Genomic DNA, 72,089 nt, shown 5'->3' on the forward strand with positions numbered 1-72,089 from the left:
TGGGTTCTAATTATGGCTCCCTCAATTGCTAGCTATGAGTAAGTCAATTTTCTGGTTTCTGTGTCATTGTGCATTAAGTGGAATAATAATTATCTTGCTGTGAGCATTTATAGAGATACTAAGAGCCTAAGTTCTGGGACAAGACTGCTAACGGATAGCGGTGAGGGAGTGGGCACACAATCTAATGATGACCCTCTTGACTCAGATCTCTCTGACCCTCTCTGTTTCTCTCTCTTTCTTTCCTTCTCTCTGTCTCTCTTACAATTTAAAAACTTAACAGACAGACCTTCTTTGGACCTGTATTCCCTGACTACATTCCTCTGACATCATTCCTAAAGGCAACCTCCCCTCTAAGATGGTATGTATCATTCCCATGCATGTTTTATAGTTTCTTTATCCATATTTAAATTATATCAATAATGGTGTGTGCTCAGTAGAGTTTCTGGCATATGGTAAGTCCCAACAACGTTAGTGTAAGAGTCTCTCTTTTTCTGCTTTCTGGTCAAATATTGATATTGTCAATATGATGGTTTTAAAATGGTATTTATTATTTTAATTTGCATTTTCCTCATTACTAATGAGGTATTACATTTCATAGGTTCATCCAGTCAATTTTCTTATTCTCTTCCTTGGTCATTTTCTCCAGTTGGGTGCTTGGGTTTTTTCTTAATAATTTTTGAGATTCTTTGCTTATTTTGAACACAAATCTGTCAGTTATATAAGTTACAATTACCTTCTTTAAATCTGCGGTTTGTTTTTAAATTTTTTAATACTGCTTTTACCGTTACAAATGGTAATACCATACCAGTACACACCAAAACAATTAGTTATTATCGTAATTAAATATATCAAGTTTTCTTTGGGGTATGGTGGTTTTTCTGTCTCATTTAGGAAATTCTTCCCTCAACTGGTATTAAAAAGCTATTTCACCTATATTTATTCAACAGTTTTCAAGCTCCCCTACACCTTTAATAAAACTGATGTTGTTTGTGTTTGTGATATGAATAACTTTAGGATTCCATTTTTTCACAATGAAAACAATTTTTTCACAGCACAATTTAATGAATGATCCAGTCTCACTCCTTTATATATAATGCCACACCTGTTATATGCCAAGTTTCCAATTACATCTGGGTTTATTGTGTTCTGACCCATTGCTCAAACAGTCAACCCCTGAACCAGAAAGCATATTTAATGACAGGTAGCGAGGGTTTTGTTAAGAGAATGTAACTGACAAGAGGCTCCATAGCCAACTGCATGGACAGCACTGGCCACTTTCCTTCAGGCCATACTTAGAGATCTTTAGCTACCTCACTTCCATCGTGCAGATACCTTTGCTATATAGAAGGAGTTGAAATCCTCATACATTCATGAAATTTTCACCCCCCCCCATAAGCTAGGCTCAGTAAAAAAACAATTGGAATATATCTGAAAACCTTCCGTCTAAAGTAACATACTAGAACTCACTGTTTTATAATCACTTGGTTCACCCATCAATCTCATTAAAAACTACTTCCTCAGTGATGGTTCCCTGCCTTACCTTTATACCATGATCGTCTGTGGCAGGTGACATGTCTGGTCTTGATAACGGTCAAAAGGCTGTCACTACCCAGGCGTGCCTGAGAGCCTCATCTGATGCAGGGTCAAGGACTAACACTCAGATTGCATCCGATTAGTGTAAGAATTCAATTAGATGCTCAATCAAATGGAGTCCTCCATTCTTTTGAATTCAGTTTTGCTGCATCTGTTAAACTATGATTCTTGAGTCTAAAAGCAAAGATTATTTTCTTGCACCAGAAATCTAGACATAGCTCTGAACTAAAAAGAAAACAGTCTTAGTAAATTTGACAAAACAGGTAGAAATATCAGCTGAGAATATGGAACCAATGTTGTTAGTTGTCTTTAGCAGGCATGATGGCCTTTGAGTTTGACTTACTTAATTAAATGCCTATAATAATGAAATGATATCTTGCCTGCTTCTGTCTGTTGAGATGTCACCTCCAATGGTTAAGCCTCAAGCCTAGACAAACCTTTGGTTGCCACTATTTTCTTATAGTCATGAAAGACATGGTTCTTACATCTGAGAACAGATCGAGTCAAACCAAATTATGGCATTTCCCTGGCAGAAAACTATTTTAAGTTGGTGACTTCTAACTTTTAAAAATTGACAATGTTTTGCCTATAATTTGGGTTAGTAAATGTATACCCATAAACAATAGCAAATGGTTATTTTTCTTTTCAATAAACATGAATCAAGAAAATTCTTTTTAATAGGCTTTTTTAGATACCATTACTGCAATAGTAATTTGAATTTACCCATTTTATAATCACCCAAAGGTATTCACCATGTTATTATAAAACGGATGAGTAAGTGAAAACTAAACTAATGAATAAAATACATTTCCAGAGGTTTGTTGAAGCTCTCTGTAGGTATTTTCATGGTGTTGATTACCAATGGAAAGCAACCAAAGTCATGTAGACTTATGAATCAGTAAGTCATAATTACTGAGTGTTCATGAAATGCCAAGACAGAGCTACTCCTGTGTAGGGATATTATATTCTCCCTTAGCTGGCCGCAGTAGTACAGTGACGCCAGGGTTATGCCACAAGCTGAAGATCAATAGCAAGGTATATTTTACCCAATTAAATAGCTAAAAAAAAAAGATTCTTAATTAAATGCAGGTTTAAGGTATTAATATTAAAAGTAAAATGGAACTTCATGAAAAGTTGTCTTTTAAAAGAGGTAGTGAAAAAAAAAGGAATAGTGGATAGAATCTTAAAAAGGAAAACAGTGAAAGAAAGGGTACATTGTATAACTTTGAATTATTTTTCTTCGTGTTTGCATTCCTTTAATTCTATTCCTCTCCCTTGGTTTAACAAAGCAAGCCAAGGGCAGACTTAAAACAAATTTTAAGAAGCCAAAAGTGGAACAGGAAACTTGGTTTGATAAAGCAAAGGCAATTTGCTCAACATGTGGGAGCAGGGTCTTCATCTTGTTAATGGATGGTCTGTAAGCTGAATTGTTACTAACAGATCAGCTATTAATTTAAAATAGAAATTGAATCCATCTTATGGGATTTGCAGAAGTAATGGTTTTTCTTACATATTCCTTTCCAGATGTTCTTTTTATAACTACAGGCAATCTTAATTTTGAAATATACCGAATGTATAATTAAAGTTATAGTTTCACCTCACGTTTAAAGTATTAAATCTTGAATAAACTTGGCGAGACCGCTGCTTTGGCAAAATGAGAAACGTGTCTTGAATTCTTCTGATTCCTTCTTCAGCCGTCCTGCCTGCCATCTGGATCACAGCCATTCTTCACATCTCAAAACATGCACACCTACTTCTTCCTTCCTGGCACAAGCTTGACCCTACTTTCTAGAACATAACTTCCTTTATATAACATCGGTGAAGGCAGAAAGCCTTTGTACTTCATTTTCCCTTTTCTGGTATCAAGACGTACACCTTACCTTGGATTTGAGCTTATACACTTCTTAGAAGTGTATTTCTGTTGTTCATTTCTTCATTTAGGTGATTATACATTTTTGCACCATCAGATCCTTCCAAACTCAAGAATCCTGCTCAGCACTGAACCAGTCTTTCAAAGCTGTTCTGCTATCCTGTAGAAAACCATGATATTAAATATACACACACACACACACACACACACACACACATATAAAACATAATTATTTCTTAAAATATAACATTATCCTGGAACTAACTAAAACAGAAATTTACAGGCCAAGAAATTATTTAGAGAAGTGATACAATTCTTCCAAAGAGGAGCAATCTCTACCCCTAGATAATCGTGGAATCTCATGATACCTTTCATTCTTATACTCTCACTGGTTAGGTCACACAGACACCACTACTTATTTGTCTTTGTTATTTTGTTATGATACATCAGTCAGCATTTTGCTAAGGCTCACAAAAATGTTCCCAAATGTTAAAAGTCACAAATGAGGGTATTTAGTCATGAGGAAGATTTAGAAACTTCAAAACAAAATACTTGGCATACATGTTGTCTATTAGTTTGCTACTTCTTAACTCCTGTTCCCTACTTTCAAGTTTTGCATTTTCTAAATATTCTTTACTGGCACCTGGAAGAGAAAGGAGCAGTGGGGTCAGGGAAGGAGTGGTGGCAGGGAGAGGGGTGTCATGGTGAGCACATTGGCTTTGAGGGAAAGATTTATCATCAAATGCTGTGCAGGTCACTTTATCTTTCTGAGCATCAGTAATGTATATTTCACAGGATTGTTATAATGTTGATGTGTTAAATATAAAAGTATTTATCAGTCAGTTTTGGCTGTGATACTTTTGTGAAGCACTCAACATTAAATCTTGGAGGCATTATAGAAATATTTATTGGGTGTTCAGGGATCTGACAAATTGGCTCTGGTCTTGGCTGACCTCCCATGGACGAGGCTGGACCCCAGGGTTTAGACTGGTTCAGTTCTACCCAAACTAAAGGAGCAACAGCCACCTGGACATGCTCTTCTCATGACAAAAAGCAGAAACTCCAAAAGGGTGGGTGGAAATTGCCAAGCCTCCAAAATTCTTGGTTTTTATTCATATTATGTTGAGCAAAGCATGTCAAATGGCCAACGTCAAGGCCAATGGCAAGAGAAAGATTTGTAGGCAAATACAGTCGACCCTTGAATAACATGGGGTTTAAGGCACCAGAACCCCCCCTGCAGTCAAAAATCCTTGTCTAACTTACCCCGATTGTGTAGTACTGTAATACCTATTTATTGGAAAAAAGCTGTAGGTAAGCGGACCTGCTCAGCTCAAACCCTTGTTGCTTAGGGTCAACTGCAATTCAGTCTCACACTAGCTGGTACATGTGTGGCTTTCAATGAATGCTTTAAAAAAATCATGAAAAGCCACTTCCTTTGAAATGTCACATTTTTTACACCTAAACTCTAGAAAAGTATATGTTAAATTTAATCTTGCTCATTATGAGTTCATTATGAATATATTTTGCTAAGGATTTCTTCTATATAAAAGAGTTTATATTTTAAAGATCGAAATGTCTGGATCACCAGTGTATTTAACCCTTCCACTTTAATAATAGCATCTTCCCAAGTCTAAAAAAAGCATTCTTACCATCAACTTTGGCTTTTCTTCCAAGTTTTAGTGACTATGGAAATTTAAGAGTGTAGGTAGAACACTTCTACATAAGGACGATTAGGACAATTTTTTGATTTAGAATCTGAGATGAAACTTTGAAAGGAAGGGGCAGAGAAACACATGCAACAACTGAGAACAATGTTATAATCTGGGGAAAAATTTGGGCAGAGGGCCCAGACAGGAATATTTAGGAGGCAGAGATGCCAAGAGTGGGGACCTGAGTTAAGGGAACAGCATAAAGCAAGACAGGAACAGAAGCAAAAGGCACCTTCCGTGAATAATGCAGTTACACAGTGTTGAGGCTGTGAAAGCTTCAGATTTGTTTGTGGAGCTGCTTATTTAAGCATATTTCCAATTTGTCCACGTGCTCTGTTTATTATTTATCAAATCATTATCTCTGAAAACTGTTATTTCGTAGTTGCATCATGTTCTTTTCTTTTTAATTCCAAAGCACTTAGAAAAAAAATCTCTGCTAATTCTGGAGCTAATTCTAGGAGAATACCTAGAGATAAATTATAGTAAACAAAAAGTAGCACATTTTCTTCCATATTTGTGGTGTGTTCCTCTATAACTGATTTAATTAAAATTAAATGTTTTTAATCTCTCATATTCTAGTGAAATAATGTTTAACATTCAAATACTACCTACACTTATACATATATATAATTTTTATATTTTATAATTATGGAGAAAATTATTTAATTGTGGATGGTATGTATTTGCAGAAAAACATCAGAGAGTTTAATTTTTTCACTCTTGTTAAATATGAGTCTTTAAAATTTCCATTAAAAGTAGACTGCAGGGTTTTGCCAACTGTTCCTTTATGGGTTAGCTAATGTTAGTTGAGAACTTTTTCATCCTCCTTTTATTAGGATAAAAAGCCTGTCTCTGACATTAATGCTGTAGACGAAAGAGTAGATAACTTTTCCTTTTATAATGCTTGCCTTTCAACAGCCCTTCCCGGTAAACCTGAAAGGCAACCCCTAACACAGCCACACTGTGAAGCACTTCTGCAGATCTAGAAAGAAAAGTGATCATCAAAAGAGGAAGCTGCAGAGCTCTCATGCCACCCTGGAGTACTTCAGAGAGACTTCTTTAACTTAAAAAGTTTTGAGCATCACCTACTGTTGTGGATATTCTGATTTAAAGAAATTAAAATACAGGGTTTTAACCAGGATGGACAGTTTTCTATTAATGAATAGCTCTTTTCAGTTTTGCATCGTCAGCTCCTGCTGTGATCTGCAATGCAGCAGATGCTGACAATACACACGTGCCAGATCTTCATTAAGAGACTTAGGGAAATAGAAGCCATCAATAGATAAAACAGACATAGTAGAACATCCATCAGGTAGAGCAATGTTCTGAAATATACTTTTATATAAATATTTGACTCCTCTCTCTTTACTTTAGGAAACATTTCCCTATGAATTTAGAAATGATATAGTGAAAAGAATAAATGGTTTAGAAGTGGATTGTATTTTTTTTTTTTAAAGAAAAGTTTACACACATGAACTTTGCCAATGAATGGCGTAGGGCAGTACTCCTCAAACTTTTGCCCTGAAGAACCACTAATGGTAATGGGTCTGGAGATACTGTGAAGACCAGTTATGCCATGGCACATTAATCTTCAGTGCCTTTCTGCTTTATAGATCATTTATGACATAAACGTCAAGTGTCTGTTTCAATATAAGATACTTCCTTCAAAAGAAAAATCTCTAGGTAACAGTCATCTCTAGCATGATGTGGAACTTTCTTATTTTTATAGATTCCAGTGCTCCCACCCAAAGGCTTGTACATCCAGGGACATGTGTGTACTTTCCTGGGCAATACAAAATATTCCAAAAATCCAAATTTAATTAATTTAATTGTTCATTTAACATATGTTGTAACTAATAACAGGTCACATAAACATGATTGTTTCTTTAAGGAGTTTGTAGCACTGTTGGAGAGATAAGACAGATACAAGAATAGCCATAATTTATACAACAGAAATTGATAAGCTTTAGAGGCAAACCATTACAGAAAATGGTGGATTGGATCAGTGAACATCTTTGTGGAAAAGAGCGGTTAGAGTGTGAATATTCAAAGCAAAATAAGTGGAAGAGACTTCAACCAGTGGAAACAGTGCCAAGAAAGTCACAGAAGCAGGTACAGAAATTACTGAAATATTTTTTCAATGCATATGGGTGGTAGTTGCACTTAGTGTACTTAGTGATTGCAGATCAGGCTTCAAATGGATGAAAAAATAGGTCATCTGCAAATCTAAAAAGAAGCTTAAAATAATTACTTTCCTGTACATCAGGAGACAGATTAAGGAGTTTTCAAGTTATGTCATCAACGTGGATCTCAGCATTTGTATTTTCAAATAATCTGATGAAAGCATCATAACTCTAGATTAAAGAACAAAGACATTTTTCTACCTCTTAACTCTAAAATTTACATTTTTTTCCAGAACAAATTCACAAAGAGTTTTATATTGATGGCTATAAGAAATACAGGCTTTTAATATAATCATTGCTATCTTTCTTTAAAAATTCAATTACTCCCTTGTCATAACATAACATAAAAATCCATTCCAAATGGATCAAAGACCTGATTGTAAAATGTAAAATAATAAAGCTAGAGGATAACATAGGAGATTTTTCTTCATGATTTGGGGATAGGCAAATATTTATCCAACAGGTCACACACATCACTAACCATTAAGGAAAAGACTGAGATATTGGAAATCATTAAAATTAGAACACTCTGTTCATCAAGAGACATGATTAAGAGAGTGAAAAGGCAAAGAGGGAAAAGGAATAAAAAGTTTATAATATCCTTTATATCTAAAAAGGACATGTTCACAATGCTTACAGAATATTCCTACAAATCAGTAAAAAAAAAAAAAGGTATACAACCCAATTTAGCTACTCAAATTGTACATAAGTATATATTAGGACCCAGCAGTTCTACTCCCAGCAATATCGCTTAAAAAATAAAGTGTGACTTTGCATACAAAAAGATATGTACAGAAATGCCCTTAGTAGCATTATTTTTAATAACTCTAAACTGGACTATTAATATTCAACAACAGAATGGGTAAAAAAAATTGTGGAACGCTCATCAAAAAAAAAAAAGAACAAACTACTGCTTTACACAACAACATGGATGAATCTTGCAGACATACTGTATGAAAGAAACAAAAAACAAAGGAAGTCAGACAATGAAATCGTCGTCTACTGTATGATTCCATTCATGTAAAGATTAAAAACAGGCACAACTAACTTTGGATAAGAAGTTAGAATATTACCTACCTTTGGGGAGGAAGCACCAGGAAAGAGGCACAAAGGAAGCTTCTAAAAAATGTTTACGTTCTCATCTGGATCTGAGTGGTTTTTACACAAATGAGTTAACTTTGTAAAATTTTATTGAGCTGTACACTTAAGATTTTTGCACTTCAACATATGTATGTGACATTTCAAAAATCAGGTTTTAATAATTGATTACACACTTGTAGTTAGAATAGAAAGACTTAGGTGTGACCATCTTGAGGCAGAGACAAACGGCTGCTTTGGATAAAAACGGAAACTGTCCTACATAAACAGAATTGAATACTTTATCAGATGTGAGAGGACAATTCACTACGCACTGCCAGAAACATTATAGATTGTTTTTCACATGTATGGCCAGTTATTTCTACCTTCTATTTAAAAATTAAACTCCTAAACTGCACAATGCTTTGATTAAAGCCCACTGAGTTTATAAAATAGTGACTAAAAATCCTCTACTTTAGTTCTTACAATAATAATATTTAACTCTTACTGGGTACTTTCTATTTATCTGTCTTAAGTGCTTGCTTGTATTAACCCATTTGAATGCACAAAGTGACAAAGTGAAATGGCTACTGTTATTTCTTCCCTTACAGAGAAGAGGATCCAGGGTTCATAGAGGCCAAGCAGGATAATCAAGACCCCAGGACTAGTGACACATCATGAAACTAACTCAGGCATCTTAATTTAAAATTGCATGCTATAAAACACTGTGCTACACTAATTCCACCTCCCAAAACAGGACATGAATTCTATCCTTAATCCCGAATAGAGGATGGATTTACCAGCAATGTGGTGATAGAACAGCCAGTGTGCCTCAGCTTGAGATTAAGGTTTGGGGTCATGAAACTACACAGTGGATGAAATACCTAGAGATGAATATGTACCCGATTTTGCAAGTAAGGGATAGAAAGAGCACATATGAATATATTTAAAGACAGCTCCTAAATGTGCACATGAGCAGAACGTAATAGCAGCAGCAGCATGGAGTGAATACAACAGTGTCTGCGGAAGGTATCTTCTTTGCAGAAATGCATCAGTTAGACTGTTTTGCACTGCAAGTAACTGAACTGACAAATCAATGTGACTTAAATAATATATTTACTATCTCTTATGGCTAGAAAAACGGAGGCTAGGTGCTCAATGATTGCTCAGAGGCAAGGAGACTCAGGCACTATCTGTCTTTCTGTTCAGGCAAGATGATAAATCCGTCCTCAGGCTTGTTCTTCTTCACACAGTAACAGGTGCATCTTTCAATTTCACAAATGTACACATCAGCGCCTAAAGGGATATTTTCTTGCTTTGCATCTGTCTCCTTTTGTTTTAATCAGAAAAGACAATCCTTGCCAGCCCTTCTCTTCACCCCTGAGCACATTTCTTCTTTTCTTTCTGTAGCCAGGGTTGCAAGGCATGTCCATGCTAAGTCAGTCACTGGTAGGAGGAATGGAGTATGATGACTGCCTTTAACTACTCAACATTCACCTCTTAAGGATCCCAGTTGAGAGGGTGAACACCCCCTGATAAATTGGAGGCTATGGGCTTAGAAGAAAGTGGGTGGAAGGCTGGTTTGGGGTTAGGCAACCAACAGTCTCTCCCACAAGAAAGTAGTAATGCTAAAAACAACCATGGCTTTACAAGTAACAGCCTTAGCCACAAACCAAAGTGCCCCATTTACATGAATTTGGTGACATTTTCTTCTGTCTACACACAGATTTCTCAACAACAAATAAAATAGTGAGCAGTATCATCTTAGATTATTCCAGAATATTGTGTTTGACTACACTTCAAAATGGCATTTCCAGCATCATATTAAATCAGATATATTATTGAAGTGTTAATGCTTAATATGGTGAATGTATAAATCATTGTTTTTTGTACAAATATGACCTGCAGTACCAAATTGGAAGCCAACAGAAACACTGAGACAAAGATTGTAAACTTTTATTCTTGCCTGGAGAATGTTTTGGAATTAAAACCTTAAAACCAAATCTAATTTTCTCTAATGCAATTCTTTAGGTGTCTGCCTTGCATATTGTGTGAAAAAGTTGATAATGGAAACATTCAAGAGTCAATGAACTTAACTTCATTTTCTTACCATCTTAATCCCCTTCTTCCCAACTTAAAGTCTCTTTTAAAATGTTTCAAGTAATGCTATTACTTTTAATTATTCTTTATTTGACACTCAGTATACTTTCAATATCACATTAAAATTGCAGTATATAAATTTGTTCTTCTGTTGTGACAAATGATCATTCTTTTATAACAAACTTTGGGGTCTTCCATCAATTTCCAGGAGAGAAAGCCAATGCATGAGAGTAATAAATATTTGAAAAGTACAAATGTAACAGTCTCTTTGGTGCTTAAGCTGCTATAAAATTGCAAAACTACACTTTCCAAGAAAGTTGTATGTGCGCCAAAACCTTTCAACTTCTCTGCCCTTCTGATAGGTCATGTTTGTGAGAGGAAGCAAGGAAGTTTCATGTTCACCAGAGGCTTAGATTGGAATTTTTAGGTTTGATAAAGTGTAAATGGCTGGTGGAAAGAGACAGCTAGCGACTTGGAATGGTTTGGGAATTACTTTCAGAAGTTTTTATTCTTTTTGATCCTGTGCTATGTACTTCAGCATGTAGAGACTAAGAAAATGAGTTCATGGCTCACTGCAGAGGGGAAGCAAAGATAAATGAATTAAAGAAAGGCTGCTTAATAAAAAACAAACCCGTAGAAGCAGCACCACGTTAGCTAGGGTGAGACTATGAATTTAAAATTAGTACTTTTCTTATCATTTCCCTATCAATTCTATCAGGTTTACGTTTTGAATTCCTGTCCAGGTAGCTCTGATAAATTAATTGAGGCTACCCTTTATATCAACTTCATAAATGTTTATATCTTTAGGGGGAAAAAAGTGCGTGGGCACGTTAGGACGCGAGTGCCACTTATTTTATGGACGAAGTGGCGTTCTCAATTGTCAGACAATCCCGAGTTACAGATCATCCACCATTCTGTGAAATCCCTTCCCCAATTTGGTCACCATCATTAAGGTTTTAAGGGAGCCAAAAAGAACAACTTCCCAATTCTAGACGCTAATGGTCTAAACGATAGACCCTCTAACGGGTCCTGGAAATGGAAGTGGCCCCTTGGAGAAAATAAAGGAAAAGCCTTCCGCTGCCCGGCCTGCCCTACCCCCAACCCCCAGTTTCTCTTCTGATTCTCCAAAATCCCACCCCCACCCCTCCGCACACTCTAGGGCAGCTGGCTTTCCATGTAAGGGCTGTTAAAGTCATTTCAGTATCTCTTCTGGAAGGACCTGGTAGAAGGATCTCAGAAAGCTGGGTAGATGTGGGGGCGAGAGGAGTTGGGGCCCTCCTGGCAGACGCCTCCCACAGGGTCCGGACCTCCCACGCCCGGGTCCCTAAAGCGCAGAGCACACCCACAAAGGGCCAGCGTCCAGGCCTCGCTGGGCGCGCGGGTGAGGAGGGGGCGGGGAGAAGCAGGGCGGCCGCTCCTCGCTCCCGCCGCGGGCCGGCGTCCAGGGCTGGGGAGCGGCGGGGGTGGGCGAGGAGGGGCGCCCACGTCACGTGCGCGCGCGCCGGGGCCGCAATAAATGCCCGGGAGCTCGAGGCGGCGGCGGAAGCGCTCGGCGCCCGGCTCTGCGCGCGGCGGCGGCTCTGCACCGAGCGGGAGCGCGGCGTCGCCTCCAGCCTTCGCCGCCACCCCAGCCTGTGTCCCCGCCCCTCGCTCCTGCAGATAACGCCCCGAGACGCTCGGGCGCCCACCCTGGCCGGCCAACTAGGCAGCTGCCTTTCCGCCCCAAAACTCAGGCTCTAAGTTTGGAGCGTTGTGACTGCTCCTTCTTCCAGGGCCCAGGGGACCCGCGGAGGCCGAGGCTCGCGTCCCCCTGCAGCCAGCGCGCTGGTCGCCCGAGGACGCGCCCCGCCCCGGCGCTGCCCCAGCCGGGCCGTGTGTGTGCAGTCGCGTGTGCGGGCTGCGGGCGGCTGCGGGAGGCCGGCCGTCTCGTTTGGCTCAGCTCTCGTAGGGAACTTCACACTGGAGAGGTAAGGGCGTTTGTAAAGCCGCATCGCTGGGTCTGCAGGCTGCCACCTTGTCCTTTCTACTTTTTTTCCTGCTTAAACTTCTGTATTGAAACAACAACAACAACTTGCAGAGTGTGGTCAGACACAGAGGGTGGGTGGGCTACTCAGAAAGCAGCCGCGATGGGGGTTTGTGGGAGCTCGTTTTTGGAAGTGACTTTGTGAGTTTCACCTTCTGTCGCGCGCTTTCCGTTTGGGCTCAGGGAACAGTGTTCCTGAGGCGCAGGAGAGGAAAAGCTCTGAAGCTGCCCGGGAACTGTTGGCTTTATCGGGAGCGGGTCACAATTTAGCGCACACTTTCTAGGAAACAGTGATTGAGTTCTTCTTGACCTGTGCCTGGATCAGAGGAGGCTTACCCCAGTGACCTTGACCATTCACTCGCATTAATTCACTGGTCCCTCTAGAAGTACCCACCGATATATATATGAGTAACATTTTGTACTGCTTTAAAACATTCATAATATTGTGGACATTCTGAATGTATGTGAACCAGAGATGGGACACTAAGATAAAATAGTACCTTAAAACAGATAGAGAAACATGGGCCTGTGGTTTGATTGATAAAACATTCCAGGTACGTAATACCCTCTGCAGGCTGTTTGTAATATATAGCCATTTAAAGCTTCGTAATTCAGAAAGTATTTAAAAGCTTTGGCTCTTCTGGGTTACTTTTGCCTTTTATTTTTGGCCTCGTGTACATTATCTTGAGACATAGAGCTGACTGTTTTATGGAAACAATGCGTTGTGAAAAGTCCTTTGTAGGAAAAACGGGTTGGAGAAAATTTATTTCAAAAAGTGCATGCCCATTTGCTGGCATTATATAGTCACATCAAACAGGCTCACTCCCTTTGTAACTGTTGTGTTATTTTTGTTATTAGAAAATTAATATCTGCCAGGATTTTCACCCTAATCACACTGCATGTCTTTATAGCCAAAAGGAGTGGAAGAGCCTGTCTTGGAGATTTTCCCGGGGAAATCCTGAGATCACTCATTATGAAGTGTACCGCGCGGGAGTGGCTCAGAGTAACCACAGTGCTGTTCATGGCTAGAGCGATTCCAGCCATGGTGGTTCCTAATGCCACTTTATTGGAGAAACTTTTGGAAAAGTACATGGATGAGGATGGTGAGTGGTGGACGGCCAAGCAAAGAGGGAAAAGGGCCATCACAGACAATGACATGCAGAGTATCTTGGACCTTCATAATAAGTTACGAAGTCAGGTGTATCCAACAGCTTCTAATATGGAGTATATGGTAAGGAAATTTTTCAAATGGTATGTACATAGAAATGTTTAATGATGCTTTTAGCCTCCATGGTTAAATTCGCTTATGATAGTATTTAATCTTTTACCATTTGTCCTGTGTGAAATTAAAAAAGATTTTCTTCAAGAGTATCTTCTTCTGCATATTCTTTTGTGAGTGAGTATTCCTTTCATTCTTAGAGCTCTTTGAATTTCAGAGTAGAATTAAATACCTTTAGATGTAATGTTCCTGCTAAGTGCTTTAAGTTCTACTTTTAGGAGAAAGATTCCTATCCTGAAAATACTGAACAGCTGGTATATTTGCTTTTGAGTGATTTAATAGAATAATTGCTTCCTAATTTTTAACTGATGCAACCTTCTTATGAATAGTGGATCTGAAAAAATCAAGGACCAATCATTTGACGAAGCTTTCCAAAAGGCTGATGTACATATATATGTACACACACATAGATAGATATAGATTTGTATAATTTCCATGATCCTTTGTTTCTTAGAAGTATGTAACGTTAAAGACATACTGTAAAATGTAACTTTCTGTGGTTGCTTTACTTTTTTTTTAAACATTTTTTATTGATTTATAATCATTTTACAATTTTGGTCAAATTCCAGTGTAGAGCACAATTTTTCAGTTATACACGAACATATATACATTCATTGTCACATGTTTTTATCCGTGAGCTACCATAAGATCTTGTGTATATTTCCATGTGCTATACAGTATAATCTTGTTTATCTATTCTACAATTTTGAAATCCCAGTCTATCCCTTCCCACCCTCCGCCTCCTTGGCATGTGGTTGCTTTATGTTAAGGAATGCTTTGGCAATTTTTTTTTTCTTCTGGATTTATTTGTGAACTTTGAAGTGTGAAAATAAGCCTGGGCAAAGGATTAAATAGATATGTGTGACTTATCCTTAATAACCTTATATTCACTCTTAAAGTAAATTAGCAAGTTTGGGAAACAAAATTACTTTTTAAAGACTATAACTCATTGGTATTAGGGTACTTTATATCCTAAATATTTAGAAAAATTTTCAAAAATGTGTTATTCTACTTGCATGAATTCGGAATGCACTAGCAGAGAGTGATAATAAATAATCATTGGGGACAAAACTTATTTATTGAACATGAGGGATAACTTTTCTCCTTTGGATACATTTCAGGGGCAGTAAATTTTAATGCATTCTAGTTTTTCCTCTTTTTTTTTTTATTTTGCATTTACGTTAGTTTTGTTGGGTATTCTTTATGTAGATAACTTTCATGAAACATGGAAGTTCTAAGTTCACGTTACCCATTACAAAATATTTCATTATATTATTTTAACTTTTACTAGAAAAATATTTTACCCTGAAGAAAGTAGGTAGCACTTAAGAGAACTCATCAGAGATTAAGGATCAGGGCCAACAGTTCTGCCATCTGGGTTTAAATTTGGGCACTGATACTGAAGAGCTGTGTGACTTTGAGCAACTTACTAATTTCTCTCTACTTCAGTTTCCTTTTGTCTAGCACGTGTACTCACCTCGGAGAGTTGTTGTTGTGAGGGTTACATGAGAAATGAGATGACCTATGTAAAGTCTAGCTCATTATCAAGTGTGTTACTGTTGCAAGGTCTCAGTAAATGTTACTAAGACATATAACCAATTTTATGTCTCCTTCTACCGTTTAAATAGAATAGCTAAGGAAATTGTTAGCCCTTTGCAACGTTCTGTGCAGGACATTCCATCTGTAATGTCTCACATTTCTGCTTTTTTGTGTATTTTAAAGTATTTGTTCAAAGTACAGAATTCTACGACCTCTTCATCTGCGAGCTCTCAAACAGAACGAACCCACTGTGGAGCCTTTCCGAGTAGGCCACTGTCTGCTTATTCCATGTGGATGGGTATTCAGCTGCTTTTTATTTAAAATAAGGAAGAACTTGGGAGTTCAAACCCACAAAAAGAAGTCCGAGAATATCTGTGTGTGTTTCAAGTAATATGGAAATAATGAAAGAGCAGTTCTGTGATTCGTTTTTGTGTCTGACTTCCAAAGAAAATAACTGCCTATTGTATGATGTCTGGTCTAGGGTATTTATGTGAGTTCCTTTTTAGTTTCACTGGTTTCAGTCTATCCTTGAAATGTAGATTCAGAAACCAGCCAGGGTTTATGTTGTGTTGCCCTTAGATACCATTAGCCCTGGAGCTGTGTCTTGGCCAGTAACTGGGCTGCAGGGGAGTTTATTGCTCGGCTGTCACACGGGAGCACCTTTTCTAGAATACGCATTTAAGGGCACATCTAAAGGAGCAGTATCATTTCATTTCAAATACTGTTCATTTATGTCTTGCCTAATAATAAGCAGAGATGTTGATCAACTTGTGAAAACAAAATTTATTCAAATAGTTGTTTTAAGTGTACTTATTTTGATAAAACAATATTAAAAGCTAACCTAAGAGCTATTTCCTATAAAAGCTGCAATGCCCTAGGTTAGTGCCGCCACTTTTGGCCTCTGACACTCTACGTGCCATATTACATAGAAGTTCGAATAGCCAGTTCCCTTACTTACATTTGGTGCTTGTCTTAGTCTGCTCTTTGTTCTTGAACCTGTGGCAGCCAAGCCACATCCACATTTATTAACATCATATCCTTACCCTTACTCTCGGGCTCATTTAATTAATAGGGTTAAAAATGGACTCTGGAAGGCCACATCTTCCTGTGAAGACCTTACAGGCTGGTTGAGAAGAAAGTGTAGACACATTTGAAACTTTTCAAATAAGCAAGGACGCAGAATCCCTGTTTACATGTATGAATGATGCCAAGGGAGCAGAGAGTAATGGAATATTCCTGACGGAGAGGAAGATGCGGTTTCTGTTGTTTCCAGAGGGCGGTCAGGACCAGGAATTATGGCCAAGAGTGGAGGGCATATCTCAGAAGAGGAACGGACAAACGTGGGGTGGACTAGAAGCAGAGTCCATTGATGAAAGCAAAGACCTGGAGCAGAATCAGGGAGGGGAGAAATGAATTATTAATTCCAGAAACCAGCAGTCCTAAGGAGAGAGACTACCAGCATTTAGTTTCGGGTACATTGAAAAACTGGAGCATTTAGGTCATCAAAGGAAGCTGTTGCTGAAGTTGCAGTGGTATTTTGAGGAAAAAACACTGGCTTCGGACCTAGGTTCCCATGCTGCTTACTGGGATGTGAAGTCCGACAGTCAGCAACCGTTCTGAGCCTTGCTTTTCTCACTGGTAAAGTCGGTGTAGGAATATACACCACACAGGCTGCAGTGAGATAAGATATTTGATGCTGTTGACTCTTTTGTTTTCAACCAGCTTTTCCTTTGCATGGGTTTTCATCCCATCACTTGGTTCTTTTATTTTTCGGGTTATTTCTTCAACATGTTCTTGCTTCCTGCTCATCTTTTGGAAGCTTTATTCCCCAAGGTTTTGCTTTTGACCTTCCCCCTTCCTGCAGAACCTGATCTACTCCTTTGACCTTACATCCTGTCCGTCTATTGATGGCTTCACAGTCTACAGTATCCAGCAATCCTCTTTGGGCTTTGGTTTTGTATTTCCGGTGCCCACTGGGGCATCTCCATGTAATGTTGCTCCCCAGTTACTTCAGGTTTCAGATGTCTAGAAAGAAAATGAACTGCGTTCGTTCCACCCTTGCCCTTGGTCCTGCTTCCCTCTTGGATCCTTTCTCAGTGGATGTCATGGACGTCTGCCTCATCCCCTCTAAATGAAAAGCAAACAAACAAATAACAGAACATTGGGCCTGTCCTGACCACCTGCCTTGGTCTCATTCCCTCTACCCACGTCCACATAATACACACACACAAACAGAAATCCACAGTTAACTTGCCTCATTCTTTAGATCGTCTCAGAAATGTCTTTTGAATCCATCTCTTCTATTTCATCCTAACCCGTGCTTGTTGTCTCACCCGAGATCTGTACCGCAGCTTCCCGGACAGCAGACTATCCTAGTCCACTTCTGCTGTATTTCTGTTGTATTCCACCTCCCTCACTGTTTTACTATATCTCTTTTCACTCAAAGAGATCTGTGGTGGTTACTCAGCTGCCCAGAGCTTCGGTTAACTTTCTGCTGCTCACAAGTTAAAGCCCCCTTGATTAACCAACAAAAGGAGGCACGTCTAGTACACCATACCCCGTACCCTCAGCTCATTTGCATCTATTTGAATCTGTGTTCACATTAAACTGTACAGTCTTCTTAAAGATAACCACGTTTTCTCATGCCTCGGTGCCTCTTTGCTAATTTAGTTCCTCTGTGCCTCCTGTCTCCTCCTGAAAACTCAAGACTAAGCTCAAACTTTTTCTGTAGAGTTTTCTTTGATGCACTCGTCCCCCGTCCCACTCCTTCTGTGCTCCTGTAAGTATTTTATTCAAGCCTATTGATAGTATTAAAATTTTGTTACAGATAAACACTTAACATGTTTATTTGCCTTTCCAAGACTTTGAATTCCTAGAAGGGTGAGGATGTACCTTACTTATTTGTACAACCCTGTGCCTGATGCACAGAAGCAGAACTCAGTAAATGTTTGTTGAGTGAATATTGTTGCATGTTCAATAGCTGTGTTGAACAAAGGGATGGATGTAAGAATGGGCAGGATTATATATGAGACAAATATGAAGGACAAGTTAGAAAGAGGAATTGAAATAATAAAAGTTCTGGGAGGTAGGGTTTCACCAACACCAGAGATACTGACATGGAAATTAGAAATGCTGAAGATGAAGGAATGAATTCTTCAAATAATAAGATTTTGTTTCTATTTTTAAAAATATTCATGGCATACTAAAAATTGTCCTGTAATGTAGAGCTGCTGAAATAATAGTAAAGATACTCAAATGCTCTAGAAAGTAAATAATAAAATAAATTAGTGAGTATTTATCTCCTGTAACAAATTTTTAATAGAGCCTCTAAAACATTAGAGATTGGCTGAAATCCAAAGTAGTTCACTGGGATTCAAAGTGTACCTAAGTCTAGAATGTGCTTTAGCAACATTAGGATACATTACCTAAAAATGACATATGTGTCATTATATAATGCCAATAATGTAAGCCATTTTCCACTGTTACAACTGTTTCCATGTCTTCTAGATGACTGTTGACAGATGCTCTTCTGGGAGGGTTGATGGATGTACCTGCTTGCTCAGTTCAGATATGGTGAGACTAGGGGCAGAAGCTTTGCACAGCTTTTTTTTTCCAAATGTAGGACCAAGTCCATTTGGATACCTGTTCATCTGCTGGGCAGCCAGAGGCTCTTGGACAAACAACCAGTGGTACTTGCGGTCCATGGTGCATTTTGATGCAAACAATGGCTTAGTTCCAGTCTGTCACTTATATTCTTTATATGGTCATGCTTAACATTGGAAATTGAGTTCTTTTTCTTCTGGGCTTCAACACCGCAGATAATTCCAGAAACTAGACAAGGGATAACCTAGCTTGTTGAATAGGGTGATGCTGGTCTGGGTTCTGCCCTCTTTCTGACTATCTGTAGCTGAATCCAAACCTGAAAAAGTGATTTTAGTTTGTGAGTTGCTCTCACAACTCTCACAAAGCGACTCTCGTGAAACCACATTTCTGACATTTTTTCCCACCAATGGCATATATCCAGAATAAATGCAGATAATGAAATGATGGCCTCATAACTCACTTAGCCAAAGCTCAATGTTTATACACTTCTTATCTTGCTAACAGTGGCAGGAATTCCACTGCAATTAAGATTTTATTGCAGCTCTTGGTTCCTAAAATGATGGTTCTCTCAATATTGGCACTTGCCAGGTAATTTTCAAAAATTAAATATTCACGTCTTTTAATGATATACAGTATAATCTACATGCACTGAAAGGTATATGAGGTAACTTGCTTGGTTTAAAGACTGTTACTAGTGTTTAAAGTTGTTAACGTTTCTTTATTCTATATTTGAAATGGCTTGTTTATTTTTCCTAAATTATTTTTATCTTACTTCATTAATATTGTTTAGATACAATAAAGCTATGTTTTATTTTAGTTTCTTGGTCTACAAAATTTCAACGTTTACAGAGCCTTAATTCAAATACGTAGTTTTTGTTGTTTTGTTTTTTGTTTTGAAGGCATCGACTCTTCAGTTTAATGTATTTTTCTTTTCAGAAGTTGCACCGTAGATGGCAATGCCTATAGGAAGAGAGTGACGTTACAGCTCAGTTCTGTTGAATTTGGTGGCTACCCTAGAGTTCTAGGAGATTAAAGGTGCCTCATTACATGTAAGCAGCAAATCTAGGATCTTAGAAATGCAGGAGACAAGAAGCAGTTTCATTAGGAGAGTGGAACACTTGGACCCAGAAATATGTCACAAAATTTTGAAATTGTTAATGTTGTTTATTCCTTCATTCACCAGGGATTAGGAGTTTACCAAATGCCAGGCACCATCCAAGTCCCAGCAGTAAACACACAAATATTCTTCTTTTCCTGAAACAGCTGTAAAGACCCTGAATCTCCCAACTCAGTGAGGGGTCCTGTGTGGCTGGCACAGAGTGAGTGTGGAAGTAATGTAGAAAATGAGATCAGAGGTTTAACTGAGGAGAACAGACACACGCCATTGTGTAGACTCACTCTGAGTGATAAGTCGGAGTGATAAAAAGCCATTTGAGCCATTTGAATTGAGGAATAGCCTGATCTTACTTACAGGTAGAATCATTTTGGCTTTGTTGAGAATAGACTTTAAGTGGTGAGAGGTGGGGCAGCGGTGAGAGCCAGGGATTCAAGGCTATTGCAGTAGTTAATCCAACAGTTGATGGTGGCTAGGGATGGGAGGGTAGCCTTGAAGGTGGTGAGAAGTAGCACAGTGTGATACACAGTAAAACTCCTTTGTAAGCATGACATCAATCTTGAATAATTCAGGGAAGCCTTGTTGCAAAACTAAATGCCCCGCCAGGCAGCCAGTAGGCTGGAAGTTCCTACATCTGGTGCAAGGTCTAAATCCATCCAACCCCTGGCTGCAGTGTTTTGAAATCTGATGGTAGTTTCCATTCTGGTTTAAATATCAATGGGGGACTTTCGACTTGTACTGACTTCTAGAATGGTTACAGAGATTCCAGAGATCAGCAGGTTACTGATACTTGTTTTGCCAACCCAATGCCAAGAGGTTGGAGGAGGTAGAAGCAGTCTCTGCCTCCTCCCTTTCCAGGATAAAGATGCTTGCAGTTATCCCACGTGGTCTGCCCCCGCCACCCCTCCAGTCTAGTCTCTTCCTCCAAAAACAACAGAAGATGAGACCTTTAGCATGAGAATCAGGACAGGACAGTGGCCAAGTTCTTGTTCATTCATCACCAGTTGCAGCATCATGGGGTATATCATGGGGATTTTATTTCTTGGAGGTAACACCAACAGATTTTGCATGTGGGATATGGTTATGCAGATTTTGCCTGAGAAACCGAAAGTATTGGAATTACCATTTTTTAAGTTAGAGAAGAATGTAGCTAGACCAGCTTTTGATAGAGAAAGCTAGAACTCAATTTTGGACAGATTAAACTTTAGATTTTGCTTAAATATACAAGTGAACTTGTCAAATATGCAGTTAGACATGTGTGGTCTAATCTGGAACATAAAATTAGGATTTGTTAGAATTTAGATGCAACTTGAAGAGAGATGAGATTATCAAGGGAATGAGTATTGATGGGAAGAGATGGTCAAGAAGGGAGCCCTCACATACTTTACAGTATGGAGGTAGGGAGGGTGAGGAGGAACAGCAAAGGAAATTGAGAATTCGGAAGAAAGCCAGGGAAGCCTGATGTCCTGGAAGCCAAATGAAGAAAGGCAGGAAGGATTATCAGCTCTGTTAAATGTTGCTTATAAAGATCAAGTGAAATGAGGACCTTTGAGTTCTGCAGTGCGGAGGCCACACTGGAGGTCTGATAGACGCGTGGGGGGTGGCACAGTGGTCCAAGAATGGTTCAAGGAAGAATGCATGGGATAAGTGAGCTGCTTGTTCACTCACTCATCTGTCATGTGAACCATCTCCTGTGGGGCAGGTGGTATCCACAGCCTTAACTCTTTTCTAACCAAAAGTTTCCAACTTAGTTTTAGAAGAGGTAATTCAGTTAGGAAACATATCCCAAGTGTATAATCATGGTCAGTAGGAAAATGCAGTTTTCTTTGCGTAATTGGTTTTGCAGTTACCTTAACCGAATGCCTTCATTAAAAGCAAAATGTTCACTTATAATCATCTGTAATCATTTATAATTATAATCAAAAGTGACATTTAGTTCAAGAACATTCTTTGCTATTATTCAACCGTATTCTCTCACATACTTCTTTCAGGAATTTATACAACCAAATAATTGCACATGATTTAAAATTTAAATTCTCACATTTTTGCTGATTTTTACTAAATGAGTTAAAGTTTATAAAGCTAGCATAAATATATGTCTTCCATATTATTATGTATCATATATTTATATTTTACACAAAATATTTAGTTCATTGGAAGAAAATGTAAATTCAAGTGGTGATGTATTGCTTGGTGAAGACATTACAGTAAGTATGTCTAAGTAACCCTTTCATTAGTTTCCTAAGTATTTGTTGCCTTCATAATTTTAAGAAGGTACAGGAAGTTCTTTATAATGGATTAAAACAATTTGTTATTCTTATTGATTAACTTGTGATTAAAAAAGCGTTAATTTGACGAATATTGATTGAGCATTTTTTGTGCCAGGCACTGATTTTGATGCTGGAGAATACATTAGTGTATAAAAAGTTCAACAAGTTAATGAAAATACGCACAGTGAGATGGTAGAGAATGACAGAGATGGAGCTAATCATATTAAGTAGGTGGGGAAGGCGTCTCTGAGTTGGTGACCTTTGAGCTGAGCCCTGAATTATGAGAAGGAACCAGCTAAACAAAGATGCAGACATCTAGGCAGAAGGATACCCGGCAAAAGATCTTTAAGTCAGGAGTGAGGTAGGCGTTTTCAGGGACCACAGAGAAGGCTATGATGGCTGAACTGTATTTAGTAACAAGGAAAGTTTTAGAAAATGAAGTAGATCCATAAGTAGGGGCCAGTATTCCTTTTGTGCCATATTGGCGAGGAAAAATTTGGATTTCATTTCCAATGCAATGGAAAAGTCCTTGCAAGGGAATGACCTGGTCTTATTTCCAGTCTCATAAAATTATTCTGTGTAGTGGTGAGTGATCTGAAGGAGGCTCTGACAGCAGAGAGATAGTCAGGAAGCCATTGCTATATTCTGAGTGAGAGACGATAGTGACTGGGACCAGGGTGACGGTGCCAAAGATGGAGAGAGGTAAGTACTTTCAGGCTATGTTTAGGGGGCATCGCTGATGGTTTTGTCGATAGCCTTAATGTGAAAGGTGAAGGGTAAGGAGGAATGTTCTTAGGTTTTTTCTCAAGCACGTTGGTGGATAGTTGAAGCATTTGTGGAGACAGGAGGAGAATCAAAAAGGAGAAGGTGGGGGTGAAATCAGGGGGTTCTTTCTGGCCAAACTTATTTCGGATACCATGTCATCCTCCGTTGAGTTTATGGTCAGTGGAGAGGTGGGACTTGAGATAAAAATGTGGAAACCATGCAGGTGTTATTAGGAACCATCTTACCTTAACTGACTGAACAAAACCATCCAAGGAGAAGATTTTTGTGGACAAAGGTTGAATATCTGGATTTGAGTCTTGGCCCAGCAAGATGTGGAGGTTGAACAGAAAGGAGAAACTAGCAAAAGAAGCTGAGAACAAGTAGTCAGTAAGGCTGAAGGAAAAGACAGGATGGGCTGGTGTCCCAGAAGCCTGGAGAAGAGAGTTCAGCAGTTCCCGTATCGCTGAGAAGCTGAGTAAGATGAAGAAAAGCCAACAAAGGTTTTGTGGACTTGGAGGTCATTGGTGGCTTTGAGAAGAGTGATTTCAGTGGTGGGCAGAAGAGAAGGAGGGGCGAGGAAGTTGAGAAGTAATTGTGAGAAACTCCTCATGATACTGTTGCTGTGAAGGAGCTCAGAGAAATGGAACTAGCCAGTGCTAGAGAGGTATCTGGGAATTTTTAAAATTTTATTTTTAAAGAGCATATTTGTGAGTTGATGGAAATGCACAAGTTCAGAAAACCCAGCATGGAAAGGAGAAATATAACTGCAGTCAGTTCATTTATTCTAACAGGAAAGGCTGAGGCTGTAGGTACACAAGCAGGAAGTCTCGTGTATTTAATGATAAAGGAGAATTTCCATGTGGATGCCTCTGTTTTTCCCAGTCAAGATCCTTAGCAAGACTGAGAAGGCAGAAAGGAAGGGGTCTGAGCTTAGGATATTGTGAAATGGCAGTTTTAGAGACGTTCCATGAAGACCTCTGTGGAGTCAAATGTATGGGATGTTCTGAGGTACTTTAATTTGGTTTGGTTCCAAGTGCTTTAAGTTACAAAATCTAACAGATAGGGAAGAAGCCAACTGTAGTATGTATTACTATAGTATATCATGGTAAAGTATTTCCAAAAAACAGGAAGATTTAAAGTCATGGTTTCTCCAATTTGCCACAGGTCACACCACTCTTTCCAGCCACTTCATGTGGTGTCACCTGCTTGACCCCAGAAGACATTTGACTAGGCAGCTCCTGGAGATGTGAAAGAGATGATTAAAGGCATGTTAGTTGGGGGGGTGTTGATTTTTAAAGTATTTAAGTATAATGTAATACAGATCAAGCATTGATGCAAATTCAGACCAAATAGTGGGTTTGAGGTTCACATTGCAGACTGAAGGTTAAATACAGATAGTTGTATGGGAACTCTAAGAATCGAGTTATGAAAATGACCTAATTTTGTGGACTTGTATTAGTGGATTATTAAACTCACCAAATATAAGAATCTGGAACTATGATCCAGTGAAGATTTTTTTTTTTTTAACTAGTTAACAGAATCAGTAAGGTTCAATTAAATCAACTGCTTCCAAGTAGCTTATTGGGAAAAAGGCAACAATTTTTCTCTATTAGAAGCTCATCAGCCTCACAGGCAAAATATGAATATGGATACAATCTGTTCAGTAGGCCGCATATACTTTATATTTTAAGTTTTTAATCAAAGAAAATTTTGAAGTCGGGCTTCAGGAAATTAAGGGTAGCATGTGTTTTTCATGGAAAAGCAGCAGGTATAACTTTGAGACTCGATATAAGGGATGCTTTAGTCCAGTGCCACTCAAACTTTAACGTGCATATGAATCCCCTGGGATTCTTGCTAACATACAGGTTTCGATTCAGTAGGTCTGGGTGGGCCCCAATTTTCTGCATTCCTAACAAGCTCCCAGGTGATGTGGCAGCCACTGCCTGGGAACCACACTTTGAGTAGTCAGCTTTAGACTCTCTGGAGGAAACGAAGTCTAAATTGAGACATTAAAAGTTGACTCTAGAATCCAGATTCTTCTTCACCTCAACTCTTACATTCACCTTTTTCTTTTTATCAGGTAGCAACTCTATTAGTTCAAGAAAATAGAAACTCCTTTCACTCCCTTTCACGAAGTGTTTTACCAAAAAGGTAAAGAAGCTTGAATAGTAAGATTCAGAAGGCTTAATGTTTAAATCTGTCTACTTGGAGGAGGGGTGGAAAGTGGAATCTCAAAATTAGTTAATGACACAGTTCTGCAGGAGACTGGAAAGTGAAATGCAGTCAGTAACAGGGCAAACTCTAAAGGCCACGTGAGTGAGAAGGGAGGAAGCAGAACTTCAAAGCGGGCAAGAAAGGGGTGGGGTGGGGAGGGGTCAGCTGGATCCGATCCAATAATGAGCTATTAGCGAAGACCCAAAAATAAGCTTGGGAGTTACTCTGTATAACTCTCCTTTGTGTTATTGTTGTAACTCAAACAATAGAAAGTAACCATCTAAACAGGGGACAATCCAATAAATCTTCTGGGAGTGAAATATAAAACTATATCTTATATTTGCTCAACACATGGCAAATTTAAATCTGAAATCCTGGATGATTGACTGATATGCTCAAAAGAAACTACAGTGAGATCAGATGTTGTCCAGGGATGGGAAATCAAGGTGACAAAAAAAGTTTTGGAGGAGGGGAGGCTCTGGAGTGAAGATGGAGTAAGAACCTCAAAAATCCCGTCTAGAAAGAAAGGGCCACGAGAAGAGGTTTGTTACCTGAGTTCAGGAAGACGATGAATACATCTAAACAAAGAGCAGTGCTGTTTCACAGGAACATCTATACCATTATTCCTTACACCTTGCGGTTTTTTTTTTTTTTTTTAATACCATATGGATCTTGCCAAGCCCTTTTGCCTTTGCAGATGTTAGAATGCCTTATGTGCATCTTGTTTTTTCTCTAGTGAATTTCTCCTCTTCCTTCAAGACTCACTTAAAGACTAATCTGCTTTTGTCTAAATCCTCCCATACAAAGTGCACTCCGCGCCCCCTGCTCCCCTCATGCCCTGGCTTCCACGGCATTTCATACCTGCGCCTGTCTGTTATTTACATTCTTGTCTCTTTCTCTAGCTTTACCTTATTTTGTGGGAAGGGACTGTGCTTTGGTAATTTTTGCATTTCCCCAGCTGAGAGGCTGATACATGCTCTAAGCTCAATTTTTGCTAGTTGGAAGGGGAAAAAATGGAGTGAATGAATGAAAAAATAAAAAGATGACTAGATAGATTTCCAACAGTGATTCTAAACTGGGCGGAATGAAAAAGGATTTGATTAATTCTGTGTTGATAGGAAAATACTATTAGAAAATCACAAAGGATTTATTTAATTAAAGTGTTGTATTAATGTTTTACTTAATGTTATGTACAGTAGCTTTTTGGTTAAGGTAAAATCATTCTAATAAGTGTGACAAGTGGCTAGATTAGCCTTGGATTTTAGTGACTTTTCAGAGTTATATGGATTATGGACTTCTCTGTCTCATGAAGTGGGGATGGCCGGACGCCTCTGTGAGTAGGGGTAGAGTCTTCCAGGAGACATGATGATCAAAGTGCTATGGCTTTTGATGGAGAGCTGTTCTCAAGATGTAAATCACAGTGTGATAAGAAGTACTAATTAGTTTGTTTTAAGCTGTATATAAATCTAAAAATACTTCAATATAAAACAGTAACCAGGAAAGGCTTCTTAGAAAAGGTACATTTTGAAATAGTATTAGACGTTATCATCATTGTGTGGTAGGGACTATGGTCAAGGGCATTGGATGATGCGAACCTTGGATGATAAGCTGTTGATATGAAAATATGTGTGTGATTGATTCAGAAGCGAGGACTTGGCAGTCATGATCTGTGAGAACAGATGAAACAGTGGAGATAAGATTGTTCTATCACGTGTGACTTGTGGCAGACTTGAGCCTCATCCATTCTCCTTCTCTGCGTACCTATGAAGAAACATTTTATTTGGTATAATTTGGTATTTGTATGACTTTTGTAAGTGAAACAGTTATTACAGAGGACTTCCAAACTTTTGAGTTCATTAATGCTTTTTAAACCATTCCTCTGTGTGTGTGTGTGTTTGCGTGTGTGTGTGTGTGTGTGTGTGTGTGTGTGTCCTAAACTAAACCTACACTACACAGGTACTTACTTGGAGGCTTCAGTGGAAATATCAGCCTGAAAATTTAATGCGAACAAAGGTCCTGAATTAGTTTGTTGTCAATAGATTTAAAGCTAAACTAGGAATAACTTACTCAAAACATTGTTTTGTAAGTAATACTGTGCTAAATTTGAATTCTAAGAAATTTGCTTTTTCATTGAAACTTTAGGTGGCAGTGATTATCTTATTTTTTAATCATTCAAAAGTTTGGATTTGAATTTCATCCTCGGCCACATGAATATTAACAGTGTTCCATAAAAAGCTGTGTGAATCACAGCAAATTAAGCAGATTCTTAAAGAAACAGGGGAATAAGAGAACATGTGTTAAGATATAGTAGGTGTCAGGTAATGTGATAGGCAGTTTACTAACACAAATTCTGTGAGATGTTTTTATTCTCAGTTATTATTTCTCATCAGGGAAACAAATGCCACAATAGCAAGGGTTTAACAACAACAACAACAACAAAATAGCAAGGTTTAACTCTGTGTGCAGAGTTGTGGACCACAAAGGATGGGAGACCCAGGCATGAATGGTAGTATCACCTCCTGGTGAGGACTAGAGCCTGGCAGAAGGGCTGTATGAAAGGACCCAGTCACCATCACCTGGGGCAGGTACTCAGAGGGGATGAGTGGGGTTGAGGAGGGGGTAATACATCCTTAAATTCACCTCTCCCCCTCTAACTTCCTGTCCGTGTCTTCCAGTGGCCAAATTCAACTAGAATCCAGGAGCCAAGGGAGCCTGAAGAAACTCAGGATGTAGGGTTGAGCCTTTTGGGCCATAGAGTATGGCAGTAAGTGGCTGAGAATGGCTATGTGCGGAAAACAATGGAGAATATTTAACACAATACTCTTTCTCAAATTTTCAAAGAAAGACTTTGGAAAACCATATTTCTTTACATCATCATTTTAGTCATTGTTTGGTCACTGAAGACAAATTGATAAGCATATTTTTAAGGGACACCTGAACATCTGATTGAGCATGCTGTGGTTCCTAACCAGCTATGAGTTTCCTAGCAGCCAAGGAAAACAGGAAACCATATGGTTTACATAGCTCTCAATGACTGTTTGGAGGTATAACAATTTAATGTTCTTGAAGCAGGAATTATTAGTGAAACTTTAACATAGAATTCTCGATATAGGAATAGTCAACAACTTAATATAGTACTTTCATTAAAAGTATGTAAGTGTATGCAATTAAATGTTTCTTATATTGGCTTTTGGTTTAAATTGAAGTTATCATGTTAAACTGTATGTTTCGGTTTCTGTTTGTCCATAAACCTTATCTTTTACTAATTTTCTCAAAAAGAAGTTTTCATTTGTTAACCCACCTCTTTTTTCTTTCTGAAAATTGAAAAGATATCCCCAAGTACAATAAATAAAAGCAATCCATATCTTATTTACTTCAGAACTTGATGCTTTTCATTTTGATACTCAACTTTGTAAACTAATACATGTAGGATGATTTGTTATGAGAGCTTATCTTTCCTAGCATCGATTTTTTAGGCTTGACTTCTAGATCTATCGTGTATCTATCTAAATTTATGTTACAGAGAAATTAAAACATAAGTGCTCATTTTTGTACATTGACCCAATATCCATAGATCAAGACTTAAAGAACTGATAGATGGTACTGTACCTTCTAAATTACTGAAACATTTCCTTAAATACTGATGTCTCTGTAAACATCCAGATCGTAGTCTGGAGGATTAACTACTTCTTTCCTAAATGACAACAAAAATAATGAAAACATTATAGCCTTAAATTTATCACAAAGTCAATACAAAGTTATGGCCTTTACAAAAATAATCCAAGTTCAACTATTCAAGAATTTACCTTTTGTTTAGCCTCGGTATGTCGTGAATACCCTTTTACCTGAGTTTATACCACACATGCATGTTTGGTTTAGGGGGTTTAGGTCCCTGTATCCCTGATCCAAGTTACTGCCAAGCCCAGCTGTGACGCTAGAGATACCAGTGAGTACATACTGGCAACGTATTACATGCCAAATTTTTCATTAGGTCACCTGGAAAATGCAGAAAAAGTATGAGACACAGTTTTTGATTTAAACTTCTAGTTTGAGAATTAAGCAGTAGAAACAGATCTAGGAGACCATATGGTAATTGGCAAATTACGTGTTTGAGAGAGTTCAGAGAAGGGTGAGATAAACGGAGTGTGTATTTTGGTTGGGATGACTTCCAAGAAGCGAGAGAAGTGAACAGAACTTCAGTGAAAGGATAAAGTTTCACTAACTAAGGAGGGGGGTGGGGAGAAAGAACAGTCCTGAGGGGGGAAATTTCTGATGGATTCAATGGCCAAGAAATGTGAACGGCCAAGTACTATAACCTTGCTTCTTCTGTTGTGGGTATTCAGTGTATATTTCTGGTACTGGGTATTAGAAAAGTCATAGCTTTAGATTTCCTGACCTACCAAGTCAGACTCCGCGTTTTAACAAGATCTCGTAGTGATTTCCAAGCACTTTAAGTTCTAGAGAGTCAGCAGTAGAGGGCCCGTGTTGAGGAGGGCTGGTTTATAAGTGAGGTAGGTAAGTTATGACCAGGCTTGGGAGGGCATTGGCAGGGAAACAAGATATGAATCAGACTACATTTTGTGGAAATGTAAGGATTTTGTTGAATTAATGTCTCTGCTGCCTCATGAGGATAATCTACACTACATCATGCATTCAGTCTGTATAGTATTGAAACAATGGGTTTAATTAAAATGATCCTGTGAGTTTATCCACACATTAAATTTCCATTCCAAAAATTGTTTTAATTTTTTTTCTTTTTTGCTAGGGGAGATAATGAGGTTTTATTTTTAGAGAAGATACTAGGGATTGAACCCAGGACCTCATGCATGCAAAGCATACACTCTACCACTTGAGCTATACCCTCCCCCCCCCAATTATTTTAATTTTACTAAAAAGAAGAGGTAGTTCCTTAAATTGTTAGGTTATTACTTTTTAAAAAAATTTAAGGTTTTGTTTTGAAGTAGATTTTAAGTAAAATACTGCCACATCTCCCTCACATCTCTCTAATTTCCAGGAGACCCTAATATGTGCATTGCCCTAAGGTAATGCTACTTTCTCAATACTTGGCGAAGCCTTTCTGTCCAGAAACACAGGTGTTCCTTTTGAAACCTGACCCTGGTGCATTTTTCCCTGCAACTACAAAGTCTTTTCAAAACAGGTGAAGCACGGAAATTAAACACCCGAGGTAATTTCTGAGTTGTGAGGAATGAATTTACGGCTGTTTTCCGTCGTGTTTTTGATGCCAGATGACTTTGTCACAAAAACATCTTGCACTCTTTTAGCATAGATTGGATGACTGATTGATTGATTTCATTGATGTCTGTTTCTCTAGTGTAGTTCTGATAATAACCACCAACAGAGGAAAAAGAAGGTGGCTAAGATTTTATAATGAGGCATTATATTTGGACTTTGAATCTGAAGTCTTGTGAACTGTCAAGTGTGTTACTTCCATAGAAACAAATTCTTTCTTAGAGGTCAAGTTATTGCTATTGAGAGGATCACGTTGATAGCTTATTCCATCAGATTTTGGGGTTGCACTTTCTGATTTAAATAGGAAAACACAACAGTGATTTCTGAGGGATTTTATTTTGACGTATGATGAATGTTTATAAACCTGTTTTTCCAAAAGTTATGGCAGGGCAAGAATTATCTTTTAAACGTGGTGTTTAGGAAGAGATAGCTCTATATGCCTTTGATTTTCTTCAGCTGCTTCTTCAGACCTGAGCGGGCTAAAAAAATGTTGGTTTTCTAGAATGGTAGAAAGTCATACAATCCTATTTCCCCCTGCTGAGAATGACATTTAACAATTATTGAACTATATGAGGGTTTTCAGTCAGTAGATTATTTCTGTGTGCATTTAAAAGTGTCAGATCATGCTGGTCAATTTCCAATGAAAATTCTTAATTCACTTATAAATTTTTTCATTAGTGAATATCACTATATGAAATGAACTACTTAACAGCTTCAGCGTTACCTAGAGTATTTCCTTTGGTAGACTAATTATCACGTTACCTTCACCAATAAGTGTTTATCAATAACTTTTTGGACAAAGTCCATCATTTCCATGCCTACCGCTGATCTTCGAGGATTTATGTTGAAGAGTCTAATTACACAGATTTGCACCAAGCAGATAGTATCACAGATCTTTACTCTATATTCTTTAATACAATCTAAAATAATAATTAAAAAGTTCTTTAACGTTAGATATTCTGTGTGAAATAAATGTTTGACTTTTATTTGGAAAAACAGCCCACTATTCTCTTTAGATTTTTGTACTAACATTTTTGAAGTCTCAGTTATAAGAAAATGCTCTTCAGACAAATTCTTAGTAACTAATTAACATTGGCTTTCAACTCTTGCTTAATGTACTACAATAATAATTTTGAAGCTAGAAAGAATCAATGATTCCCAGGACATGAATTTTAAAATTATCTGACTCTGGAAAGAGCTATATAAATTTACTATGGTCAAGAAAATGTATTTGAAAATATTTAATCCTTTTTAAGAGAGAAACTATTCTCAGTATCAAAGAGAAAGAAAGAGTTACACTGCTAATAACTGTTTTTGCCTAATGTGTGGTGATACAACCTCTGGTAAGCTAGCAATAGTAACTCTTAAAAACTACATTCCTGAGTGATTTGCAACTGTCATTGACTGTTATTAGAACAGGATAACAGGCATTCTGGCAGGAATATGAATTGTGTACGCTGTCCGTATCTCACAAAGGATAGCAATCATGTACTTGTTTCTGTACATGTCTAGAGAGCTACATAACTTTTGATTTTTACAAGTACAGTGTTTTAGTTCTAAAATGACTATATATTTCTAGGTTTACTTTTGAAAGTCCTTTGTCAAGGTTCAAGGTTTCTTATGTACACACACAGAAAATGATAGAGCCTCTATGTTGAACTGGTTGAAAAATATCACTGGAGACAAAGTATGTTAATATTATGCTAAATGTTTCTTTTAGTAATAAAACTTCAGTTGAAGGCTCTGCTGTGTTCTCAGAAGGAACAGCTTACGCATGTAGTTGGAAAATAGAGTGGTTTTTATTTCTGCACACCTCAAGTACCCATTCTATAAAGAAATGGTAATTTTAAATGTGGCTTAGCTTTAAATTAGGCCTGGGTGAATAGTTCAGACAGAAAAACTGAAGCCAGTTAGGCCATCTTGATTTAATTTACAATCCTGAATTTAAATAGAAATTTGTAGAGAGTAACCTGCATTTAAATGGGATGGGTATGAATTATTGCCAGTCTTAAAACCTGAAATATTATGTTGTAGCATAAAAATATACATTCTGTGCTGTTGTCATGTTATGATAGTATTTCTTCCAGGATAACTATTTTCAGTATTTTTTTTTTAAAGAATGTTCTTAATTCGTATTATTGAACTTGACCTAAACACCACATGCTTGATTAGATTTTTTAAATAATTACTCTTTAAATTGTCACTAATATTTATTAAATATTGGTAGCAAATTTTAATTGCATGCCCTCTGCCTCAGTTCTCATAGTAGAATAATGTATGTCCCTATTTTAGCATTATCATAGTTCATTTGCTATGCTCTACCTCCCATTTTTAATGGATTAAATAGAAAACAAGTCATGCTGTAAAAACAGCTTATCCATAATATAGACTCAGTAATTGAATTTCAGTCTTCAAAGAGACCTGAGTTATCATCTATTTCAACTGACACATTTTACAGATAAGAAAACTTAGCTTAAGTATTTGAATGATATGTTTCAGACTTTATTCCAATTTCTACACATCAGGTATATAAACAAACTTTGGAAATACAACATATTTGTGAATTTGGAAGTGGTCGTATATCTTCTCTAAAAAGGGTCCATCTTCAATTTTGTAGGAAAAACTGACATCTAAGGTTGTAGCATTGTGTGCAAAACAAGAGTAAATTGACCTTGAATGAGGACCTTAAGGACTCTCTTAGCTGGGAGGTTCTTGCCCTGGGTCTCACTCGTTTGCAGTGACCTGGACATGCAAACCCACAGCTCTCGTGGCTGGGCTAGGAAAACTCAGACAATAGGAACCCCTCTTCTATCTGTCTCTGTCTCTGTGTGGTCTCCCCGTATTATTTTTCCAGCTACCTTTTCTGGGTAGCTGAACTCCTAATTTGTTGGCTGAGATTTGTTAAGATGTGTGTCTTAAAAGAGAAAGAATCAGAAAGAGGCTGTATCTCCTAACCTAGCCTGGAAAGTCTCACAGTGCCATTCTGTTTATTAGAAGACAGTCGCTATCGAGCTCAAACTGAAGGGAATTCAACTCCACCCTTTGTGGGAAGAGTGTTTTAAAACCATTCCAATGGTTTCAAGGCTTTTTTTTTTTTTTTTGCCGTCTAGGAATGTTTATGTTTTTCTTATGGTTCCTGGCTGCGCTTTGACTAAGAGGTTGCTACGTTGCTAGATTAGAAACCCATGAAGTATGGTTTCACTGTGCATATGACTAAATTACTAACCAAGAATCTGATTTCCAAGATTGAAGACAAAAGTTTGTCTCTTAAGGACAACTGACTTTCCAGGGAACTCTACCTGGAAACATGCTTCCTTTTGAGAGATGACCATCTCCCCAGCCTTTTGGATACAAAAGGAAATTGGCATCTTGCTCATTTTCTGAAACTTCAGCCAAATTCTGTTTCTTACCTAATTTGTTTGGGTAAATAATGACAGCAACTTGAATCATGCCTTTGCATAATTATGTAAAGTCTAGTTATAAAAATAGGTCTAATTTAAGTAATGAATTTAATTAATAGTATGTATTTGGCAAATCAAGTGCTTATCTGATAAGTATATGGAGCATGCATGCATTCTTGATGTCTATACCACAAAACCAGTCATCTTACACATTTGATATTAATTCAAAGTAAAATTCAAATTTTCATAAAAACCAGGTACTTTTTATTTTGCTGCCCTTAATTTTTCAGTAGCATGTAAACACACTTTTTTGTGTGTTTTTGCTAGATAATGAAGATGCACTATAATAAAAATATACTTACTCTAATTTTGTATAAATTTAACTTTTTGGCTTTGAAAGCATGATTTTATATATTTCAGATCCACAGTTGAATGAGGAGGAATGTTATAAAAAGATTATATGAAGAATAAAGACACTTCTGTTCCCCACACACACCTTTTTTTTTTTTTTTTTTGAGGGGGGCGTCTTTCTTTCTAGTGTCTTGTCATTTTGTCCTATAGTCATGATTAGATTTCGTCCATCCTTTAAAAATCAAAGAAAGTCAAATTCTCCCTAGTCTGGCGTCCAGTCTTTTGAAGCTGCCCATTTCTCTTCTTCCTCTTCACATTTTCTTTCTCCATTTTCTCTTTTCAGTCACTTATTAACCCTCTGTGTTGTGATATTTCTACCGAGGATGGATCCGAAATTGCTTTTAGTAATAAATTAGTACCTCCAGACCTCATTTTTTCAACTTCTCTGTAACATTTGGGCTGTTGCCCACTCTCCACTCCCGAAATCTCTGTCCTGCTGCTTCTGTAATTGAATCCTCTTTCAGTTTTCCCTTAACCTGTCCAATACCATTTCCCCTAGTTAAGTTTACTAGCTCATTTTTTTCTTACCTTCAATTTTGATAACCCCAGAATTTTCTTTTCATTTCTCTTCTAATTCTCTATCATCTTCCTGAAGAAATTTATCTCTGAGTGAATCACTTCAAAATTTCATATCTTCAGAGCATATTTCTCTCCCCAGAACCCCCTACTTGACATATATACTGCATGTATCACAGACTCCTCACACATCACTCTTAAAATACACAGACATACACTTCTAGTACAATAATCCATTTCTCTTTCTGTATTTTCTTTCTCACAGTTCGGTGACCTCGTCAGTCTTCACCTTTCCCCTCCTTCACCACCTACTTTCAGTCATCCATCAACTTCTAGGAATTTAAATTCCTAAATTATTATTAGGATTTCATTATTTCAATCTGTCTGCTTTTCTCTAGTCTCATTGCTATCACCTCAGGTGTCCTCATTTCCTAGTTCCAGGACTATTTTTTATCCTCTTCACATGCCCAGAATCCTGTAATTGTACCAGGATTGAACCCAGTTCTACCCGACTCTCTTGTTTTGATCACCACACTTACTGTACTGCTTGCTTTTCAAATTAACAAATTGAATGTTCAACCCAAGGCATATGAAATAATAATTATATAATTTTAACTATTTCTTTATAAGTCATTTTAAAACTACAAATTAATCACTCTCATTTAATTTTACATTTTACAGGATTCAGATTCATTCATCATTCGTATAGTCAGCAAACATTTATTAACCCCCTTGTCCATATGGCAGACACAGATAATAGGCTGAAAATACTGGTGTGAGTTAAATAACTGCCTCCAAGCATCCCACAGTCCCAGGAAAGAGACACATGGACAGATACTAACATTGCAGTGTAGTAGCTGCTAAAGCAAAGGAGCATTACGAAGCTTAAAGAGCCCAAAGGAGGGGATACTTACATCTAAGAGACTTGAAAGTGTGTCGAGAATATATAAAGGTAGATTGTGAAGGAAGAGTAAGGGTCTATCTGAGAAATAATTGGGAGAATGATGTTTTAGGCAGAAGAAACAATACCAGCAAGAGCAAGGAATAGCATGTTTTATGACAGGAAACAGTGGGACCAAAATGTTGGTTGGACTTTATGTACACGGGGTTTTGCTGGATGCCTTTAGATAGAGGAATCACTTAAGCATGTTTGTATCCACTTAGGCAATTCTAAACAGTTGTAGAGCAGGTTGGAGGGCTTAGAGATGGATACAAGGAGACTAATCAGGAGGCTAGTGCAAAAACCTATGTGAGAGATGGCGAGAACTGAGACTAAGATGCAGACTTTGCAAAGAAGTAAGGAGAGAGAAAACAAAAGAACTGAGTATCACTGTATTCTAAAGAAATGTCCAAACTTTACATGTACATAATGCGTTTGTATTTGTATTTTATTTTTATTTTAAATTGTAGACATGGGATGTAGAACTGGAAAGATCTGCAGCATCCTGGGCTGAAAGTTGTTTGTGGGAACATGGACCTGCAAGCTTGCTTCCATCAATTGGACAGAATTTGGGAGCACATTGGGGAAGGTAGCTTAAAATGTAACTTTTTGTTTCTGAAACCATAAGTGTTTGAGATGAAATACTTACTAATGCCTCATTGTAAATTTTCAAAGGCTTAGTGCCTAAAAGGAAAACAAGCAGTCACACCAAGACAAATAATGATTAAAAAAAAGTCATACTACAATGATTGATAGTATTTTAAACTTATTTTTGTTTTAAATAATTGATATATTAGTGATGTAATGTGCAGAAGTATTTAATATTAAAACTTACATAAAAATACCTCTCTACCAAACTTTATCAATCTTTTTTGCAATATTTGATTTTATATTTTCTCCAACTTTACTTGCTCTTTGTGGTTATTTTCTTTCAAATAGATATAGGCCCCCAACATTTCATGTACAAGCATGGTATGATGAAGTAAGAGACTTTAGCTTCCCATACGAACACGAATGCAACCCGTATTGTCCCTTCAGATGTTCCGGTCCTGTATGTACTCATTATACACAGGTATGTTTTGGGTACATTATACTTCATTCCTTTAAGTTGAGTTCATGTAAACTAACAAAGTTTTCTTTTTTTTGTGCGGGAACTTAGGATACTAAACATTTGTCTTAGGTCATTTGGTGTGGTTATTAAAAAAAAACTTACATAGGTATTGATTAATGTAGAATAGGCTTACAAATTTTTATGAACAATAAAAATAATTATCAGAAAAAAAGTCCAGACTTTTCTTTAAAAATATGTTATTTCAATGATTTTAGATATAAAACATTTTTAATATGGCCCCCATAAATTCAAATGGTGAGAGATTTACCATCTTTGAGGTCAGGTGTCTATTTTTTTTATTTTCCAAAGAATAAAGAATAGTTTTATTTACCATGGCATTCAGCATTTACATGTGTGCAGAATTTGTCTTTCTTTTTTATGTTCAATGTTCACATTTGGTGTTGGGTATGTTTTAGACTTCTAAATCAGACAACTAAGGGCAGATTTGACCAGATAAAGCTCACCACAGATCTGAGTGTCTGGAATTTCTATGACTGATTATTAGTGATGAGAAAGCAGACAAATGGCTCTGTGTGCCTTTGCATGGGACAAGATCAAGATCAGCAGTGACAGTGAAAATGTCACATTGTCTAAGAAATTTGAACACCTAAACTTTTACTCTGGTTCTTTCTATTTTAAGATGAGAAATTCTGTTCCTTTGTTAGCTAAGTTTCTGCATAGAAAAATTCATACAGCATTTCGGTTTGTGAGGATGTAACATTTGAATTACTGAGTCATACATAAGATGTTTATGTTTTCTATCTGGATACAGTTGTTTACCTATAGATCTCTCTCTCTTTTTTTTTTTTTTTAATTTAAATTAAATACTTTCCAAAGTGTCAGGAAAAATATCCTTTTTGATGTTGCTTCATTTCATCTTGAATGATACATGTTGTTTCTTGAGTCCGCTTTTATACATTTTTCTCTTGGACATGTTGTTGTCTTGCTTCGTCTCAGCCTACTTTTCTGAGCATTTCTTTTCTCTAATGTAGGTGGTGTGGGCGACAAGTAGCCGAATAGGCTGTGCCATTAACTTGTGCCAAAACATGAACATCTGGGGGCAGATCTGGCCCAAAGCTATCTACTTAGTGTGCAATTATTCCCCAAAGTAAGTAGACAAAGTACTGCTTCCATATGCAAATATTTCTTAACGACATAAAAGTAACTTTATATTCCTGATTTTGTTTTTCTCATTTTCCGTGTAGATTATCAAGTAAAGTCCATTGTTCTAACTCAGTTTACTTCATATGGCAACAGTTACAGTTGCCTCATGCATAAAATCAGTGCTTAAAAGGAATATGAAAATTGAAAATATAATCTTTGTAAAGACAGGAGTCATATTTTTAGGCTTTCAGTTTTACTTATTGCACTATTATATTGTGTAAATATTCAATAATTTGGATTTATTAGAGATGAAAAACTGTAGACTGAGAATTGTATTTTCACCTGTGTAAAGACCATTCAAGTAATTAATTGAAAATATTACACAACTGAACGTAGGGTTAAATGTAAGTCTGAAATCTGTTTTTATTAAAACAAATGGAATGTAGATGAATATCCCAAAGCAGAAAATTTGTGCTTTGCAAAAATTTGATTTTGTAGTTTTAAACAATATTCATAGTATATTATTTAGAATATTTTTGGAAAAATGATGTAGCAATCTATGTTTAAACTTAATAACAATGAGATATCACCCTTAACCTGTTAGAATGGCTATCATCAACACCAATTTACATTCCCACCAACAAGGTAGGAGAGTTGCCTTTTCTCCACATCCTCGCCAACATTTTTTATCTGTGTTCTTTTTGATGATAGCCATTCTAACAGGTTAAGGGTGATATCTCAATGTTACTAAGTTTAAAAATAGATTGCTACATCATTCTTCCAAAAATATTCTAAATGTGGAAAACAATATGGGGCGGAAAACTGAAACTGAAAATAGCTACCTCTTACTAGAGTGGATTCTCTTTTTAAGGGGAAACTGGTGGGGCCACGCCCCCTACAAACATGGCCGGCCCTGCTCTGCTTGCCCGCCTAGTTTTGGAGGAGGCTGCAGAGAAAATCTGTGCTACAAAGGTATGTGCTATTGTGTTGTAATACTCAGTTTGATTTATATTTTAATCCAAATTCTGCATTAATTTGAGTTTAAAAAGACAAAAGCACATTTAATTATTACATGAAAAGTCCTCACACTTGTATTTCAAATATTTTGAAGCCATTTAAAATATTTTTAAGGTATTTATAACATTAAGTCTATTATACCAATGTGATTTTGAAGGAAAGTTTCATGATGTTAAGATATTAAGATATATTCCAGATAACCACTTAATTCTACTTGGAAATTATCTCAGAGTGACAAGTATATTACTATTTTTGAAAGCCATCTTGATTTAGTGTTGACTAGAATTATTTCTGTAAGTGTCATCATTTTTGAAGAATTTAGAAATTTAACACAATTTATTTTTAGCACTTTGAAGGTTTTTGCCTAAGTACCTATCCATAAATCTTACTGAATCATGCCCAGTGAGTTATACTAATTCTCTGCTTCTTACTGCAGAGCACACAATTTCTCATGCCAAAAGAACAAGAAAAGTATAGCAGTATTACAAACTGCTGGAAAAAGTGTTCTCAAATGCGTTTAATGTCCTCAAAAGTAAATGTAAATATGGTGTTCTGTTTATAGCACATGAAGCTAAAATTTACCCGACAAAGCTTTGTGAGAGTCACCCTCTCACTGGCCATTCAAATGAACATTTTTACTCCCTTGTACTATTTTTTTCTTAATAATGACTAAATGAAGATTAATGCAGACTAAGTGTATTAGAAAATATGAGTAAATGCAGCCACTTTTCAGTACTCGTAAAGAGATGTCTCTTTTTTTCTCTTAATGATTAAATGGTCATTAGCTATAATAAGTAGCCAAGAGGTAACCATATATTTCACTGTTACATGAGCCATTTTTAATTTCTGAAAACATTTTTCATCGTGTGTGAGTCTGTTTTCCATTTATTCTACCCCCAAATCTCCAACCTGCTTGCTCTCTCATCAGTGACCACAGAATTTTACTAATGCTGACTTTCCTCTGAATTCATACTTCCTTTTTCTGGATTCTGAGTTCTTGGACATACATGAAAATCATTTTCAAAATATGCCAGATATGCCCTGTCAAGCCCTTGATATAAGCCAACCTGGAAAAACTAATACATTCAAGGTTTGCTTATTTTCCATTGTTACGTTTAAATTTCTGCACATTGAATTTCCTTCTACAAAGAAACCTTTCCATGGAACCTGATAGTGTGGTAAATAAGAACAGCATGCCAATCTGAATTTCCTTTCAGGAGAATTTTAAACGTGATCCTTTTGAAAATTTTAAATATGATCCTCCTGAAAATATGATTTCATTTGAGAAGAAAATTCAAATTCACTAAGCCTCGACTTTACTAGGTCACTGTGTAGACTTCCTGGTGTTATGGTGAAAGCCAATGATTGATATAACTTTAAAATAGAAGCAAAATTTAGAAATGACTCCATTTAACAGTAGCTAAATGAGAGCACAAATTAATCAAGGGCTCAAAGTTTGATGCACGTGGTTTATTTACTCCAATGCAGTATGTAAGGGCACCACCTTAAGCCAAAACCTGTGTCAATACACAGTACTGCTTTTTCAAATGTTAAACAGGTGTATAAATGTTTTTAATGTTAAACAGGCATATAAAGGTATAGCATTATTTATAATTTGTGCACATTTAGGATGGATTCATGTTTCTTAAATCCATTCTCTCTAACAGAAGGATCAGACAGCTACTACCCTCGTCGAGAAGAAGAGACAAATGAGATTGAACGGCAGCAGCCACACATCCACGAGACCCACATCCAGACAAGAGCAGATGACAGTAACAGAAACGAAGTCATAAGCACACAGCAAATGTGTAAGACCTCTGCATTGTTTACAAAAATGTTACCGTTTATTACCTGGCAGGGGAGATACCACGATCATGAAGGTGGTTTTCCCAGGGTGAGGCTTAGCCATTGCACTTCGGGTGTCCTGACCCCTGTGATCTCCCCAAATGTGGGAAACTCGACTGCATAACTTGTGGTAATGGGGGACTGCTTTCACACCTTCCCTTAAAAAAAATTTTAAAGTTTACACTGATGGCATATTCAGCTGCATTTTTAGAATAGCAAAAACTTGGCATTAGACTGCATGGGATGAATTAGAGCAGCTGTTACATCATCTAAATTATTATTATTATTTTTAAAATTTTAGCTCAAATTGTTTCTTGTGAAGTAAGATTAAGAGATCAGTGCAAAGGAACAACCTGCAATAGGTAATGTTTATTATTACTCTTAAAATTAACTGACAAAATTTAAAAAATATTTTCATTTTATACTGACATTCGGAGAAGCTAAATTTTGTCCCCCATTTCCTTTGTTTAGATATGAATGTCCTGCTGGCTGTTTGGATAGCAAAGCTAAAGTTATTGGCAGTGTACATTATGAAATGGTAAGTATTATAAATGTAATTATTTGGGGATAGAATCCTTTCACATAATATTTGATTTTTAATTTGAAATATAATAATTTTTATAAGTATAGATATTTTGCTCGGAAGTGTTTGTTTAAAGTCATATCAATAGTAACTAGTTGTGTTCTGTGCAGAGCTATTATTATTTTAACATCGTTTTCTCCCTTCCTTTTCTCCCAGCAATCCAGCATTTGCAGAGCTGCAATTCATTATGGTATAATAGACAATGATGGTGGTTGGGTGGATATCACTAGACAAGGAAGAAAACATTATTTCATCAAATCCAATAGAAATGGTATTCAGACAATTGGGTAAGTACCCAAATAACCTTTTGGATCAGAGATTTTAAGTTGTAACAATGAGTTATTTTTTTTAGAGCAACACATAGAATAATTTAATTTGTAAAAGAGAGGAGGTAACTTTTTGAAGCTCATTTCAACTATATCAATTTCATGGATAAAAAGAAGAAAGAATATCTGAATTCAAAGTTGAACCCTTTTGCTGATAAAGATCATGCTAAAACTCCAAATTTTCTAGTTTCATTAAAAATGTACACATTTATAGTTTTTCCTTTTGTGAAGAAATACATTTTTCAGCTGTGATAGAAAATGCCCGAGAAGGTTAATTAATTTGCGACTTCTTCCTGCCCTGTTTTGGGAGAATTATTTTTTTCATGCAACAATAGCTTTGTTAGTAAGATAAATTAGATTACTAGGGAAGAGAGCACTTTGAAAAGTCTCTAAATATGTAATATAGTATCCCAACTTTCTTTTGTCCGTTGAAATGTAATTTGACCCAACATAAAAGCATTGATTAACTTTTGAAATGTTTGTCATATTGGACATACTAAATGTATTACTCTAAAACAATATATTTTCATATGTACTCTATGGAAAGTAGAAACATGTAGGCTTTTGAAATATCTTTGTAGTTTCTCTTTCCTAATGTAAAAAAAAACTTTATTGAGCCTTATACAGAATGCCTTTTCTTAGGAAATATGACATAGTCTTCCTTCACTTGTAACTGTACAATTGCGTGAAACTCCAAAGTAGGAAATTCATAACAATAAGAAATAATGTATTAAAAATCCTTTAAAATTGGTGGAATGACATCCTATGCATACAGTTTGTTCAGAGGCTTGATACGTGGTTTTTCAGCCATTAGCAATTACTCTCTTACATAAAAGCTTTATAGAAACACCTAATTTATTAACTTATTCAGCAAATCTTTATTAATCACCTTCAATAAATAATAAATATTAGTAATTAGCTTTAGGAAGCCAAACACTGGGTGTTTCATTAAAGACCTTTTATCCTATTGTTTAATTTTTTCTCTTAACTTGTTTTTTTATTGTTTATTGTAGAAACTCTCTTGAAACTTACAGGGCATGTCATATTAAAGTACCATCACAAATAAGCTTCACCTTTTGCAATACGTATTTCTCTGGAAATCTGGGTATAGATAAGCCAATTAAATATATAATGGTATATTATTTGTATATACCTGCTTTTTAATAATACACATAAGGAAGAGGAATTCATTCATTTATTGTAGACATTTTATACAGTAGGGGAGCAAAAAGTGAATAATGCACATTCCTTTAAGGTATTTATTATTTAGTAGCTTTTTACACTGCCTTTTATTGATTATTTTGTGATATTAAATTGTTTGATTCTGTGGTGAGGGGAAATGAATATACTGACAGTTTTAATTTTGATAGAAAACCAACATATGGATTCAAACGTGTATTATTTTATGCTGTTATCTACAAGTTTTTGAGACTGATAATGAAAAGAGATCATTCTCTAATATCAAGAATGGTATTGACTTGGTTCCTACTTGAAGACGATATGAGTTTAGCATAAAATAAATGATGGATTCTTAAACTACTACATGACTAGGTATTTAAATAAGAATATTTAAGAAGAAATCAAATATTTATAGATGTGAAAAATAGGAGAGTTTATGTTGATGATCATGCACAGAAGAAAATGATTGACATTTTTATGTTTTTATCTTCAGCAAATATCAGTCTGCTAATTCCTTCACAGTCTCTAAAGTAACAGGTCAGCACTTTCTTCATCTGATTTTTTTTTTTTTCACCATTCTGTTGCATGTTCTTGTTTACAAAGGATTGGCTAATTGCTTTGTGTTTGAATTCTCCAGTCCAGGCTGTCACTTGTGAAACCACTGTGGAACAGCTCTGTCCATTTCATAAGCCTGCTTCCCATTGCCCCAGGTACCGTTTTCTAAATTTCCTCATTCCTTTGCAACCAGTGAACAATGGGACTTTCAGCCAGGATAAGTGCTTTTGCCCGAAGTCCTGGTGTGTCCAGGACTCAGAGGGTATATGGTCTTGAACTGCTAAGCAGCAGGGAGCAGTGGGGCCACACGGACAGACTACGTGCACTCCAGGCACTTTCTCCAAAAAAAGTGGGTTCTTTGTTTTCGTCTATACAAAAAACTTTAACATTTAAAAGAAAGAATCCCGTGTTCATTGCTTCATTCTGACAGCTCTCCCAGGCGTGGCCACCCAGTACGTTAAACACATCAGGCCCTTGTCAGGTCCTCGCAGGGCTGTTTAGCTGATCACGTCAGGGCCAGGCGGCCCCTCTCCCCAGGGTGAGGCTCCGAGTGCGTCATTCACAGGATGCCTTCCCCAAAACAGGGTGTGAGGTGTGCGCACCTGAGCCTTGCCTCCAGATTATGAGACCAGTCAATTTAGCACAATACTTGTCCGCACCTTTCACTTCAGAGTGGCATGTTTATTGAAGTGGAACTTTCTGGAATGGGGAAACCTGAAAAACTACCTGCTTAGTTAAAGAAAAAATTTTTTTTTCTGTAGTATTCTAGATTGCAGGCAGGTAGTTAACAGTAGAATAAATTTCAGCAGCAAGTACCCTGTGCTGCGCCGTAATAGAGTTTGTGTGCACACGTGCTGCAGTGTGCTGTCTGAGCCAGCTTGGGCTACTACAGCAAAACATCCCAGACTGGGTGGTGTAAAGGACAGAAATTTATCTTCTTACAGTTCTGGAGGCTGGAAGCCTAAGGTCGAGTTATTGTCAGGTTTGGCTTCTTCTGAAGGCTTCTTCTTGAAGCCACTGTCCTTGCAGGTGGCTGGCTTTTCTCTGTGCCTTCACATGGCTGGGACGGGAGAAGGAGCATTTTCTCTCTCTCTCCAGATAAAGGCCCTGCCCTTATGACTTCTTTTAATCACCTCCATGAAGGCTCTATCCCCAAATTCAGTCACATTGGGGATTGGTATTTCAGCATATGAATTCAGGGGACACAAGCATTCGGTCTGTAACAAGACTTCACTACAGAAACTAAAATGGAATGGCTTGTATTTTTAAGCAGTGTCATCCTAGTTGCTAAATTAGCTAAGTCTAATTGTGGCAAGTCAAAAGTTTATCTTCTGCCTTTCTTTTATTTTTGTTTTGTACTCTCTCATTTAAAATACTATGATGGAATTTGTCTACTATAAAATAATGGGGGAAAAAGGCTTCCTGTATCTTGAGCAAGATAATGTGAAAGCAGTTAGAAGCACTCTGGCCGTAAGCCATAACCATATAAGAAAAGTGAAGTATGTCCCTGCTCATCCAGCCTCACTTCCTTCCACATTACCTCCATCAATGCCAAGAAAGCCCATTTTAATTCCAAAACTAGTAATGAGATTTAGAAACTTGATTATAATTGATAAACTATAGTTTAGTAAAAATTGAGGGAGCTCGCTTTTTATGAAAAAGTTTACTTACTTTGGAGAAGTTTCCTCATTTACCCTTTTAAAATTAAAGCAATGTTTCATTTAAATTCTGAGAATTAGTTGTTCGCAAAGGGATAAAATACTGTGATGTTGATCTAAGATGTAAATACTTCATTTTTCCATTGGTGGGAAGTTTCTCAGTTACAGATACTGTAGTGATATAAGCAATCAGTTCCTTTAGGTAAGAATAGTTAACCTGTTTCCTTCTAAAAACCAAATCTGTTTGTCTCTACTCTCTTGTGAGAATACTGTTGTAATATTTCTGGTCAGCTAACTTGGTACCTACTGCTTTGAGAAGTTTTAAATTCTTCAGCATGTATTTTTATTGGAATCAGCAGTTTATACAACGTGTAGGATAATCTGAGGCTCACCTACAGTTTGAAAAATATATTTTTACCATCTGATCATGGATAAATTAAATGCCAAATAGTTTATTATAAAAGTACACTCTCCTCTAACTAGAGATTTACAAATTATGCTCTTATAACGATAACAAATTTAATTAAAATTGTGGTGTGTTTTAGAATCTCAGGAAATTAAAAAAATTTTTTCCCCACATTTCTCAAATGCCTATACTTACAGCTTGTATTTTTATAAAGAGAATAAGAGGTATATTGCTAGGTGAAACTGGTAAATTTTGCCATTATGATATGGTGAAAAAAAAGCAAGCATTTTAGAATTATCCACTTGTAAATATTTATTACATACTTATTATATACCATTATTATGCTAGGCCCTATTTCAGCCATGTGACAAGGTTTATGATATTCAAATAGAAAGGATAATTTCTGTAGAGCATTCAGCATTAAGCCTTCCTCTAGTATATGCTCAATAAATAGTAATTTTGTATCTAGAGAACAGTCTGTAGCAATATTGTTGTCCTCCCCAAAATCATTCAAGTAAAATATTAGTAAATAAGTTTTCTCTTTGTTGGCTTGAGGGGAAGTATCCTCCATAAAGGAATGATATAAATTATTAAAATTCAACTTTAATTTTTGCTGTCACTATCATAACAAGTCTGTAGAAGTGATAATTTATACATAATTTTGACCTACAGTAGTCTGGAAAGCTTCCCTCTTGTTTTATTTTAGAAATGTGGTGGAACAAAGGTTATCTTTTCTTTTCTCATATGAAATTTTGAGTAGTTTGATAAATTAGGTCATAATGGTATTATTTAAATGACAGTTTATAACTTTTGGGGAACATATGGTTGGTACATCTGTTTGAAAATTTCGTATCACTTGAAGAAGCTGAGGCATAAATCTGTTCTGGAGAAAAATGCCAAGAGCAGATACATGAAAGGAAATTAGCTGAAGATGAGGGTGAGAAAATAAGATTTACCCGCACAGTCACGTCCTTAAGAGGTTCCAAAGCTGGCAGAACTGCCCGAAATAAACTGTCTCTACTATTTAGTACCATAACCTTGTAGAAATTATGTGTGTGTGTGTGTGTTATTGGAAATCTTATTCTGCTTTACATGTGTCTACAAACAATTAGATCTTTAAAATCTATGGAAGGCTCAAGATGTAAAAGCAGGTACTGTTAAAATGTGTCAGCACTTTTGTTCAAAGCTTAAAAGCAAGTTGTCAATAAAGCAGTGTTTACTAGATCACTGTCTACATTTTCACAAGTATGTAACAAGGTGTTAAAACCAGAGATTAGAACACAAACATGCAAGAAAGCTCCTGCAGTCTTTCTTTGACCTGAACTTACCTAAGTAGAAATTGCTAGTGGGGTGAACATAAGGTTGAGATAAGGAGAGGGGTTGAAATAGAATAAATGTTTTTGGCCTGACCACCTGAACAATGGAGCTGAAATTTACTGTAGGAAGCCTACAGAAAGAAGATATTTAGGGGCTGGGGGAGGAGGTTAGGAATTTGGTTTCAAACATGCTTAATCTGAGATGTAAGTGGAGATATTGAATAAACAGTAGGATGTACACATTTAGAATTAAGAGAAGAGATCCCACCTGGAGATGCAAATTTGGCAGTGGACAGTTTACAGATGATAATTAAAACCATGAAATTGGATGAGACACCAAAGAAACTGAGATGTGTGAGGCAGACAGTGATTCGGTTTTTCCAAGTTACATGTTCACTAACTTTTGCAGCCACATGGGGTACCAAATTCCCAGATACTGAGACAGGGGTACTCTCTGATGTTTCCTTCTGCTTTGAATCCCCAAATTAGAAAGGTTCCTGGCTAAATTTAAAAAAAAGAAAGAAAGAAAAAGAGAAAAAAAACCACATTTGTGCCAAAAGCTGGAAATGGATAAAGTAAGCAGAAACAACTGTGTCTACTGCCTGGCTTGTACAACTGACCTATTTTAGAAGGAAAAAAATGTGTATAAATACACACACACACACACACACACACACACACACACACACACACGGAATACTATTTAGCTAGAAAAAAGAATGAAAATTTGCCATTTGCAATGTGAAAAGACACAGGGAGAAGATGGCCATCTGTAATGTAAGGAGAGAGGCCCTTAGAAGTAAAAAAAAAAAAATTGCCATTTGCAATAACATGGATGGACTTGGAGGGTATTATGCTAAGTGGAACACGTGGGACAGAGAAGGACATACTGTGTGATACACTCATGTGTGGAGTCTAAAAGATTACAACCAACTAGTGAATATAACAAAAAAGAAACAAACTCACAGATCCAGAGAACAAACGGGTGGTTACCAGTGTTGAGAGGGACTTGAGAGGGGCAATACAGGGTAGGGGATTAAGAGGTACAAACTATTGGGTATAAAATACAATACAAGGGTATATTGTACAACACAGGGAATATAGCTAACATTTTATGATAACTATAAATGGGGTATAAGCTTTAAAAATTGTGAATCACCATATTGTACACCTGTACCTTGTATAATGTTGTACATCAGCTGTACTTCCATTGAAAAAAAGAGTAGAGTTTAGAATGCTGACTTTACTTTTGGGTATGCATGTCTGTGGTCTTACTAAGAAAAAAAGACTGAAATAACCAGCTACTTAATATTTATAAATATAAATAAATATATTCATTTTTCAGAGTATATTGTCCTCGTAACTGTATGCAGGCGAATCCACATTATGCTCGTGTAATTGGAACTCGAATTTATTCTGATGTAAGTATCCTAATTTGTGCAACTCTCAGTATCTATCCATCTGTCTATATGTACATGCACATGTATGTTTAAATGTATATATGTACATTATACACAGAAAAAGGAACAGATTCTGTGTCGATATATATATATATATATTCAGAAGAGTCAATCATCAGTAACACTAAAAATGAATATCTGTGTGCAATATGCTTGCAGAATCATTAATTTTGACTAATTTTTTCTTCATACCTTATCCATGTATCTTAGACACTGAATTAAATAGTTTGGACACATCCTTGGGAAGGAAAAAGCATTTTACTTTTCTTTAACCTTCCTTTTAGTTCTTAAGTATTTGAAGTATAAACTGGATAATTAAGAGTTTGTCTAATGTCTGAACAATATCGCCACTTTCAAATGGGTGTTTAAAAAAGTAGCATAGAATCAAAAACAGGTAATATTAAAATACATACAGAAGGAAACCACTTGAGGTGTCTTGTAATGGATGACAGAGCTAGGGTGGGGCTGGACCAGGAAGATTAGCTGTGATGGCTTCAGTGTGGATAAGTGCTTTTTGATCCAGGTCTCAAGGGTGGGTTGGTCAAGAGGATTAGTGCACATTCTAGGCAGGGTAAATGGCATCTACAAAGACATGGAGGTGACAGTGAGTGAGCTGGAAGTGGACATAGCATGTAGGCTTGCTTGTATCTGAGCTGGTGAGAATTGAAGCTAAAAGGGGCTGCAGCCAATTTAGTGAGGGATGGAGGGAGGAGTCCGGCTCTTGAAACATGTAATTGGACAGTCTACATACATGCTGATGAGTTTAGATTCTATGTGGCAGACATTTGGAAACCACTATCAATATCTAATCCAAAGAGTTATAAAAACAAATTTAAGAAATATATTCTTGATGCACTTATTTAATAGAATAACCTTTAATGAAAAAGAATATGAAAACAAATATATGTATGTATAGGCATGACTGGGACATTATGCTCTGCACCAGAAATTGACACATTGTAACTGACTATTCTTCAATTGAAAAGAAAAAATTAAAAAAAAACTATCTAGATAAAAAAAAAGAATAATATGGAAATATGATTGTGAAGAGAGGCCTGAAATGTGTGTGTTACCACCTTATTTCTCTTGGTGAGTTCATTTAGGTCCAGTTTGTTTTTTTTCTTTTCCAGTTCAGCTTTACATTTAAAATGATTCTCCAAAACTCAAGTCTCTCTCCCAGCTCCAAAATATCCTATACATTTCTATACCTATAAGCCATGTCTTTGCTAGAGTTAAGGTTTTGTTAGAACCTTTGTTAGAACCTGAGATCATTTTATCTTCCTACCTCAGGAAATGGGGTAAGGAATTATGTTTTACTATGTGGAAGAATTTGGAAATGTAAAAATTTCTTATATGTGCTAAGTACAGAGTCAGAGATTCAACCATTTGTTAATCAATCAATCTTTCTGTCCCCTACATTATCTTTTTAAATACAAGATTCGGAAAAAATGAGAAACAATCTACCAATCTCCCTCCCTCCCCCATCTTTTCTTTCTCTCTCTCTCCATCTGTAGAGTTAGAACTTGTACATTCTATTACTTTAAGCTTTCATTTCTCATTCATTACAGATGAAGTTAATTTCTGCATTTATTAAAAATGTTCCACTGTTTTCACAGATGTAGCCTTTCTTTTTGTGATATATTAATTCTTACAAAGTGTGAGTAGAAAAAGAAAATCTCTTCTGACCTTTGAACTCAAATCGGAATGCCTGCTGACTGCATAGTTATGGCAAAACAATAGTTTTGAACCATATTAAGTGCTCGGATTTAGTGAATGTTGTATCTAAGCACTCTTATTGCCTTGGGAAAAATGCTGATAATACCCTTTTAACAGAACAGGATAAATACTGAAATGTGTCCAGAGTTATTTTTAATTCCATCTGTTATGAACCATATTGGACACAAATGTTAATTCTGTGCGGGACTTTAAATGGTGAATAAACTGCTTTCTCAGAGTAAGGATATGGGGTTTTAGGTGTATGGTATTTTGTGATATAGCAAAAACATGAAAAGGATTAAACAGCTTGGCATTCGGTCTCTGATCTAATAAATACTGACTGGTGCTACAGAGTTCAGAGCACAGTAATAAAGCAAGGTCACATAAGATGCACATGCTTATGTGAACTTAAAAAAGCACATTAAGTCACTCACATGTGAGTGAGATAAGAACGCACCAGCGGGATCAGAAAGGACCCGTGGGGATACGAGGTGGATTGCTTTATCCTGAAACAGTTCAAGTGTTTCATTTTGTGGGATTTCCTCAAGCTATACTCAGCTGTTGACAAATTTTGGTAGAATATTTGGATGAATGCCACTGTTACAATCTGCAGAAGACTTTAATTGACCAAAGGAGTTGACTTCTAGAACTCAGTTGTGTAAAAAAAAAAAAAGGAAACCGTTTTCTCCTTTATAGAAATTCTGTTCAGCTCAGATTCTGTAACTGATACAATGCAAAAATAGAACTTTCTGAGTACTTCATGTCAGATGAGAGTCATGAACGTTGCAAATCTAGGCAGAAGCTATGTTCGTTCTTCGTATTTTTTTTGCGGGGGTTACTATTTTGGGCACGTTTTCTCTGGGCAGATTATATTATCTAATAGGAAAAACCTCTCCATTTAATATATGCCTGTATTTTGGAAAAGGGACTAAAGATATACAGAACTATGTTTGCGTTTCTTTAAGTCAAAACAATATAAATGAGGTCCAGATAATCCAACCTGTGAACATTTGGTCAGAGTGACTCGAGTTGGCATTAGCAAAAGGTTGAAATTTAAGAATAAGAAATAGGCCCTTGAAGAGATAAAAGGAGCGAATTTGCATTTTATTGCTTCAACAAAAGTAAAAGCTTGCTGTCTGGACAGATTAGATGGTGAAGGCATCTTATCATTGCCGTCACCCTTAAGATCTGCCTTCAGATCTGACTTGCTCAAAATTGGCCTCAACTTTGTGACTTTCGAAACATTTCTTTACATACGAAACATCCCGCAGCTGCTCACTGGGTATCCATATAGAGACAGATGTCAGCGACCAGGAGAGTAGGCTGACCAGGTTCAGCAGACATTTCCTAACAGTGATGGGTTTTTCCTTGCTCCCTCAGCTGTCCAGTATCTGCAGAGCAGCAGTACATGCTGGGGTGGTTCGAAATCATGGTGGTTATGTTGACATTATGCCTGTGGACAAAAGAAAGACTTACACTGCTTCTTTTCAGAATGGAATCTTCTCAGAAAGGTAAATACATAAATGTGTATATTTATAAACGTATATCCAAATATTTAGATAAACTTATCTATCTATCTACCTATCTATCTATCTATCTATCTATCTATCTATCTATCTATCTATCTATATCATCTATCCCTATGCTTGTTTTACAACCATCTGGCTTTAGTGTGGGTTTGAAGTTTCATGACTGAGCTGGTGTGTGTCCTTTGCACACTGTGTAATAGTAGGTCTACCAGGGATGGGAGAAGCTGTAGTACCAGAGGTGCCTGTCTCCTGCAGGCTTATAAAAATCAACGTGAAAATCGGATTACGAGTCAGAACCACTCCTTTGTTAATTGATCTTATAATAAGGAAATTTCTTTCATCCTCTTTTGGATTTTCTAGATTAGTTTTTATATGTAATTCTTTCTAGGTGAGCAAGGCACTGAATATTTCTCTAATCCAGTTCTCTGACAGAGTATTTGACACAAACAATGAGTCTGATTTTCCCTGGAACCAGATTCTCTTTTTGATAGGAAGTTGGATGCCTAGTACGATATAAATGAACTCTTTCAGGTCATCTTGTATTTGGTGTCATATATTTAGTGGTTGGATAAAATTCATGTGACTTAATAAAAGTTAAGAGAAAAAAAACTGCAATGATTTTTCAAATCCTTGGTACTTGTGGAGGTAATATGAAGTCCCACGTATTTTGTATAGATACAAAAAAGTCCCTAACTTTTACACATTTACTGGGTTCTTCAAAATTGCCAATGGAGGGTTTATACAATGGTAAAATTTCTCTAAAGGACACCAAAAGGTGCACCATGCAGAGTGTCTAGATTGCCTTCCACATGAGCATCTGGGTGCCATCTTTGTTACATGACAGCTTTGTGTTTAGCATCTATTTTCCTTTTTGGTTTTGTTTCGCTGCTTAACTCTATTTTATGTATGTTATTCTTTATGTATTTTTAATTAATTTTTCATTTTTAAATTTTTCAGTAGAGGTACAGGGGATTGAAGCCAGGACCTTGTGCATGCTAAGCATGTGCTCTACCACTAAGCTACACCCTCCCCCTAGCATCTCTTTTCAGATGAAACTGTATCAAGGAGCCGTTGAGTTCTTGAGTTATTGAGTATGATTGCAGTTTCATAAGCTGAACTGAGTGATGTGGTTTCACTTACCTGTCATATTTCTTAAGTTTATTTTAAAACTATAAGATAGATGACGTTCTAAGAAAACTGAGAAAAATATTTTTTTTGAACACTTGCCATGAATTTTCCAGATGCTTTTGGACCTTTTAATTATATTAACTCAGCTCCACTAATAGCCTTATAAAGCTGGTTCTATAAACCCTAATTTACAGACATGTTAATTGAGGCTCAGAGAGGTTAAATGATGTGCCCAAGGTCACATAACTAGTCAGTCAGAACTCAGATTCAGCACTAGTTCTGGAGGTTTAGAAATATGTATTTTTCCAGTGTTTCACTGTGTATAAAGAAGAAGCACTAAACACATTTGCTTTCTGGGACACATTGTCTACCTGTTTCCTACAAACATAAATGACTTTCAGTTGGCCATCTGCTTGTATGAAAAACCTGGTGCCTGTGTGTGTTTATTGTGTAATGTTGTGTGTATACACTTGTGATGTTCTCATCTCTTCTTCATTCTAAAAATTCTCTTTCTTATCTTGTACATGAATAACTATATAAAAGAAATTGCATTTTGTCTTGCTCTTAGCATTTATTGTGTTTATCTCTAATAGTTTTTTATATTATTAAGAAAATTAAAACCTTATGCAAAAATATAAACTTTAAAAGTTTACACTGTATTAGAATAAATATTGATTAATGGCATTGTCAACCTGGTTTTAACTTGAGGTATTTAAACAAAACATATACCTTGATTAGTATTATCAAATAAAATACAAATAATTTAATAAAGAGTAAAAAGGATGATTCTGTATTGCTTTAAAGTTCTGTTTTCAAATACCTCTGAAATGAACTTGAGTACTGTGTATGTGTGTGTGTGTGTGTGTGTGTGTGTGTGTGTTTCCACTTCAGTGAAGAAATTCTTAGGACCTTTCAGATTTGACCATTAAATTTCCTCAGTAAAACTTTTTTGAAGCCATAGTCTTAAAAATATTAATAAGTATACTAACTTTATAATTTAAATTTTGTCAGGCTTAGGAAATTATAATTTCCTATGCACCTTAAATTTCTTTAGTAAACTTGCAGTCAGCATACAACCATGATTTAAAGAATTACATCACCCTCACTCAAGCTTTCCAATAGCTATAAATTACGGGAGTCTAAGAAAGTCGGCCATCTGGATTCATAGAGCGACTTTCTTGACTGTCATAAGAGAGCATGATTTGTTTGAAGGACTACATGTGGAGATGACATCAATATACTTTGTGTATTTTTTGCAGTTTACAGAATCCCCCAGGAGGAAAGGCATTCAGAGTATTTGCTGTTGTGTGAAATGGAACACTTGGAAGAGAATCATAAAGACTATTCCAAATGCCATATTTCTGAATTTTGTATAAAACTGTAACATTACTGTACAGAAGATATCAACTATTTTCAGCCCCCCTAAAAGTGCCAAAATGCCTATAAATCTTGATAGACTTTGTCTGTAAAATAAAACATGGGACATTATTAGCTTTGGGAAAAGTAATGAATATGTAATGGTTTGAGAAATCCTGTGTTAAATATTGCTATATTTTCTTAGCAGTTATTTTTTACAGTTAACTAGGTAGTCATAATTGTTCTACATTTCATATATGATATGATACGGTGCTTTGTATATGCCACTAATAAAATGAATCTAAACATTGAATGTGAATGGCCCTCAGTAAATCTTCTGGTGCATTTAAAAACAATAATAACGGAAATAATAACTATAAAAATGACAAAAACGTACTACGTTTTCCCCAGTTCAATGCTATGATTACCTATTCCATATATATCAAATTATTTTCTACATAATACCTGTATAGGTTTTCTCTTTTATTAAGTCTAGGCATATAGAATATTAAGTCCTGATATTGCACTTATTTTTTTATAAAATAATTCCATAATATACAAGTGAATCTGTACAAATGTTTGATTCCTTGGGAATGGCCTTAATAGTAAATGGAATGAAGTCAGGGTAGTGATACAAAAACATTTCTAGTGGTCACATAGTAAATAGAGGGTGAAGTGTGGGCAACCAGAGCTTTCTATGCATTGTTCAAACTGAGGTCACACATTTCCTTTTGGATCCTGGCAAATACTCCTGCAGGCCAGGAAGTATAATAGCAGAAAGTTTAACAAAGATGAACTAATGCATTGCATCACCATTGCCACTGAATTTTCTTAATGGTAAATGGCCTTGTGTATAAATGTTGCCATATTATGGTACCTATAATGGTGATATATTTGTATGAAATATGTATTGTGCTTTGAGACTGAAAATCTGTAAAATGTTAACTTTGATCATTTTTTTTCTGCTGGTGAATTTACTCTTTCCTTGAAAACATATTAAAATTAATCATATTTCAATGTGTTGTTTCAGTCCCCTTTGTATCCGTACTTTGACTTAGAAGTTATTTTCGGGTAACAAAATTATCAAGTCTTTTTAAATTTGGCTTATTGACATTAATATAATCAGCACCCCTAATCAGATGTGGGGAAAGCCACGCTGATTATTTTGGTATTTGTTTGTGAAAGAGAAGACAGTCATATATTTAGAAGCATTATATCAAAGGAAATTTGGGGAAGGGGAGAGGTTAATTTATAAACTAGAAGGAAAGAATGTGAAAGCTACAAAGTGATTATAAAAGAATTGACAACAAATACTTCACATATTTTTAGAAAGTAGATAAGTGGGCATTTACGAGCAGATAAAAGAGAAAAATTACACACAAGGATCAGAGAAAGCAAGAGAGCAGGATAATACCAAAAAAAAGGAAAGAAAAGGGGTTCACATGAACAGCTGCTGGAGAGCAAATTGTGAAGAGACCAACATCATGATCAGTTGTCAATATTGGCTGGAAATGGGTTCAAAATACAGGTAATCAAAAAGTCACCATTTATATATTAAAAATTGCAAAAGTTAGCAAATTTTGTGAAAACTTTTTTTTCCCTCAAAGACAGGTACACCTTCTTAAATACTGTGGTTGAAATGTAAACTTTAGTCAGATTCATCTTCTGTTCCTCACTGCTCCCCCAGCCATAAGGAAACCCCATTAGGTCTGTCAGTATAACAATTTTTATGTTTGTCTCTAGTGTAGCTACTCATTATGTTTTCTGTACTATTGCAATGTCAACAACTGGAGACTTTTCGTTTTGTTCCACTCCATTCCTTTCCAGTGCATCATTTATTCTGTACTGGAATTACTCTCTTCCATAAGTCTCCATTATTTAAGAAAACCAAATCACCTTCCAAAAGCATTTAAGAACCTCTATAGCCTTGCTCCATATAGCTTTGCAGTGACAAGGTGTGGCCTGGAGTAAGCTAAATTATTTTCTATTTTAGTTACCTCACCTGAAAAATGGGACAAATAATACCTCATAGGGATTGTTTTAAGGGTTAACTGAGATGCTATGTATAATGTACTTACAAGAACATTAAACCCATAATATGTGGTCAATATGTTAGTTTTTATTTTTAATATCATTTTTGTTACTTATCTTGGGGAAAGTGTGCACCTGTCATACTAGACTACTGATCCTTCAGCAGTTAACTAAATGTGAAATCCTCCAGGGAATTTTCTGCAATTCTCCCAGTAAGAATAAAATAATGCTCTCTAATATGCCCTCTTAATTTACTCATACTAATTTTTAAATTTTGCCTTGTACTATATTTATTTCTTTAAAGATAAGCTCCTTGCGAATAGTAATATTCTTATCCATCTCTCTACCCCAGAGATACAGTAATTTTTACCTTCTATAAGTAGTAGTATATAATAAATGTTCCTAATTTTATTCTTGATGACGTAAATAAACATTGTACATGTTATCACAGCAGAAGATAAAATACAGCTAATTAAAATTGTTTATGATAAACATTCCAAATGTGGAATTAAAACAGGTCAAGGCTTATATAACAGTATTAATATCATTATTTTAGCTTTCAAAGACCACGAGTTAATTATGACCTTAATGTTCTGCATCTAATAAAAATTGTGCACTTCAAGCAAAGCAGAGTAATCAAAACTTTTCTCTTAATCTGTTTGATAGCTTATACGTTATAATGTATATTTTCTGTTCAATATTGTATTGAAATCTTGACTTTTCTCTTGCATTCCTACAGTGTTCTTAAAAGAAATATAAACTCTTTTGAAGAACATGCTCAGTTAAGCAAAGAAACAGAGCTGTAGTTTTCACAAACATACTAACATCAGATTTGGGGTTTAAGCGAATTTATTGCACAAAGAATTACACTGTTGAGGTTGATTTAAAACACTTATCTGAGGTGGTATTTCAACCCTGGCACCATAATATATAGGAGCTGAAGAAAGAGTTTAGTCAAATTAGCTGAACCTCTCACTAATTTGCTAGAATTAAAGGCTAAATTATACGTGTGAGATTTTTAAAAGGCAGGACAAACTCTTTAGAACTCTACTATTACAGTTAGCAGTTAAACATTTTCCTCTTATTCTCCAATCCCTGTTATGTTCCACAAAATAATCAGAGTGTAAAATAATGCTGATAAGCAAATATATTTGTACCAGACCATTAAATTGTGGAAACTCATTTTTTCAATGATTACTAAAAACATCTTCTAATGAAAACCATAATTAATACCTTTATGACCATGCTGTTGAAGATGAAAACAGAGGGCTTCCACAGGGCTGTATCTGATAAGCTCAGTTGTAAAAAGGAGCATGCATGTAAGATGAAGTAGAAATCAGGAATAAATATTTACAAGTGTATGTATGGATTCATTTAAAATAACATTAGAAATAGAACATTAGAAATGTTAAATCCCAGCCTGATTGAGCTCTTAACTTATGCTAAAAGAAAGATTTTTTTTTTAAAGCTATATGAGAACAGGTTGTGTTGGAAACAATACAATAAAAAACACAAACAAATGAAAAAATCATAGCCCCTCCTGAAGCTTTCTGCTTTCATTCATTCCAAAAATATTAAGTCCGTATGTGCTTATAAGCAAAAATGCCCTCAGGAGATTAGAATTTATTGAGCAAGACAGATATTACTTAAAAATACACACAAATAAATATGCTTGTAAACCCTGAAGTTTGTAGGACTGCATAAGTACAAAGAAACTGTTCATAGTACCATGTGTATTTAAAAGTGGGACTTAAACATAAAAACGTATATATGTATGTACATGCATGACTAGGATATTGTGCTGTACACCAGAAATTGACACATTGTAATTGATGTACTTCAATAGAAAGATTAAATAAAAAAAATAAAAGTGGGACTTGACCTAGTGGGAGAGAGGAAGGATGACTTTGCTGAGGAGCTAACATTAAAGCTTAGTTCTTAACAATGAGAAGGGACAGAAAGAACAGAAAGTGCAAATGCCTTACTGCAGAAACATTCTAGAAACAACAGCAACAAAAACCAAAGTTGAGTGTGTCTTGAGGGCATAAAACAAGAGACGTTGTACAGTTTGAGGCTGGAGAAGCAAGTGGAAGAGCAGAGCAGACTGCACAGGATGTCCTTGAGGTCAAATGCACTAGTGGAGTTTAGAGGTATTGAAACTGAATAATACTATGACGTGACACATTGATATGCTCAAAAGACACTCAGGTATTCAGTCTGAGCAAAGAAGTGAAAGCATTGAATACGTTTTATAATATTATCAATCTTAGAGTTGTAAAGCATTTTACAAAAAAGTGCTTTATGTCATATTACTGGGATCTGAAAGGTTTGATTCTTACGTGATTAACATGTGGAAAGCAATGGATTGCAGACGATTGTGTCAGAAACAGGAGTGACATGTACTGAGCCCCAATTATGTGTTAGAAACACAGCTTTACATTTCATATATATTATTTGATTTTTACAACAAACTTGTGAGGCAAAATTGTTTTCCCAAACTTATGTATTAGAACATAGATTCCAAAAGATTAAGTGATTCACGTCCATGTGGACTCTCAGAAGTTACATGGACTTTGTTTCAGATATTAATGACCTAGATTCAATCATTTAAAATCAAATTTATTGAAGTATAATTTACATTCAAGATACTGTGTGCATTTGTCACACACTCCGATGAGTTGTGTTAGTTTCCTAGTCCTGCTCTAATGAAGTACCAAGAACCAAGTGGCTTAAACAACAGAAATGTATTGGCCCACAGTTTTGGAGGCTAGAAAGTCTGAGATCAAGCTGTTGGCAGATCATGCTCCCTCTGAAAGCTCTGCAGAATGATGTGTTCCATGTCTTATTCCCATCTTCTGTTGGTTTGCTGTCATTTTTGTGGATTTCTTGGCATGTGGCATAAACCCAATATTCACATGGCATGCTTTGTGTGTGTATGTGTGTGTCTGTGTCCAAATTTCCCTTTTTATAAGTAGAGATGTCATATTGGATTAGGGGACCAACTTACTCCAGTGTGACTTCATCTTAACTGATTACATCAGCAGTGACTCTATTTCCAAATAAGGTCACATTCTGAGGTACTGGGGATTAGGATTTAAACGTGAATTTTGGAGGACACGATTCAACTCATAACAGGAGTTTTGATAAATTTATACATTTGTATGTACTTCCATCATAATTAATATATAAAACATTGCCATAAAGCTCCCAAATTTTGTAGCACTTATTTCTAGTCAATCCTCCAAATGCCCCCAGATTTGGCAATTACTGTTATGCTTTTTGTTGTCACTATTAATCTTCTCTAGGGTTTCATATAAAAATAATGATATATATATATATATATATATATATATATATACATATAATATGTGTTGCTCTGTGTCTGTCTTTTGCTCTGCATGATGTTTTAAAAATTTATTCATAGTGTTACATATATCAGTAATTTTTATTTTTCAATCATTGACTAGTACTCCATTGTACGAATATCTATCAATTTACTCATCCAAACATCTCCTTGCAGACATTAAAATTGTTCCACGTTTTAGTTAGTGTGAATAAACCTGCTATGAATATTCATGTACAAGGCTTTGTCTATACATTTATTTTCATGTCTTTTAGGTACACTGTAGAAGAACTGCTGGGTTATATAGCAAACACACGTTTGACTTTAAAAGATTTTTGACCAACTTCTTTTCAAAGTAGTTGTACCATTTTAAATTCCCACAGATAATATAGGAGAGCTTGTGGTTGCTCCACATGTTTCAAATTTGATTAATCTTTCTAATTTTAGCTATTGGACCCATGGGTAGTGTTCTCTCATTGTGGTTTTACTTTGCATTTACCTGATGAATAATAATGTTGAGGGTTTTTTCATGTGTCATTTGTATATCTACTCTGTGAAGTGTCTATTCAAATCTTTTGCTTATTTTTAAATTAGATTGGTGTCTTTTTCTTACTGCATTATAATGGTAAGTTTTTTATATATCCTAGATATGAGGCCTTTCTCATATACATACATATATAAATATGTAAATTATGTATGTGTATAAAATATGTATTTTAAGTAGTATATACATATAAGTATAAATATCTTTGTTTTTAATGGTGTCTTTCGAAGAGCAGAAGATTTAAATTTGATGGAGTCCAATTTAATTTTTGTTTGTTTTGTGGTTTATGCTATTTGTCATAACTAAGAAACCTTTAGCTACATCAAGTAGAAAGGATTTTTTCTCCTTTGGCTTCTTCTAAGTTTTATGGTTTAAGACTATGATCCACTCATGTTAATTTTTGTGCATTGTATAAATCTTAAGGTGGAAGTTTTTTTTTCCATATGAATATCCAGTTTTGCAATTTTGGTTAAAAAAAACTATCATTTCTCATTGAATTATCATTGAGATACCTCTGTTAAAAATCAACTGATTATGTATATGTGGGTCTATTTTGGGACTCTCTATTCCAGCAATGTCTAAAAGAAATTTTACATGAGCCACATATACCATCTTAAATTTTTTTTAAAAAAACCATGTTAATAGAAGAAAAAATGAGCAAGTTCATTTTTATTTGACCCAATGCATCTAAAGGATGATCATTTCAATATATGATCTATATAAAAATCTGATAATTTTGTTCAAGAGACAAATTTGATGGAGTAATATTACCAATATTATTTGGTAATAATATTACCACTCAAGGATTCTTATAATACTGCTTGATTGATAGATTTTCATTCATCTGCTTACTTAAAAGAAAATCACTAACAAATTTATTACAGGTATTCTTCAGAAGTCTTTATTTTGCTTTCATTTTTGAGAACTGTTTTCACTGGATATCGAATTCTGTGTTTGTTTTTAGTATTTTAAAGATGACACTTCATTGACTCCTGGCTTATGTACTTTCTGAAGAGAACACTCTGCAATCATTCTATTTGTATCCATCTCTACATAATGGTTCTTTTTTCATTGGCAGCTTTTAAGATTTTCTCCTTATCACTATGTATAGATTGTTCAGTCTTATACTAAGGTCCGATCTATTTCGGGTCTCTCCTAAGCTCTGGCACTGATACACAAGGAATCACTGCTCCCCTTGATCAGAGCTTGTTTCCTGGGTCCCAGTGAGCTCCAGAAATGGTTCAATTTATTCTTCTCTGATTGCTCTTTTTGAGTCTCCTAGTTTTTACTCTATGTACGAATAAGCTAGTATTAAGCCAACACACCAGGTGACCCTGTGAAAATTTGTGAACTTGGGCGGCCTCAGCCCAGAATGCAGTCGGGCCCTTCCTAGAGCCATGGATTGCCGAAACACACCGCGGATGAAGATTGGGGATGGTCGCTGCAGCCTGACTCCAGAGAGCCCTGTGCCATGAAGGTACATAGATTCTGAGTCAGGCCTCTCACATGTCTCTCATCAGCCGACTTCCCGATGCGACTTTGGGATGGCAAGACCGAGAAGCTCCCCTGAGACCTGGCCGGAAGTCCCCGTCCATGGTCTGGCCCATCCCCCCGAGGCCTGCACGCGGGGGCGGATCCCCAGAGAGAGGCGCATGCGCAGTCCGGCAGCCCGCCCCCGACCACGCTCCACCGTGATAGTCACGCGCCCCTGCCCTCAGGCGTCCGGGAGCTCTAGGCCTGAGTGAAGAGGGATTGGCGCTACCCCGCCGGCCATCTTCCTGGGGCCTGCGGTTTCCCTCACTGCACTCCTGATGCGGAGCAGGGAAGGAGCTTGCAGCTGGACCTCGTGTCGCCGTGAGCCAGGAAGGTACCCGGGGCCTCCGTGGGAGTCGGGCCTCCGTGGGAGTCGGGCGTCCGTGGGCGTCGGGCCTCCGAGGCGTCTCAGCAGTGGGCCGCCCAGCAGGGCCTTGGATTGAGAGACTGAGTTCCCGTGCGACGGGCTTCGGGACAAGAGGCATGTCTGTTTTGGGGTGCCTGGACCTTGGCAGCGCGGTGTTTCCCCAGCAGCCCCACCCTGTGGCCCGGCCTGTCCCACCGCTACCCAGACCCGCCCTGCAGTGGACTGCACGTTGGACCAGCCCGCTGGACTTTGCAGTCAGAAAAATAGGCCACATCCTGCCTTTGCACCTAGTCGAGAGGTGAGTGTGCATTTACAGCTGTTAAATACAAATAACCTTTATTTTAACTTAAAGAATTCCACCAGAAGTCTTTAACTGACTTCAGTTATCATCCATCAGAGAAGAAAGGAATTAGAGACTTTAATAAAGTCTCTTTATTAAAGTCTCTAATTCCTTAGAGATTAATAAAAATTTTGCTCCTATTTGGCTCTTTACTCTGGCACTGCTGAGATGTTCAGTGGAGGGAAATAATTATGATAATATTATCCAGAACAGATGTGCTGGAAATTGTCCCATAACTTTGACACAGTTTTCATGGACAAAACAAAACAAAATCTTAGGTTCCTTTGAGAACTGCAGTTGGACAACCTCTGTGTTGTATGTGAGTTTATGTGTATAAATTTACATTTTTCATAGATTGATGATGTGTTGGATAAATATCTTAGCATTCATCTACCATTCATTCTCTCAGTTTGCAGGTGGAAAAATTCAGTATGCACTGAGTTGGCCTAAGCCATGTAGAGCTGTGACTAATTTTAAATAAGTTCTTTATATTTCCAATCATATTTTCTATATTTCCCTGAGGTGAAGCCAGAAATAAGCACACAAACCCAATGTTGGAGTCCTGATGCCTAAATACTTTAAATATATCCTTGAAAGCTTCAGAAAGTATGGAAAGTCAATGGCTATATTACACTCTGTATGTTAGGGTGAACACCACATTAATAAGGAATGAACCTCATTAGGTAGTTTAATGTGTCAATTTAGAAGCATATTTGTTTGTTGCATCAAAATTTATGTTTTAAAAAGAAAATCTTTTCAAACACATGGACTCAGTCTCTAAGACATTAAAAAGTCACCAGCCAAGTTGTATTGCTGTGTGAAATACGGAGGCCTATTAAATGCTTTTATAAATAGTACTAGTAACAGCCATTTTCATTGAGTACTTATTTTGTGCCAGGCACAGTCCTAAACAGTTTACACATAAACTCACACAAATCCACACTGCATTCCAGTGAGCAGAGTACCATTATTACCATGTTCATTTTGTAGATGAAAAGAATTCAGTATCTTTTTCAAAATCACCCAGAAAATAAATGTTGGAGCCAGGATTTGAACTACTAAAATATGGCTCTCAGGTTATTTCCCTTCCCCAGCCAGCATCTTTCGTTAGTGTACAGACTACCTAATCTCTTTATGCAAATATGCTTTTCAGAATGGGTGCAAGATGTGAAGATACTTTTGTCATAAGCAAATACCCTGAAAAGGCATCTCCTGCAGAGGCGGCTTCAATTAACTAGGCCAACAAGTTCGCCGCTGGGCTGCTAAGAGACATCACTTAGACAGGTAAGTCTCGTGTTTTTTCTCCCCCATGTGTTAGCCTTTAATCAGCCTGATGTTGTGAGAGACTCCCCTACCCGATGCAAGCCCATCGGACTTTGCCCAGTGAAGTTTGTATGTGCTCCTGCCACCTTGTGGTTATGTATTGTTCCTCCATCAGGTCTGAAATTTCTTGAGCCCTTAGGCCTGATATGTATTCTCCATTTGGTTATCTGTTTTTTATTCTTTTATTTATTCTCCTTTCTTGTCTTCTTTTGGATGAATTTGGTATATTACTCCATTTTTATCCCTCTTCCATAAACTTTTTTAGCTCTATGTACATTCATTTTTCTTACAGTGGTAATTTCTAGAGACTGTAATATGCATTTTTTAATATATTATACTCAGTAAATGTATATAATATTGTCTACCTTAAATCAGCACATTTGTCACTTCCAAGTGCAAGCACTTTCGGTTTAACTCCATTTAAGCCCCCCTCCAGCGATTTGTGCGAGCGTTGTCATAAATTTTGTTTCTACATTTGTGATCTGCCTTACACTCCTATTGTTGTTCATTGAAGTAGTCAGCATGTATTTATATTAAATTTTTCCAATGTTTGTGATTACGTCAGAAGTTCTGTGTTTCCATATATTGTCATATTTACTCAATATGAGAAAATACAATATCCTTTAGTGTAGGTCTACTGCTCCTGTATTTGTTCAGCTTTTATTTATCGAACACATCTTTACTTCATCTTCATTTTTGGAGGGTACTTTTGCTAGAGATTTCTAGGTGACTTGTTTTTCTCTTTGATCACTTTAAAGATATTCATTGTCTTCTGCCTTCCATAGTAATGATGATCATTGAGCTTTAAGTTTTATTTTTGTTTCTTTGAATGCAAAGTGTGATTTTCTTTGGCTGCTATTAAAATTTCCTCTTTATTTTTTGGCAATCAGACTGGCAACTAACTGGTAACTAAAATACCTAAATCACTTGTAGATTTCTCTTTTACTTTCTTGTTTTTCTCTGATTTGGGGTCATGTGTTTCTTTTCTTTTGGCCTGCTTCATGTACTGGGATTAGATGAGAACTGTAGAACTCCTAAATGATGTTATCTTCTTCCAAGTGGGTGAAATTTGACTCCCAGAACACCGTGAATCACCTTGGTCCTACAAGTGCTTGGTTTTCATCTTTGTTAGGGCTAGTTATTTTATGTTTGTATTTATTCCCAAGTTGTGGCCCTAACTATTAAAGCATAGCCCTGCTGAGGTCTCAGATTGAAGCCTTAGGGAGTAACCACAGCCACCCAGCCTTGGAAGGGTTTGAACTCTAGCTTTTCTTCCCAAGATCATGTGGCTGCTGCCATCTTTGTTTTAGCATTTTGACTTCCCAGATACTATTTCTAGTAAGTTTAAAACAGTTTTTCTTTTGAGTCTTACCTTGTGAATATGCAGTTTAGAAGTCAGCCAATGATTTAGGGGAGATTTATATACTAAATTTTGAGCCCTGTTCTGAGGTTTCCTCCTCCCCTGGTGTTTGCCCATGAAATCCCAGCCAATGTGGCAGCACCAACGTCTGGCCTCAGTCTCCTCAGCACAGCAAGGCTCGCATTTTCCTCTTAGGCTCCATCTCCGTTGTCCGGTATTTCATTATATACTTCTCTCAAGGGTATCAGCCCTCCAAGCCCAGCCTACATTTGATGCTTCTCAAAACTTTCACATTTGTATTTTATAAATTTTTTCGGCTTTTATAGTTGTTCTGTGCTGGCAGGTTAGTCCAAAACAGGCTGTTCTACTCTGGCTGGAACCAAAAGGCTACAAATGTTTATTTTTTATAAACTGTATTTTATTCAGAAAAAGTAATGCAATCCATGACAAGAATAAAAAAAATTCAGAGGTTCTAAAGATATAGCATGAAAAGTATATTACCTTGTTCCCCAGTGTCCCTTTATAAATTCAACGAAGCCTCAGATCTGCATGTCTTGTATATATTTATGAATTTGTGCATGCCTGCGTTGAACTCTTAACCGTTTCGCTACTCTACCTAATTAAGAAATTAACACTTCCTTATTAATTTAAAACATTTTTTTCCAGTCATTTTTCTTTTCGTTTTCGAACTTGCATTTGTAGGTTGTTAAATTTATTAGATCTTTCCCTTAATGGTTTCTGATATTCTGCTTAGAGGAACCGCTCTTACTCCAAGCATACATTTAAAAAAAAATCTTCAATGTTTTCTTCAAGCACTTTAAGGTTTTCATTTATTATGTTTAAATGTTGGATCAGTCTAAAATTTATTTTGGTATAAGGACTGAGGAAAGAGAAATCCAACTATATTTTTCCAAATGGCTATCCATTTTTCCTAACACTGTTGTTTGAATAATTCCTCTTTCCCACATAAGTTTGAAAATGCTGCCTTATTTGAACTAAATTTCCATAAATATTTGATATAATTATTGGCTCTATCTCTGATTTATTGATCTAGCTATCTATCAGCCAGTGCTAACATATTTTATTAATTTTCTTTGTAATATATTTTAATGTTTGGTGTGGCTGACTAATGTTTTTAAAGTTTCCCAACTAGTCTCACGTTTTCATAGAAGTGTAAAAAGTCATTTTTTTTTGTCAGTTTAATAGGGTAGTTTGAGAAACAGGTATAATATTGGATGCCTTGTGCTTTTGGTTATAGTTACAGTTCTTCTACCATATTTTTTCTACTTTTTATGGAACTGGACCAGTGGTATTCCTAGAGCCTATGACGTGACATCATATGTCATATGCACTTTGTGGTGTGGTGACAAGTCTCTGCTCCCCTGGTACGCATCCTCACTGCCTTGCAGAATCCCTCTGAGAAAGGTCATCCTTTCTTCTTCCTGTCTTGTTACAAAATAACTAATCCTTCTAAGTAAGACTTAGATGGCATGAATATATAAAACATATCATAAAGAAGTACTTGATGTAAATAAGCAACAAGTTGTAGTCAACACCAGAAAGAATAAGGAAACCAAGTATCTTTCAGCATTGTGCTGTGTGCTGAATTTAGAGAATGTTTCCACTTAGTTCCTAGTTCTCATTCTATCTGCTATAAATATTCATTGCATTAGAATATACACAAATTCTAAAACCTTGCAGCTCATATCTTTTAAGTTATGATCTCAACCTATATTTTATGAAAACAATAAATACCATAAAACTCATTTAATATTAACATTTTTCTTTTATATCTGTTAATAGAGGAAAATGTCTTAATTTTATTTTTGTTACTCTGATGAACATGTCACATGATAATTCTTCAAATTCCACTAGTGTTGTAAAATATACAGACTTTTCTTTCCACACATAGTATTTAATTTGAGTTTGCAAAACCTCCATGAAGTAGGTGTCTGAATTCCCATCTTACAAACGGGAAAAACAAAATGCAGAGATTTTAAATGATTTTAAATTCAAACTCTATTCACTGCACTCCAAAATGATTTGAAAATAAAATAAGACACTTCTGCTTTAAGTGTGATTGTTATTAATTTTGTAAAAATTTTATTAATAACTTATGGAGGTGATTCTGAAATTCTCCATGAATTTATTGAAATAGTGAAATTATTGCTATAGTGAAATGACCTACACATTTTATTTTAACTGTTACTTATGTAAGAATATTTTATTATCAAGGGAAGTTCAAAAATATCACTTTTTCCCCAACCTAAAGCCTATGAAACTTTTTATATATAAAAAAAACCAATAATCAGAAAGACATAGAAAATGTTACAATCATACATTCCAAAAAAGAGAAATTAAATATTTCTGTCATTTACTACTGTCATTATTTGAAATGCCTATCAATTTAGTAAGGAGAAATTTCTAACAGATAATTTTTAAAACTGATATTGAGACTTCGAGAAGATTTCAAGTCTTGACTCATGTACCAAAAATTATTATGTAGTTTAAGGATTTGTATTGGTTCCTCATTCAGATTTTATTTTATGGTTATCATATAATCTGAAATAGTTAGAGATATTCACCTAGAAACAGTTAAATGAAATAGAGTAGATAAAAATTGAGCAGAAGATAAGTTCGGAGAAAAGAATTAGAAGAGCAGAGAATTAGAAGAGGCTACTTTTATAAATGAATGGAAGACAAAGGACTCGGTATGTTTGTTTTTTTCCTCAGAATTAATGGATTTATGTTAGGCTATTTTAAATACTCATCAGTGCTTGGATAATAATTCATCATTCATTTGGTTGATGCCAAATCGAAATACAGGGCAATTGCAGTCACATAAGGAGGGCAGACACTAGAATCAAGTCAGTTGATCATGAATGAAGCCTTGCTGAAAACAAGAGTTCAGAGTTTTTATAGTTTCAGGTTGTTGAGGGTATCCAAGATCTGAAAGATCAAAAAATGGTAGGTATCACTTGGTGGTTGATAAGTTAGGCTAGAGTTCCGAATACCTAAAGTTGATAAAGCAAGATAGTCATAGTAGAAAAAGAACAGTGAGAATGCAGCAGAGATTTAGAGTCTGGACAGGTTTATTTGCCTGTGATGTCAAAGAGAAATGTATGATGCCGCTGTCCTGGATGCTTGTGTAGGATGGAAACAACAATGGTAAGTGTGTTAATGTGTGTCCTGTGTACATTACTCTAGGAGAATTTATCACTATACCTTTCCTTGTTGAAATAGTATTATTAACCGAAATGCCTGACCTTCTAACTGCTTTGTATAAAAAATAAGTATTAATGCAAGTGATCTGGTGTGGACCCCTCTAAGATTATTTGAGAGGATGTTAGTCCATTGCAATGCAAGGTCTACTTTGAATGTTGAGACTTGGTGCATTATAAATCAGGGTTTCATTGAATACTGCAATATTTTAGGCATTAAAATTTGTTTTTTGTTTATAGGATAGAGACCATAAATACGTGTACATTTTTTTGATTTATGTACAAGACTACAAACACATAGTACGTGCATACTAAGATTTATGTATGATCACAAGACCAATAATTTTTTCTTATATATGCATCTTTATTTTTATCTGCACACACTTACATTACCACAGATAACCAGGTGTTAAAATTATAGCATTTGATATGCAACATAATAAATGGAAAGACTTTACGTATATTTGAAAATCAGAATATGTATTAGGAAATCCTTCATGTGCTCTTTATTAGCAGATATTACTAAATATAAACTTTATTGCATATGTTGAATAGTCTTTTCTTCTTTATACAAGTCATCTTGTTTAAACTATTTAAACAGTTTCCTTATGACAATTGAAGAAATACAACAATCCTGAAAGGAAAGAAGGAACATTCCTCCACAGTGAAAGAAAAAAAAATTATACCAGACCACAGATAATTTCTGCTGGTTCTAATGGCTCTTCCCCAGCTCTTTTGGTCAATGTGACGTTCTGTTTGACAGTAGCCTTCAGTGTAGCACTGCCAGAGAAAGCTAGCCTGGGCACGCACCGGCCAAATATTCTTCCACGTCCTCACACGCTGAGTAAATCTTTGCTTACTGGCAGCCTTGCCCACTGGTTGGAGCACTTGACTGGAAAGGAGAAACAGATATAGATGTGAAAACTTGGGCTTGAATGAAAGAGGAGAAATGGAAAAGTTCAGGAAAAAACAGGGGAAAGGATTTGAGAATTCTTTTCCATAAAAAATAAAAAAATTTTATAATGATGAATCAAAGTGAAAAATGTTCCTGTGTAATTCATAGCCACGCAGTGACTGCGTCTATGGATTTTAAAGCAAAACAATACAATGAAAAAAGTGTTTAGATAAAAGTATCAACAGTATTGACTTTTTATAAGTTCCTTACACTTAGAAGAAATGCGGTTCTTGTAAGAACAAGGTGAAGGTTTACTCTCAGGGAAACATGCCACTGTAATAGACAAGGAAGTACTGTCTTTGTTATAATTATTTATGAACCAAAATTTAGTATGTATGTTATTATTTAGATAATTTAATTATAGGATGGTAACCTAAGTAAAGTATAATTGAGTCCCTAAGAATAATATAACCATAACTAACAAATACTGAAATAATAAAGTTTATTGAGTATTTGTTATATTCTAGGTGCATATAATTTATTCTATACCTTATATAATGAAATAAAACCTAAAAGATTCCATTTTTGGAAAGATGACAGTGAGGATCAGGAACAAATAATTAAGTTCTCTGAAGACAAATGTGTTTTCAAGAATATTATTGAAAATAACTATAAACACAGACTAAAATATTTAGGATTCTTAACGCCAATATATTTCCTGTCCTACGGCCATTTTTAAGCAAAGCCCTTCCATAAGTAGTATGTATACAGGTAGCTGAACTTGTGTGAGGATAAAACAACAAACCACTGTGTTATGTCAAGGATTAAAGCAAGACAAAATATTACAGAAAGAAATCAGGATTAATAGAACAATAGGGCATACAATAAAAGGATGCCCATGATGTGGACGAGTTACACTGAAGGCAGGACAGGCAGGGAAAGCAAATGAGAATAATGGAAAAGGTATCAGGAGATTAAAGATCATGATCTGAGAAAGGGTAGCTGGGAAATAAATGTATCCCTGCACACAAGTAGTGGAGGATAGGTGTAGCTGGAGAATGAATGAGTTGAGAGATCAAATTATGAAACTCTCCCCCAGAGCAGCAAGATAATAAATATAAAGTTATGGAAAACATAAGAATTGCTAAGAGATAGTGAGGCCAGAAACAGAAATTTGCAAATCCACACAGAAGCTTCAGAAACAGAGGAAGATAAAAGTTAAAAAAAAATGAAGAAACAATAAACATACATTTCCAAGGATTGAAAAAATATGTATGAAAGACTTGAGGTTTGCAAGTATTCAGAGGGCAAAACAGGAGAGAGGAAAATTCACCCTTAGACTAGTGAATTAATCTCAAAGTCAAAATTTGAAAATTCTAGTATTTTCAGAGAGAATGAAAAGACCTACAAAAGAATATTCAGATGGACATGAAGCATTTCAGTAGCATCACTGGGTACAAAACATCCAAGAGGTAACATTTTTTAAGTTTTGAAAATAAAGAAGTTAGAATTTTAGACTTTTCTTATTAAACAAACAATTCAAATGTCAAGATATAATAAAAATATTCTCAGGCATGCGAGGTCTCAGAGCGTTTTACATCCGGCAACATAATGAAAACACCCTTAGATGTAGTACTTGAGTAAGAGGAGAAACTATTAGAAGAGACTGCTATAATAAGTATAGTAAGTATATTTGTTTCCTGTTGCTAGTGCAAGGTAACATATTCACAGGCTCTAGAGATTAGTAGTTGGACGTCTTTGGCAAGAGGGCTATTACTCAGTCTACCACATAAGTAAAAGTATTCAGATATTTTGTTAAGTTTCTGTTCTTTAAAAAAAAAAGGACTTTTAGTTTTGCCAAGATGGAGTTGCATCATTCCTCTCAGATTCCCCCCCCCCCTTATTAACTAAAAGTCTCTGGAGGACACAACATGATGAATCATAGGAAGTCTCTCAAAGGTGGAAAGAGGAAGGCAGGTTGCTTAGGAAACTCAGGACTTGAGAGACTCCTCCGGGGGTGCGTTCCCTGGGTTTCCTTGTTGCTTCATCCTGACATCGTAGTCAGGGTGCTGCAGAAATCCCTAGCCTGGAACCATCTAAGGGTACAGATATTTTAAAAATTTCCAAGAAAAGAATAGCCTAACAATGAAAATATTTTTGGTAATATCTCTCCTACTCTAATCAAACGTCAACAGGACAATTGACCCCACCCCTGCAGTTTCAGAGAGCTGGAAGATGAGGTTTGTCTTCCATCCAAGACATGCCTCACAGAATCCAGTGATGCTCTGAACACCCCGCTTGAGTGCTGACAGGATCAAGTAGGCAGCTGAAGCAGGAGGTGTTTCCATTCCTTTGCTAGACTAGTGGCAATGGGTCTGAGCAGAAAACTGACCTCTTTTCCACACCCAGCAGAAGCAGGCAGCTGTACCCCGAGCACCATATCCAGGTAGTGTCAGTGTGATCCAGTGGTGAGGTGGGCCTCCACTGCTACCTGGCATTAAAAAACTGAGCAGTGCGATGCAAAGCTGGTTACTCACCCCTCTCCTCCAGCATCAGTAGGTCTCAGTGGAGAAGCTGAGTCTCTGCCCTCACCCAGGATCAGTGAGCCAAAAAGAAGTGGTAAGAGGTAGGGCTAGTTTATATTCTCCTTCTCCCTCTCTTCTCCCCTAGTGGCGTGAGACCTAGCAGGGAGTTGATTTTATACCTCTACTTGGAGGCAGTAGTGCTGCACTGGAAGGTACCCCACTTGTGTGGGGTGATATGCTGAGGCCAAGCAGGAAGCTTATCTTAAATACCTACTTGGTCCTTGTGCTTTATTTTGATATGGCTATGAATATAAATACAAATATATATATATTTGTATTTATATATGTATTATATATATTCCAGTGTCTTATAAATATATTCCAGTGTCTTATAGTATCTGAAAGTCTGGAATGCAATAAAAAGTATGTCATGAACCAGAAAAGTATCACACTATAGATGA

At 36.3% G+C, this 72,089-nt stretch overlaps 1 protein-coding gene and 2 non-coding genes across 3 annotated transcripts; 2 read left to right on the plus strand and 1 right to left on the minus strand.

The window, feature by feature from the left end:
* Positions 1–12,090: 12,090 nt before the first annotated feature.
* On the plus strand, positions 12,091–55,166 carry CRISPLD1 (cysteine rich secretory protein LCCL domain containing 1). Its single transcript, XM_010979412.3, has 15 exons — positions 12,091–12,499; positions 13,467–13,786; positions 36,328–36,446; positions 36,797–36,929; positions 37,961–38,076; positions 38,944–39,044; positions 40,757–40,897; positions 41,236–41,296; positions 41,406–41,472; positions 41,674–41,804; positions 43,516–43,559; positions 43,660–43,732; positions 48,303–48,378; positions 51,514–51,644; positions 54,050–55,166. Exons 2-15 carry the CDS (start codon positions 13,529–13,531, stop codon positions 54,099–54,101), a joined length of 1,503 nt encoding a protein of 500 aa, XP_010977714.1. The 5' UTR covers positions 12,091–12,499; positions 13,467–13,528; the 3' UTR covers positions 54,102–55,166.
* On the minus strand, positions 30,131–30,203 carry TRNAA-UGC (transfer RNA alanine (anticodon UGC)). The gene has a single exon. It is a non-coding gene; the product is annotated as a tRNA-Ala (tRNA).
* Positions 40,933–41,096, plus strand: LOC116149693 (U1 spliceosomal RNA). The gene has a single exon (XR_004133334.1). It is a non-coding gene; the product is annotated as a U1 spliceosomal RNA (small nuclear RNA).
* Positions 55,167–72,089: the final 16,923 nt, after the last annotated feature.

The sequence above is a fragment of the Camelus dromedarius genome, chromosome 30, assembly GCF_036321535.1.
Source record: "Camelus dromedarius isolate mCamDro1 chromosome 30, mCamDro1.pat, whole genome shotgun sequence".
Lineage (NCBI taxonomy): Eukaryota > Metazoa > Chordata > Mammalia > Artiodactyla > Camelidae > Camelus > Camelus dromedarius.

Bases quoted from the DNA above. Each gene is read 5' to 3' on its own strand.
- CRISPLD1 (XM_010979412.3), top strand. From the start codon at position 13,529: ATGAAGTGTACCGCGCGGGAGTGGCTCAGAGTAACCACAGTGCTGTTC. The intron at 36,447-36,796 runs GTAGCTTAAAAT...TCTTTCAAATAG, and splicing joins TTGGGAGCACATTGGGGAAG to ATATAGGCCCCCAACATTTC. The intron at 43,733-48,302 runs GTACCGTTTTCT...TTCATTTTTCAG, and splicing joins CCTGCTTCCCATTGCCCCAG to AGTATATTGTCCTCGTAACT.